The sequence below is a fragment of the Cornus florida genome, unplaced genomic scaffold (genome assembly GCF_030987335.1).
Source record: "Cornus florida cultivar Cherokee Brave unplaced genomic scaffold, ASM3098733v1 CherokeeBrave_3.0.0_Hap2_Chr05, whole genome shotgun sequence".
Classification (NCBI taxonomy): domain Eukaryota; kingdom Viridiplantae; phylum Streptophyta; class Magnoliopsida; order Cornales; family Cornaceae; genus Cornus; species Cornus florida.
In genome coordinates, this window is record NW_026775575.1 from 77478135 (window position 1) to 77550223 (window position 72089).

A 72089-nucleotide genomic window follows, 5' to 3' on the forward strand; every position below is an offset into this window, starting at 1 on the left:
CACTCATAAGCCTCCATGAATGACCTTGGAAAACTAGGCTTGTGGGAGCCTCCATTAGATGAGAACATAAACCCTATTCCTTTTTCCTTCTACTAAAAATCACACTTAAAATATACATAGACCATGTATATTTATAGGTAACATAAAGGTAAAGAAAAGGAAACAACTAATCCTTCTCAATCTCTAATTCACATGTCTCAAATCTAATATGATTCCAATATCAAGTTGGGCTACGAGTGAGAATCCATTGGGCATATTATTTTATTGGCTACAATGAATTAATAATTAGCCCAGTCTATGGACCCAATTCAATTAATTCATAAATTAATTTCTACTCCACTAAAAGAAATTAATTGAACTCCAATTAAATAATAAATAACCTCTAAGTCAATATTGCACTTTGACCTCTCTATGCATAATTAGTTATCGGATAAATAAAGCCATCAATCCGACTACTGATAAGCGCCGAATATTGCATATTCAAGCGCCCTTAATTGCATTATTTAAGTCCATTGTTTGTTTAATTATGTAGATTACCTTCATATGCATGTTTTTGCGTATTTTCAGGTTCATTGGCCAAAAAGAAGCAAGAAGGATGCTTTGTGGAGTTTTGAACATCAAAGGTCACAATGCTGAATTTCTGGCAGCAGTGGAACCTGGACTTTGCTCGCCATTTTGACCTTGTAAACTCAAGAACTGGACTTCCCTCATAACATGACATATTTAGAGCTCTGAATCAGCTTTCCAAATCTTTAAGCAGTTCGTCATTTAGAGTTCGGAGCAGAGAGTTATGATCTTCTTATCATAGGTGCTCAGAACTGCCTGGCAGCAATGAATTTCTGCCTTGCTCTTCAATTTCGACCAACCATCCTTGAGAATTGGATCTCCACCAAAACATGAAGTTTTTAGAGCTCTGAATCAGCTTTCCAAATCTTTAAACGGTTCATCATTTGGAATTCAGAACGCAAATTTATGGCCGTTTTACCAAAATAGGTCCGGGCGGAGCAAACCAAGCATAAGGCATTCTGGCCAATTTTTGAGTGCTCGAGGCCTTATTTCGAGTGCTCGAAATTAGGACAGATTGCTTCACGAGATCAGCAGTGGAGTCAGGACTTTACTCGCCATTTTGACCCAGAAAGCTCGAGAACTGGACTTCCATCATAACATGAAAGATTTAGAGCTCTGAATTAGCTTTCTAAATCTTCAAATGGTTCATCATTCGGAGCTCGGAGCAGAGAGTTATGGCCTTGTTACCAGAGGTGCGCAGAACTGCCTGGCAGCACTGAAGTACTGCCTTTCTCCCCATTTTCGACCAACCAGACTTGAGATTTGGGTCTTCATCAAAGCTCTGAATCAGCTCTCCAAATCTTTAAACGGTTCGTCATTCGGAGTTCGGAGCGCAAAGTTATGGCCATTTCATTAAAGTAGGTCTGGGCGGAGCAAGTGAAGCATGGAGCTTTTTACACTAAATTCGAGTGCTCGAGGCCCTATTTCGAGCACTCGAAATTTGGGCAGTTTGCTCCACGAGACAGCCCACTTGTGCTCTGAAATTTCCAACTTTGGATTTCCCTATTAATGAGGTGGTTGGGGATGTTTTTTGGAGGAGAGAAAGGGTTTTGTTGGAGGACAAAAGGCAACCAAAGGCCACACATTTCATATCCTTGAATTTTTGCAAGATTAGAGGAGGGAGAAGAGAGCAAAGAGGAGGAGTTCTTGAAGCTTCAAGGAGGAAGCTCGAAAATGGAGGGGAAAACCTTGCTTCTTCCTTCATCTAGGGCCACCATGGGTAACTAAACCTCCTCTAGGGAGGTGATGAAGCTCCATTTTGTAAGCTTTGCTTTGTTTTGATTTATATTTGGGGGTTAATATATGTATGTAATCCTTCCATGTACTAGAGCTCTTCATTTGATGTAATGAATTTCAATACCTATACATAATCATCTTGAGTTAAATATCTTGTCTTAGATGGTTTTTCTCCTATGATTATATTGCTACATTTTCATAGTGACAATGGAATGGAGTTTATGAAAGTGTTGTTAATGGCATGATATTTAGGAGATTTGATAATCTATTGCTTAGGATCTTCCTTTGATAGATTATTCTTGGATTCTATGTCATGTGCTTCTGCTATGTGATTAAGAGCTTGATAACTCTATGCTTAGTGAGTATGTCTAAGGTTACAACCTAGTTTAGGTAACCAAAACATGCAATGCTTTGATAGGTTATTCTTACCTATTGATTTCATAAATTTCTTGAAGGGAATGTAATAATTTGTGTTGTTGCATCCCATGGTTATACATATATGTTATTCCCCTAAGTAAATCATATCCTAGCATGCTTATTGATGGTTGTGGAGTCTCTTCCCTAGTCTCTTCTCTATTGTTCTATTTCATCCTAAATTCCTTGCAAATTAGTATTTTATGCACTTTAAATTCCTAATTTAAGTGATAACAAACAAAACCTTTATGAACACCCCCTCATCATTCTAGAAAGATTCTAGACACTAAGGTTGCCGTAAGACTAGCACAGTCCCAGTGGTTCGACTTACCCGACCAATAGCCCTATTTTACAATGATTCGTGCTATTGCGAAGGTTGATGTATGATTGACCAACCGATCAACTACTTAATTAATATATTTATTTTGGTACCTTTGATTATTTCTGGCTCGATCACAATAAAACATTTGTTTGACAAAAATAATAATTTAAATAAATAAATATATAATAAATCATTTTGTCTAAAAATACACGAAGGCCTTCGAATTTATTTTGTAATCAACCATAATCAATACAAAATAAATACAAGTAGTAATGATGCAAATATTGAAAATATAACCCTCTAACTATTAATTACATAACTACCCAAAAGTATCGGTCTAAGGATCCCGAAGAATCCGCCGAACAAATCAAAGTAATTATTAATTAATAAAAGAGTCTATAATGTTCTCATGCTTAAGAGTCAAATGCTATGACGGTGATAGGGAGCAATTGCATACGACGGCTCTCGCAATATATCTCAACCTAACGCGGATCCAGTTCAAGTCTTAATTAATTATGAGTCCATCCATAATTACCGACTATGAACAATTTATAATTACTATTTATATATCATGCATTGATTGCCTTCACATACATATATATAAATATTTCTCGTAATCATAGGGACACTATCAATTTCATAGTGAATCGAAATACAATACATTGAATTCACCAATTGTATAAAACATAAATATTTCATAAACATCAGGAACATATGTCACTTTAATCCAAACAGGAATTTGCTATGCCAGGGCATATAAATCCCAACAGCTCCCACTTGCCCTCATAGCCAATTCAAATTGCACATAACTCTAATGTTATCCAGATGATGATCAAAATTATTGTTCAATAACACATTTGATAATGGATCAACAAAGTTGTGTTCCAATGCAATGTTCTAGCCACAAGTACATTTTCCTCATAGCCAATTCAAATTGCATCTAACTCCAATGTTATCCAGGTGTTGATCAAAACTATTGATCGACGACACCTTTGTTAATGGATCAACAAAGTTGTGTTCCAATGCAATGTTCTAGCCACAAGTACATTTTCCTCATAGCCAATTCAAATTGCATCTAACTCCAATGTTATCCAGGTGTTGATCAAAACTATTGATCGACGACACCTTTGTTAATGGATCAACAAAGTTGTGTTCCAATGCAATGTTTTAGCCACAAGTACATTTTCTTGCCGGACAATATCATGTAGAACATGTACTTCCTATCAGTGTATTTTGTTCATCTATGGAACCTTGGGTCATTGGTTTGGACTACTTCTGCACTATTGTCGCAATATAGCTCGATAGGCAGGCTAGTATGCTCCACAACCTCTAAATCAGTGAGATCAAACCAATAGGCTTCTTTTGCCGCCTTTAAGGCTGCAATATATTCCACCTGCAGGTTTGAGTCAGCAGTTGAAATCTGCTTAACAATCTACCAACTGATTTCCCTTCCATTAAGTGAACATACACTAAGTCATGAACCTCATAGTATCTACTTCTGATTGAAAATCAGAACTAGCATACCTGACTAGGACCATATCATCACATCCATAAATGAGTATGATATCATTGATTCTCCTTAGGTACTTAATGATATTTTTCACAACAGACTAGTTGTCAAGTCCAGTATTGGACTGATCTTTACTGACTATCCCTACTATGTAGCGGATGTCCTGTTTGGTATAGACCATGGCATATATGAGACTCTCATATGCCGAAGCATATTGTTCCAGTCTCATTTGCTCAATCTCCTTTGATAGTCTTGAAAAACTACTTACTAGAGAGAGCAATCTATATCAATAAAGTAAGAACTCATTCTTTGAGTTATGCATACCAAACTTGGTCAAAACTTTATCAATGTAGGATTATTAAGATAAGCCTATTTTCCTTTTAACCTGATCTTGCAAAAACTTGATCCTAGGAATATAGCTTACATCTTGAAAATCCTTCATTTAAAAGTAATTGAACAACTACTTTTTTTTTTATTTTTATTGATGACAAAACTTCCACGTCATTATAAATGAGAAGGATGTCATCAATATATAGAATTAAGAAAAATAATGACATTCCCTTGTACACTCATGATTTATTCACTAAGAAATCTTCTGGTATCTTTTTGTAGATTAACTTGCCTTCCATAGGTATCACCTTACTAGAAAGTTCTACAAGATCCCAGAATTTATTAGAATACATAGATTCCAACTCTGATTTCATAGTAACTCGCCAAAACGATCTGTATCCATATCGGTTCACGCTTCCGTGTAGCTTACTGGGTCCAACTCATGTTTAATAGGGATGTCCATAATGGTCTCACCTAAAAACATGATTCTGTCGGTTGGATGATAATCCTCCCACTACATTAATGTACCGATGAGGAATCTGTGTACTAGATGATGCTGACGCATCAATAGGGAATTCATCTATAATTCTAAATCTCTATACTAAGTGTGTTCATATGTGGTACATCTGGTACTCTTACCATATTCTCTAACACTATGCTACTAGGTATGTGATTCATAATATGATTCTCCTATAGATAAACAGTGATTGTAAACAATCAAATTTTGTCATTGAGATCATAAAATAATCCGTCCTAGTGACATTTTAGAGTAGCTATCAAATCTATCATGCTAATGATTTGTTTCCAACTTACTTGTCCATATCAAACGCACATGTGCAAGACTACCCCATATGTGCATGTGATTCAAACTAAGATTTAGTTAAAAACACAGCTCAACAGTATCCTTGAGACAGACTAAGATGGAATGCAGTTCATAATGCGCATCGATGTCATTAACGCTAAACTCTTAAATGAAAGAGATAATGTGGCATAACTGATCATAGATCTAACCATGTTAAGTGGAATTCTGTTATTCCTATTTGACACCTAAATTAATTTAGCGTCAATTGCGGAAAACTGGTACACAACACCCTCATTGACCATATAGTCTTTGCACTATCCCAAGAAATACTCATATCCTCGATCAGATCGAAGTGTCTTGATAAATTTACCTAATATGTGCTCCACATCAGTCTTAACCTTCTCAGAATATACCAAGAGTTTAAGACTTGTGTTGCATCAGATAAACTTATCCAAAACGTGAGTAATCTTGCTTGGATGTTCATAAGACCACACGTGTCAGTGTGTACCGACTCCAATTGTCCTTTATGTCTATTTCATCTGGCTGATTAAGCCCTTAGAGTTATCTATCATTCAAAATAGGATTCACAAGTTTGGTTTAGGCTCCTCTGCCTCACTAGGTAATAAACCTTCTTTGATCAATCTTTGAATCTCATTTTGATTGATTACAATCCAAAAATTGACACTAAAAATACAGTGAGTCAAGAATAACAATTTTTCTCTTAAAATTCAATCTAGAAGATGCAACATTAGTTTTTACATCCTGCAAATCTTAAGAGTTTGTGATTATAGTATATTAACCATCTTTCAATGCACCAGAAACAATAGCATATCTATTCAATTTTATAAAACCAGTTTTACAAAATAACAACACAGTTTTTATAAACCACAAGTGAAACAAAAATTAGATTGCGTCTAACTTCTGTGCATAAAGATAGTTCTCTAATACTAATATCCTCATACTCTCTAATTTCAGATGTAATACTCCCACTGACCTAACTACAACCTTGGCATCAGGTCAAAAGATAAATATATATCCATATCATTAAGGCTTCTGGATTTCTGAAATCCTTACGATGAATTGCAAACATGTTTAGTGGCTCCAGAATCTATCCATCAGGAATTAATAGATGCAACCACATAACATGGCTCAATGATTAAATATATATTTTCCTATGCCACGTCATTGCTTAGACAGTTCGTCCTATAGTGTTTTAGTTAACGGTAAAATAAACAGTTTCATTCGCCCTCAACATACACTGCCTTATTCCCTTTAACCTTTTAGATACCTATGTTTTGTGCTAGTCTAGTCCTATTATCATCCTTCTTCTTTGCTTTGCCCGTCCACTTGGGCCTAGAAGAAGATGGTATAGACTAGGTTAGATTGATAGGAACGCCCATACTCTTGATTATCCCTTCATCTGTTACCAATTCTATAAGAATATCAGCGAGTGTGAACTCAAACTGATTCCTTATTTAGTTCACTCTAACAGAGTCGAACGAGTTTGGTAACAAGGTAATAATCATGTCAACTTGAAACTTACTACCCAAGTCAGCCCTATTGATCTCCAGCTAATTTTTAAATAATAAACAATCATTTTTCAAAATTCGATTTCATACTGGAGTTCCTTAGGCTATCTTGATGCTATTCAAGTCTGACATAGTACTTTGGCATACTCTCTATCTAATCTCACCAAAACATCTTATTGACATTTAACATGATGCTTGAAGAAAATAAAATAATGTAAATGTTAGCTTTGGAACGTATTCGAGGTAAACTCTACAATATTGCACCAATTCATCTCATTTGTCTTATTTCACTTATTCAAAGCATTAATGTTCTCTTGAGTATCTTAAAGTAAAAGGATTAGGTTTTAGGAGTAGTAAATACATTTGTACCACTTACGTTGTGAATAAAATATCTAAATTCCTTTTCCAGTCATTATAAAAGAGGTCCACATACATTGAATATGTAAGCAAGCAGATAAACTGGATTATACATAATTAATCTGAATATAAATGCATTCATACAATATGCAAGGTGAATTATTAATACTATCATGCATATTTAAAATTAAAATGAGTTTGTTAGCCACATAATATAACAAATCTCAAATAGAATAAGAGATCATTATTATTATTGGTAAACAATCCATTTTAATTAATGTGGGTCCCTCAACTTTGTAGCATAATAAATCATCCAATCAATACGTCAATAACTTATCCTGACGGAGGAGTTCATTATTACTATTGTTGGGATTCATTTGCTATTAGGTGAGCACTTCCATTAAAATAATAATATGTGGGTCCCTTAACCACTGCATGAAAAATCGGATAACCAATATGCCAATAACTTATTCGGTTGGCGAAGTTCATTATTACTATTGGCGGGCAAATCCCATCATCTCCATATCTTTTAAGACAATGCCTTGTCTATCTATATGAAATGATTCCCCAATTATGTTTAGCCTTTCTAAAATTACCTAGTGTAGACCACTCCGTTGGGGAGTTAACACTATTGATTTTAGATTGAGTGTATAACGTTATTAAAACTCTAATGAAAAATAAAAATATTAAATATCTTGTCAATATAATCTAGACTCTTTAAATCATGCGTAGGGCCTTATTTTTAAAGATTTAATTACAATGAACATTTAATATTATTGTTTTCATGAGACCACCATTCTTGTAATATTAAGACTCTTCAAATCATGCGTGGGGCCTTATTTTTGAAGATCTAATTACAATGGTATTAATAACGAAGGCCATGGGGTAATGTATAAAAATCCCCGCTCCTACTCAATTTTTAATCATGCATAATTAGGGTTTTCATTTTATTCAAATACATGATATGATGCATGCAAAACGTCTTGATTTTAATCCAATTAAATTTAGAAAATATTTAGACTTTAAATGATTCACTAATATTTTCATAATTTAATTAATATAAATCAAGTCATTTAATTAAATATCATGGATCCAATGCATGAATAATAATTAATACACAATTATCTATTCCATGCATTACATACATCAATAAATGACAGATAAAGCAAATAAAAATGGCCAATGGAATCAGCTTTTAACATTCTATTGCTCTAAGTATTACGCGAGGGTCTATCAAAAACTTGTAAACACCTGCAGAGGCTTGTACGCGTACGAATTGGTCAAAACAGCACCTGGAATGGCAAAACAGCACTTGGAACACGCCCCGGAGGACCCCGCATGCACTGGAAAGCGCCTGAGGGATGAAGCAGCGCGTGGCACGGGGCCCCACGCGCCCCCACGCGCTCGCACGCACCTGGAAAGGGCGTGCGCGGACGCGCCTGCACGCGCGCGTGGATGTTGCAGCTTGGTCTGGCGCGTGCTAAACACGCGCTAGCAAGCTACTGGATACCGGCGCGTGAGCACGCGCCGGAAGGTTCTTTGGTCTGCGTCCCTTGGCGCGTGATGTTCACACTCCCCTTCATTGGGTGTAGCTTGAACTTGTCGTGTACCTGCGCTACATAGGATCCTTTCTTAGCTTCCATAAATTGATCCAATGGTTCATGATCCAGTTGCAATAAAAGCTAGTGTACCATGCTACACTAGATCAACAGACTTTATTCCGGCGCCATTCTTGCCGTCGGCAACACTCCGGTCGCCGGAAAATCATCGAAAATATCCAGAAAAATTAATAAAAATTTCCAGAAATTAAAGTAGGCCTTAAAAAAATTCCAGAAAAATTCCAAAAAATTTCTAAAAAATCTCAAAAAATTCCTGAAGCCTAATTTAACCCTCTTGGACCTTCTTGAAGCTTCATAGCACATTTTGATGAATATTACATGGCTTTAAATAAATTTACAATTTGAAATACAATGAAAAAAATTAAATTACATCATTGAACTTTCAAACGGCTAAATCAAAGCCTTAATTACATTCATCCAAAGATAAAATTACATTCCAATAACCTATAAGCTTTATCCATGGCCCAAACATTCATCAACATTCATCCAATCACAAATATACATACATCATGATCATATAAAAATATATACATATGCATATATAAATTTGGATCCATGAATGATGATTTTCATAAAATTATGATCTCTAATAATGAATCAAACCATGCTCTGATACCACTGTTGGGAAACGTGCTAGTTTTAAAAACTTTTCGAGGGATTTTAATTCATAGATCTTGATTCATTATACTGAGACAAGTTTTATGCAAAAATAAAATATGATGTATCATTCAATTAAAAGATTGAATACTTACATCAAGGTTTGAGTAAACCTTAAATCTCTCCTCTAAAATGAATGTTCTCAGTTATTGTAAATCCCTTTTGCTAGACACCTTTTCCATGGATCTTCATCTTCTTGGTAATGGTCTTGCATTTAGGAATCACTCATAAGCCTCCATGAATGACCTTGGAAAACTAGACTTGTGGGAGCCTCCATTAGATGAGAACATAAACCCTAATTTTCTAGAGAGAGAAAATATATTCCTTTTTCTTTCTACTAAAAATCACACTTAAAATATACATAGACCATGTATATTTATAGGCAACATAAAGATAAAGAAAAGGAAACAACTAATCCTTCTCAATCTCTAATTCACATGTCTCAAATCTAATATGATTCCAATATCAAGTTGGGCTACGAGTGAGAATCTATTGGGCCTATTATTTTATTGGCTACAATGAATTAATAATTGACCCGGTCTATGGACCCAATTCAATTAATTCATAAATTAATTTCTACTCCACTAAAAGAAATTAATTGAACTCCAATTAAATAATAAATAACCTCTAAGTCAATATTGCACTTTGACCTCTCTATGCATAATTAGTTATCGGATAAATAAAGCCATCAATCCGACTACTTAATTAATATATTTATTTTGGTACCTTTGATTATTTCTGGCTCGATCACAATAAAACATTTGTTTGACAAAAATAATAATTTAAATAAATAAATATATAATAAATCATTTTGTCTAAAAATACACGAAGGCCTTCGAATTTATTTTGTAATCAACCATAATCAATACAAAATAAATACAAGTAGTAATGATGCAAATATTGAAAATATAACCCTCTAACTATTAATTACATAACTACCCAAAAGTATCGGTCTAAGGATCCCGAAGAATCCGCCGAACAAATCAAAGTAATTATTAATTAATAAAAGAGTCTATAATGTTCTCATGCTTAAGAGTCAAATGCTATGACGGTGATAGGGAGCAATTGCATACGACGGCTCTCGCAATATATTTCAACCTAACGCGGATCCAGTTCAAGTCTTAATTAATTATGAGTTCATCCATAATTACCGACTATGAATAATTTATAATTACTATTTATATATCATGCATTGATTGCCATCACATACATATATATAAATATTTCTCGTACTCATAGGGACACTATCAATTTCATAGTGAATCGAAATACAATACATTGAATTCACCAATTGTATAAAACATAAATATTTCATAAACGTCAGGAACATATGTCATATAAATCCCAACAGATTCAAGTATTAGCAAAATACACTCTTAAGCAGCTAGAGATTGATTTCCAACAAGACATTGATTACCTACAAGCTCCTCCCCTCGTTTACAAATTAGGAGTTCAGTGAGGGCCTGTTGCGGCTGTGTTTGAGTGAATTGTTTCAACTTAAAAAAAAAATAAAGTAATAATAATAATAATACAGTAATAAAAATCAGAGTTTGATGACAGGCTTAAAAAAAAAAAAAAAAAAAAAAAAAAACCAAAGGACCAAAGTCCAAACCAATCTTCAATCTTGCAACTGGCAAGGGAATCTTCTTGATGTCATCATTTGTAAAGTTGCTTATAGGGCACTTTCAAGGCTTCAAAAACTCCCAGTAACCCAATCGAGTCCCAGAAAACACCACTCTCCCTCTCTCTCTCTCTCTCTCTCTCTCTCTCTATAAACCACCTTATTGCAAGAAATAATGTTCAAGATTGGATCAAGGTCTCTTTCTTTCTTTTTTTTTATTTTATTTTTTTCATTATTACAAAAGAATTCATTTGATATGGATATCCTATGTTCTTGATAAATGGAGCAAACCCCAAACTACCTGTGCATAAGCCCAATTCCCTCCACCCCTATACGACCGTTTCTGCTTGTGTACGATCATTAGAGAAGCCCCATTTTTCAAGTTATATAGGTGAAATGCCCCAAAACCATGCCTGTATTCTTTCTTTCCATCAGCTATTGTATTTGGTCTATTATAAGGATCTGGGTATAATATGTATATGCATTATATATATATATATATATATATATATATATATATATATATATATATATATTCACACACACACACACACTCTATACAACTGATTTTGTGCTGCTTTTGTTTATCAGCAGAAACATCTCCATTTCAGGAGCTTCACTTGGTCCAAGCTTCAAAAGGCAATTTTCTATCCATATAGGCAGGTAAGATTAATACACCATCCCCTTTCTCTGTGTGTGTGTTTGGGTATGAGATAGATTTTTAGTGGTTGATTAGCTCTTATAAAATTAATTGAGTAATGAAATTCCCTGAAAATTTTGCCCTTTTTGTTTCTTGTTTCACTGGTCCTTTTTGGTGTGAAAAGAATTGTATTTTAGTCATATAATTAAGGGGTTAGTTTGGTTATGTGAATAATGTATGATTTTCTTGTACAAACTATACCAAATAAGATTAGCTTTCTCTTGTGTCTTTTTCCTATCTTCTACCTCACATGTGGACTGACCTGTAACTGTTAGTTATAATAAACAATATATATATATATATATATATATATATATATATATATATATATTATTAGCCATTATGCTCATTATAGTTGTTAAATAATGCATATGATATCATACATTATATATGGTCATGTATAATTATATGGTGGCTTTTAGAGTCAAGCTCAGAACCTTTCTGACTCTAATACAATGTTTAATTTAAGCATTTATAACCACTAATATTCTATATGTATGGTTATGATTAAATAACATTTTATTTCTTTTCCTGTGTAAAATTGACACCATTATAGGTCTCATTAGAAACATTAAGTCTACCAAAAATCACCTACCCAAAAAGAAGAAGGCGAGTTTAAGTTTCAAGTTTCTCATAACAAAGTAGTTGTATGAGTTTATTTTACAGCATAAAAGTAAAAAAAAAAAAAAGATTCAGATGAAATAGGGAAGCCAGTGGAAGTTAACGTGGAAGAATCTAAGGTCAGACAGGCATGTAATTACCAGACAACCTAGTTCTTGCGTGTATTGACATCTTTTCTATTCCCAATTCGAAATTTCCAATTCCTTGCTACAAAGAACGAGAGATCGAAATTCACCGTTGTTAGTTTATATCATCTGATTGTATATCTCCATCGATAACTGATAACTCGTTCGATCGATTGATCGGAAAAGTAATAAGAATAAGAGGTAGAGACAACTGTGAGATCATCATAGTGAAGGAGACAAAATACTCTGATGTTCTTCTAGGAATCAGCCTCCGGCCACCAGGGCCGATATTACGCCAAGGTGTTGCTTTTTGCATAAACCATATATAATTATCAAACATTAGAGGATTTGTAGTACAGGGGTCTTCTCGCACATCAGATCCGGATGGGGAAGAACTCGGGTATATAAGGGTGTGTATGCAACTGTTGTATAACTAATTGCTAAAGCCTTTATGGCTTGGACCGCCAGTGGCCAAACGGGCATGCTGACAGATTTTCTGGGCTGATCACGAAGTGTGCGTTTTTGACCCGACATGAGAGTTTTTTAATTGGAAACGGCCCAACAAACAAGACTCATCACTACGCTGTGACATAACCTATTTTTCGGCGAAATACCATCGTTTAGGGCCTCAAAATGGGATTTTTTTGTCCGAAAGAAGCCTGTTGAATATTTCAAAATTTTTGTTCGTTGTCTAAATGATCCGGATTGCACTCATATTTTATATTTAATAGTTTTATTTTATTAGGTTTCTTTCTCTATTTTTTAAAATTTTTTAGAGAAACTTTATTTTTAGTCTTATTTTCGAATATTAATATCATTTCGGGATTATGTTTCCTTATATTATAAGGATTCGAGTTGCAGTTAGTTTCCTTAAGGATTATGGTTTTCTTTCATTATAAATATGTGTAATGCCGAGATCAGAATCAGTCATTCAATTATCAATACAAATATCAGATTTCTTTGAAATTATCCCTCGTTTTGTGGACTCAAAACACCCTACTTTGTAGATTCAAAGTAAATCGTTCCTTGTGAACAAATTTATTGCTTCCACTTACATCAGCAGCAGTATCTAACAACTTAAACTTTTGGGTCAGAAGGCACTTGCTTGGCCCGGTACAAGTGGTATTAGAGGCAGACCCAATCCTAAATCCGGTGTCGCGCTAAGCGCTCACCTGGGTGGAGCCCAGGTCCGGGTTGAAACTGAGTCCTCCCGTCTTTAAAGGTATGGGTAGGCAGAATGGTCCGATTGCAATGAGGGCGTTGATAGTTCAGGTGAGAGATAATGATAGAGGGGTCTTCTCCCACATTAGATCCGGACGGGGAAGAACTTGGGCATATTAGGGCAGGTATGTAGCATTACCCAACAACTTAATCTTTTGGGTAAGAAGGCACGTGCTTGACCCGGTTTTTGCTCGAAACAATACCTTGACGTAATATGCCTAAGGAAACCTAATAAGCCTGAAAAATAGCCTACATCGCTTGACCTTAGATTCTTCTGTGTTGACTACTGCCGGCTTCCCTATTTCATCTGAATACAGTATTTCTTTACTAGCACTTGTTTGTTTGGCCTGACTCCTTAAAGGACAATGAATGGGACTTGGTCATTGTGTGGATTCTCATAAGCTCTCTCTCTCTCTTTTTTTTTTTTTTTTTTCCCCTAGTTAGTACTCACACATCCCCCCCTCCAAGGAATTGTTTTCACCTAGCAGGAATGTCTCAGATGTTTCAAGAGGCGCCAAGACCGAAGTCTTTTCCAACTAAGCCAACCCCTTAGGGCTTGGATTCTCATAATCTCGATAATTCTAACCTAACAAGGATATTAATGACATTAACAATTAACAGAGTTTCTACTTATCAAAATAATAATAATGATAACAATAACAATAACAACAGAGCTTCTCTCATTTGATTTTTATCACTGTTTAGGATACATTTTATGTTGTTGGATTTATATATATAAGCTTGACATTTATTTGTTTTGATTTTTTCACTGAAATAAGAAAGCTAGTTTCTTGAGAATATCTGTTGATGTGCTTCATTTGTAATTTTTTTTATTCTTTCTTTTCTTTTTTCAACTGTCTCCGGTTTTTAGACTTTGGGTCCACTTTATAGCATACCCATACCCAAGTTAAAAAAAGATTGTCCAACACCCATTCAATTATTCTCTTGTAAAATTATTTTGGTTGACAATACCCTGTCTTGTTACATTTCAGATCATAAATTTTAAAGAACTTGTAGAATTCAAGGACATTATTGTTGAATCATCAGCACTGTCGTACACCCAATTCCATCAAACCCATTAGTTGGCAGCATTGTATGCCTAATTGGGAGCTCCATTGGGCATGGAGTAATAATAGTTTTTTTTTTTTTTTTTTTCACACACCCATGCCTCCACTGAGAGTCGAACCCCTAGCCTCTCTTTAGGAAGTAGGGGCCTAGTACTGCTAGGCCACTGGCCTGTTGGTGAGTAATAGTAGTTATATATGTACTTGCACAACACAATAAACTTTAAGCATTTATAAAAAGCCAAGATTCTTTGGAGAAAACATGTTGATTGTTATGGTGTTGCTTGTTGAGCTTATAGATCAAAGCTTTGACTTGTCGGATCATGAAGTGCTATCGACTGATGTCTTCTTTGAATCAGATGGACATTTTTTATGACAAAGGTTCTAATGTTTTGTAACCTAGCAAACTAGAAGGCAAAGTAGCACTAATCACTGGAGCAGCAAGTGGCATTGGAAAGGAAACTGCAGCCAAATTCATCAACAACGGTGCCAAAGTCGTGATAGCCGATGTCCAACAGCAATTTGGCCAAGACACAGCCACAGAACTCGGACCGAATGCTACCTTCAGGGCCTGTGATGTCACAAAAGAATCGGATGTCTGTAATGCAGTTGATTACACAGTCTCTAAACACGGTCGACTTGACATCATGTACAACAATGCTGGGATTGCATGCTACACTCCTCCCAGCATAGTTGATCTTGATCTGGCAGCATTTGACCGGGTCATGGCGATCAATGTCCGAGGTGTCATGGCAGGTATCAAGCATGCATCGCGCGTGATGATCCCGCGTAGAACTGGCTCCATTCTATGCACTGCAAGTGTCACAGGAATAATGGGAGGGCTAGCACAGCATACATATTCAGTATCCAAGTCTAGTGTGATAGGAATTGTGAAATCTGTATCGGCGGAGTTGTGCAAGCATGGAATTCGGATCAACTGCATATCACCTTTCGCCATTCCAACTCCGTTTGTCATGGGAGAAATTACTCAGTTCTTTCCGGGGGTTAATGCTCAACGGCTCATTGATATGATACACAACGCAGGCGTGTTAGAGGGAGCATATTGTGAACCTAGTGACATAGCAAATGCTGCGCTTTATCTAGCATCTGATGATGCCAAGTATGTTAGTGGGCACAATCTGGTGGTTGACGGTGGTTTCACGTCAATGAAGAGTTTGAAGTTGCCTGAACCAGATCAGATCCATCAACCGAAAATGTGAGATAGAGCTGTTTTAAACATTTAAGGTCAAGAAGATGTTAGGTTGTTAAGACGAAAACATGCAGACTCCGAGGCTAAAATCTGCATTCCTGTTGCAAAGTCCGTGCCTTGAGATCACAATTTCACAATTTGGCAACTACAAGAGGGTATTTATGAATCTTATGTTGCCAAAAGGAGACAATTTAGAAGCTGAAAGTGATCTCCCATTGAATTTAGATAGATACATGACATCATCCCAATCACATTCATTTCTCTCTTCCATTGTATGCTTCTGAATAAAGCTGTTTCAAGCAGAGGATCTTGAGATCACTTCATTAGAAATTGAAAAGTCATTATTAAGAGTTGCTATCAAATGTAAACCTAATCTGAATTTCAACTTGCAAAAGGAGTCAAATTTGTGGTTCAGGAAGTACCATATTCGTTTTCGTTTTTGCATTTTATGGCAGCAATTGTATACCCTTGCACTACATGATCAAGTGCTAAAATCTGGTCATTGAATGGGATGTCATTTTAGAGGGAACAAATTGTGAGCCTGGTGATATCGCGAATGCATCGCGATGACGGTGGTTTTACTTCAATGAAGAGTTTTGGATTCATGCCTCCACAGCAATAACATCTGACAATTGAAACGTCAAAACCGATTCTTTCTGAATTTAGATTAGAATTTCTGTTTACAATCACATTCATTTCTGAAACTTTGCTGAATCTGTTATGACACTGCTGAAAGTTTGCTCCATTAAATAAAATTTCCCACTAAAGTCTGCATGTGCAATAAACAACACTGTCAAGCTCTTGAAGCCACTGCTCACAAATAAATGATTGTCAACGAAACATTTATATATCAATAAAAGAAAAAGAAAATGGTCCTTCATGAGATGATAAACCTGTTTGATGGTCTCAAGAGTTAAAAGGTTGGCAGATTTGATTTTTGACCAATTATTCAGATCTTCTCATTCAACTAATTGAAATTCAGTGGACAACAATCATAGACCTTACATGTTTATTATAAAGCACAAACATCTTACAAAGTACAACATTTTTCAATCACAACAGAGCAGCATTATTGTTTATGGCACCCTTGGGCTTTTTCTGCTACAAACTCAAATATTATTCATGGACAACATAAAGAAGTCTCTCCTTTATTTAATATCCCAGTATGAATATATGATCACACTGTTTACGCAATGGATGATGAGAGGAACGATAGAAGTAACCTTCACATGAAGCAATTATAATGGTGTCGGGTTCAGCATGCTCGGATCAAACCTACTGACACCTTCTTTTGGACAGACGAATAGCTTTTGTGCGATGGTCTGGAATTCCCTGCATACGCAACATTGTCACGCAATTAGCATATCAGAATAAACATGGACTAACAGAAAGAAAATAAAGCTCAGCTATGATGGATTTCGCACTCAACTGCCATGGGTAATCGTCAATCACCATCATGTCGTCAACATCATCTATGTAGGTTACATGCCAGCCACTGCTTTCGTCAATCAACGTTCCTTTAAAGTCGAGCATATAGTCAAGTTCACGAGTGAGTTCATGGTAGCCACCAAAATGTGCAAGGTTAATTGATCTTCCGAAAGCACTTCCAAACTTCAGTACCTGAGGGGGGAAAACAGTTTACTGTAAGCGAAATTGAAGAAGAACAGCTTCCAAGAATATTTTTTTAATTGCCTCCTTCAGAGAACCTGATCAAGTTGCTCCTAGACACATCGTAAAGAAATCCAAAAATAACTACCTTTGTGTAGCTCCAATTCGCTGTGGAAGAACACTTATCACATTGTTTCTCATGAAGGTTCCCAGACATACTCTCAGATGGCTCTGAAACCTGGATGGGATCAGAAATTGTAGTCTGATATAGAACAGAACAAAGACTATGGATCTCACTAGATGATGACGATGATGATGTAACTTGGGGTGAAGGGAGTTCCTGATGGCCAATATATATTTCGGCTCCAAAAAGCTTGCATGTTTTACTTCCATTTGGTTGAGCTGTTGGAGCTTCAATCTCTTCCTTGTCTTTAGGAGACTTCCAGTTCTGAGACATTGAACCAATGAAATTGATGTTTGGAACAGATAAGCTTCGGCTTGCTTCACCATTTTCATGGGTTCCATGGGATACAAACATAGGAGGATTTTTGCCGGGAAATGATACTATCCCACCAGGATACCGATAACTTGGGTCATACACCTGAAAGCGCAGCTGATTCTCCAATCCGATTTGCATGTGGCCTTGATCAGCATTTGGTTGGGGAATTAAATGTGGTAGTGATGGCTGCGTTGATGAAACCAGTTCGTGAGCACCAACGGCCTTGATTTCTTGATCTTGCAAGACAACAAAGTGTTTTTCAGGTGCATAATCCACTGAGCTCTTCAGTAAGCCTTGGGAATAGGGGGATAAAAGGAATTTGATCATTTACAACACATATAGCAGAACATAGTATGAAAAAAGTATCTCCAATCCAATTTGTCAAATAGTGGCAGTACCTTTTTTTTTTTTTTGGTTGCCAAAAAGCACCCTTAAAAAAATAATATGTAGCAAAAACAGATGGTATGGGGTTACTTACCATCCCCAGGCCGAGCAGGAAATTCAGGAGCTGATGAGTCCAAAGGGCGTGACCTCTTTCGATGGGGTAAAGTAGAAATCTGTTTCTTCCTTTTGAGTTCTATTGGTTCGATGCTCCAAGGAGAAACTCTTTCAGGACCAACAGACGTAGTATCCAATCTGTTGTTGTCCCATTTCACCTATAAAAAGAAGAAGAAATAAGCGAAGACATCTAAAATATTCAAAAGCACACATTAGTTTCGGGAAGGTTAGTAGGCGTCTTGAATGACATATGGAGACCTTGTTACCTTGAGACATCTCCATTCTGAACCAGGCCACCTGGTGTCATCAATATTTTCAATAGCAACTACAGTACCTGAAAATCTGGAACAAGAGACGGCCATAATCAGTAATAGCTTTTTGTTAACCTTGACACTAACCGATTATAGAAAGGCAAATACCATATTTTTTTGACTGCTCAGTCACGACTCTTACCCACTGTATGCAACTCTGTGATTAGCTAATGTAAGAATTGAAGAAATTATTATTGTGAGATGCAAATTTTGTGTGCGCACTTACTTTGAGCACCTTTGTTCTTTTTCACCTTCAAACTGCATTCTAAATCTCATTCCAGCTGAGTAGGTTTTCTCAGCACACTTCATAAATTGATCGTAAGGGATTATAAACTGAGGACTTATCCTGCAGAAGATGAGTTTTTGATTTAAAAATTAATGACACCTAGTAAATGTATTCCATTCAACAATTCGTAACCATAACATAGAACTAGCTTACCAGGGATGGTAGTACACAATAAACTTGGTTCCAGTAGTAACGGCATGCAAGGCATTAGCAAGTATGCCGTGCTGCATGCTGTGGCCAGATATGATGGACGCTGATGCATTGTTTTGTGGTTTTGTTACACGACGGATCCCAACATAGAGTTCTCCATTTCCTCCCCTATGAAACAAGAATTATTTTAATTATTGTTGTTAATATATCAATTGAGTAAGCAACCAACTGAAGAAGGGCAAATATCAGTAGGATTGGCTTGTTGAACCAAAATCAGTAAGTGTTTGGAACTAGGATTTAGTGCGTGTGCGTGTGTGTGTGAGAGGGAGAGAGAACCTCATGAAAATACAAACATCCCCAACAACAAGCTTCTTTGCACTAACAAATGTACCCCAACCACTATTAAGCAAATTTCGCTTTGGATGACCTGCATTTTTAGGTAAAAGAAAATAGATAAGTAGCCAAAGAATGTGGCTTTTACAAGTAAAAAGAATATGAGAATAAGAATAAGAACTTGCAAACACCATTAAACTTGATGACCGCTTGCTAATTGAATAGACATTGAACCAGTCCATTTTGTTCAACATGAGATCTGAAATAACTACACTGTTAACGTTTTAACAAGTCCATTTGTTTCTCTAGACAATTAATATTGCAATGATTAAGATGATGCCTCCAGTTACAATGATTATGCCGAGCTCAATGTATGTACTTATTTGTCAACACTCCCTCTGTTTTGCTCATGAGAAGCGATGTAGTTTCAGTTTTTCTATGCATTATGATGACATTTTCAATGTGGTTCCAATACGTTTTTAGTGTTGAAAAGTTTCCGAGTTCAGCTGATGATACCACGATATATATGGCGGAATTTCCATTCACGACCATGCAAGTCCTTTGCTACTATATCTTGCGTAGGTGTCTGTGTCTCCTGGGACTTGTCCTGCAGCACGAAATGAAATTGTAAGCGAGACTAGAGAATGAAGTTCTGAGTATAAAACGCCCATACGGTGCAAATGTATCCTTCTATTCTTATTAGTTTTTGTTGGCGAGTGAAAAAACAAGAATTCATGAAAGTAACCGGATTCAATAAGCAAATGCTGAAAGCAACAAGATAAGTCAAGATCAACTAGGTGCAAAAATCACATTACGAGATCATTAGATGATGATTATTTCGAAAGTAAATCGTAACAAAATACCAACCAAAGGAGGAAAACATTCTTCAGCAAGTTGCTTAGGAACAGAGAATCCACCGTGCGTGCTTATATCCGAAGCAGTGAGCTTCTTGCTAAAGGAGCATGCACTTATTTTTGAAGGCGGCAGAGATACAGAAGTCCCATCTTTTATACTTGGCTCCCTCTCGGCTAAGGATCGAAAGCTCTAACCACATTCAATGATCAATGATCAATATGTATTATATGAGCATTCAGAATTCACACAAAACAAAAATAGACAGAAAAAGAAGATGTAAATGAATCAACTAATTTATAAACAATTTTAATGCACAAGTTTGCAGCATGGACAAAAAGCATAACAGAAGAATTCAAATGTTTGTCTTAATTTGCAGTCATAACAAAAATTTCCAAAAACAATAATTAAAAAAGTAGAATTGACAGCATTTCTTAGAATTCAGAAATGATCTCATTTAGCAAATATCATCAAAGATTTCAAAAGCAAAAATAAATGGTATAATGATTTCAAAATCATTTCTTTATTTTTTAAAGAAAATATTCTCACATTTTTCCAAACTTTGACATGAATAAAAAACAAATTATGAAACCGAGCATGTATGATCCGCTGAACCTAATTTAAATCTCAGTAGCAAATCAGCCCAACCTTAACTTCTGGAAGCAGAGTAATTTGCGCAAACACCTCATCTGTAGAAGCATCGGCCTGCAAATCAACCGTTAACAAGCATGAATACAATTAATGTACACGGATAAACTAATCCTAAATATATTTCGTTACATTCACAAAAACCAAAATATTTATAAATATAATAACTGTCATGTAAAAGAGCTGATATACCTTCAAATGAACATTGACAACCTTGCAGAGAATCTTAGGTGGTAGATTGTAGGTTGGCATCTTCGTTTCACCAAATTGGTTTGTATTTGTATTTGTATATGCTTCAACCTATATCATAATTGGAATAATAATACATGTATTTGTAAAACAAAACGAATCAATATTTTTTCTATCAAAAAATTAATCAGGCAAGGATACGTGATATTTTATAAAGCATGCACACAAAATTGAAGCAAAAATGAAACCATCTGATATTTATTTACTAGTATTACATAGCATTTTACATGATTATATCTCGATTAGATATAAGCTAAAGAGAGCATGGTCCATATCATCCTTAGAATTATTATTTCACTTTTGGAACAATCTCAACTAATCGAAGTAGCTCCGAATTTATCATGCCATGTTTATTTCCGTTGGACATCTAAAGCCAGCGTTAGACTTTTTTGTGGATTTTTGCTGAGGTTCTGTTTGTTTGGATGTAAAATATTTTAAAGAAAATATATATATATTTTTTGGTGTTTGGTTGTCCTAAGTTTAAGTAAAATATTTTATCAAAACCAAACAAAGATAACTTGTGCTTTTCATTTTGGAAAATAAATAATATATATATATATTTCCTGAGAATTTTTTGAAGTGTGTGGCTAACCCCAATAACGAAAGTTTCGTAAGGGGACTGGAGGAGGCTAGCATGAGACAAAAGAACTTTCTAAAGAGATTCAATTCGAAACTATTATCTGTCCAAGGTACAATATTGAAATAATTTAAGAAGGTTTCTTGACTTTGTCTTGTCAATAAACAATTCGAAATACTTAGACTTTTTAAGAACAAGTCCGGGTCAAATAACAAAGATTCGAAACACTTCTTTTTACACTATTTCAGAAAACCCAAGGACGGACCTTTGCAAAACACCGGAAAATAAAATATATATATATTTACAGATAATTTTTTATATAGAAAATATTTGAGGAGGAACATATTTTATGTCAAAACAAACAAATTAAATGAATAAAATTAAATTAATGTATCAGGGAAAATAAGTAGAGGAGGAGGAGAAAACCTGTTGTATGTGACCTTGAGCGAAGTAGAAAACCCTATCCCCGGCGCTAGGAACATTAACCATAGGGCCACCACAAATATGCCATAGTTTAGAATTCAAATCCTCTTTCTCACCTAAAACCCATGACAGAGTGACATTAACAGCAAAACCAGAATGGTGACCATAAATCAATCATGTTTTGGATATGTATTAAACAGAGACAGAAAACAAAAAGGAACCCATTTCAGACATGAGTTCTAGCTAGATTAATATCCAAAATTCAATTGATTTATTGATTAGGTATTAGGATCAATAGGATAAACAGGAAACTTGAACACTATCAAATACACACACAGAAAAGAGGGTTTTATAGCTTTTTGTCAGGATTTTAGCTGAAAATTTAAGCAATAAAAAATGCCACCATGTACCAGAAATTTAACCATGAATGGAGATCTCAACTTGAAGTTCTACACAAATATGCAATCAGAAAAAGAACCCAGATATTAAGAGAAGTGCCAATCTAGATTAATCAGAAAATGGAGCCCAGAAAAAAGAAAAAGAAAAAAAAAAAAAAAAAACTGAAAATTGTGAACAAAATAGTAAAAAAAAAAATGGACTCCTAAAGCCAAATATATATATATATATATATATAAAGAAATTTTTTCCCTCAACATTAATACCAGTAGCAATAATTATAGGTCTTAATTAAGATCAAAGTTCTCCGAAAAATATCCTTTAATACAAATTTAAAAATATAAAATAAAATATTATTGAATTGGTGTGGTTTGGATTTAGAATTGGTCCAATTAGAAGAAATTTAGTTAAAATTTTGAACTAAATTTCCCTCCAATCCTAAATCAAAGGCACCGATTCGATATACCCAAAAATAACATAAGAAAATATAGACTTGGAACAGATTTTTTGTTATTGACTTATGTGACAAACATTGAGATAAACACTTTAAAAGAAAAAAAATTTATTCTCTATTGACAATTGTTTTCGTGTAAAAAAAAAAAAAAAAAAAAAAAAAATTCAATCTTATATTAAAAAATTAAATTATTCACTAGTGTATTAATTAGAGAAGAGAGACCTAAATTATAGTTCCCAAAAAAATTTGATGAGAAGGGTACCCAAGTGGTCATCGTTTATGCATCTGCTTCTCTCTGTCTCCACTTTGAGGCTCATCCCTTCACCTTCAATCTTGGAACCCATCTCTCTCTACCACTGTTATCTCTCTCTAGAGTGGTTTGCAGTCCGGAAGAGGAGAGTGAGAGAACTGACAAGTGAACTCTTATGGAATCATCATCAGAGCTACCCCTTCTCTCTCTAAAACTATCTTGTTTCGCTCTCCTGTGAGTGCAAGTTTTCTACCATCACACGTATCTGAAAGGGGTTGGCTCTTATATACATGTAATGTACTTGTACACCATACAGTGGTTCTGGTCTGGTAGATACGAGTCATCCATGCAAAGGCTATGTCTTTTGGTGTTGGCGATGTTCACTATTTTTTTCACCGATGATTTCTAGGCTCAATGTCCCCCTGTTTTATTTGCGTCTGTTTTTATGCTAAGGTTGTTCCTTTCCATCATTACATATATACATACATACATATATATACACACAAAAACATATATGCATATGTTGTTGTCTATAAATATATTTGGATATATTGGTGGGCGGAAGAGCCAAGGTAACACGTTCAAAGAATTTTTGAACCTTGTCCTCCTCTGCTGGATAGGGACTCGGGTTGAAATTGGGTGCTTTTTCTTCATGTACACACTCACACAGTTACACACACAAATATATATATATATATATATAGTTGATTGATGATGTTACATTGTTAATTAAGGAAGTGTGAACAACGCTGCTGCGGTGATTTTCTTGGTTAAGTGGTGACATTTTTAATTATTTATAAGATGGATTGGGAACTTCTTTGTTGCATTGCTTGGTATTCACTCTGTTTTTTTAAGTACAACCTGTACAAAATTTAGAATTTAGGACTATTTAATTTTATATCTACAAAATTTAGTGTTTTTTTTTGTTTTTATATGAAAATTTTTGAGTTGTTTTCATATATAAACTCAAAAGTCATCATCCGTCTTTATTTTCTTTTTTCTTTTCTTTACTTATTTCTTAAGGCCCGCTTAGTTAAATGGAATTTAAGAATGAAAAGTGAAAATGAAAGAATGAAGTGAATGACTTAATTTTTTATATTTGAAATTGCTACTTAATATTGAGTAAAACTTAAAGGATGAAATTTAGGGAAAAGGAAAAGTAACGGACAATATTTTTGAAATCATAAAATTTTGTTAAAAAATCAAAATTTTGTTTTTTGTTTTTTGTTTTTTATTTTTTATTTTATAGAATTCTTTTTTGCCCATATAAAATTATATATTATGCAAATTGATAGGAATTTGGAAAATCTTAATTTAACTAGTGACAAACAAATCAAACTAATTCCAGATTTGAAAAACGGTTTGAAGTTGAACAAATCATTATGCAACCAGAGCCCACTTTTATTTAATTTCATAGTAGGCCCACCAAGTGCTTCGTGCACCAGACAGGCCTGAAGGCGCTATAACTAAACTGGAGGCCCAACCACAAAATTGGTTACCATCAGTTTCTTCATTCTTTTTGGTAGTTTTCTTCCAAATCCAGTCCATCATTTTCTTCATTAATTTTTTTGTAGTTTTTTTCTAAAGGCCCAGCCCATCAGTTTCCTCATTCTTTTTGGTAATTATCTTCTCAGCCCAGCCTAGCCCATCACTTTCTTCATTCTTTTTTTTGTAGGTGTCTTCTAAAAGCCCAGCCCACCAGTTTCTTCACCCTTTTTGGTTGTTTTATTGCATTCAGGATATAAAGATGGTTTGGATAGTAAAAGTCGCATTAATTATAAAAATTGATGTTATTGCTATGAATGCAGAACAAAACTTTAAGAATATCAATTATATATGAGACCATAACTCACAGGGTGTTACCTATTTTTAAAGATTAAGAGTAATGTTAAATTGAGACTTTTCTCATAATACCAAGGGTCTTGGGGCCAATGATATCTTCTACCTTCTAAAATGGATGACGAGAGCTCAAGTGCGAGTTTCAAAAAAAAAAAAAAAAAAAAAATAAATAAATACTTTCCTCGAGTCATGAATTCTTTATAAAAAGTCAAATGAGTAATTTAATAAACTTTTCAATTCAAATGAGCCCCTGACAGACATGGTTGTGAAAAGATTTTCCCTGTCATTAATCAATGCTATGAGAGGTGAATGGGTAGATGACTTCAAACTCCAATTCACCTTTTCCTTGAATTGTGTTTTTACCATTGAATTAATTATGCCATTTTAATTTCTTTTAAGGTAAGATATATTTTATGGTATTTTGTTACCTTAAGCCACATTTTTGCCGATCTTTTGAATGGGGAAGCGAAAACAATTGCATTAAATGAATGTGACTCAGCCATTCTCAAGTATTACTTGTGTTGATATAAGGTTCTATAATACGAGGAATCACTTCAATAGCAACGAGGATACCAAGAAATAGAGGCCTAAGTGGAGCACTGAACTGTCGCAAGGGGTCCTCACGTGGAGGAATGAGAAAGAGGTGGTGGGGTTCGGCTCTTGATGACCTCTCTAAACTGTTTTAGCTCTTTTATTTTTTCCAACTACTATTCCTCAAATCATTCCTTTTATATTGCTCTCTAGTAAAGGAATGTCAATATTAGATACGACACGCTAACATAATACGAACACAAAATAAAATAATTTAAATTTGAACTAAACGTATTCGTGTCAACACAAATTGACCCGCTAATTAAAGGCGTCGTGTTCGCGACGCATTTGATGCTGTAAATATGATTAACCGCGTGTTCGCGACGCATTTGATGCTGTAAATATGATTAACCGGACTAATTATACGTCTCAGATGTGTTCGTGTAAAAAATGAACCATTTAGCTAAACATGTAAAATAAATAAGTTGTATTCATGTAAAAAATAACTTAAAACGTATCTTTTCGTATCGACACGAATACGACATGCCAAATCTTAATCCAACCATTTATTAAACAGATTACATGTGCAGACATGAATTGCCATTCAACTCACCCCTTGTCCTTGTGATTACCCAACCGTTAAATAGTCTAGTTGACCATATGCTGTCATGCTCTAATTGGTTGGTCTGATAAAGTAAATTTGGGCACCTGGTGCCAGCTCATTCGCAACACCTAATTTGCACGCATCTGACTCTCGAGCATATGCACAAACCACTTGATTGCATTACTATAATCAGAAGACCAAGAAAGCAAAATTTAGACGTCAAATTTTCAAACTCCTTTAGACACTTGTACCTTTTGCGATTAAGGACAATATTAATTTTGTTGTATTAATTTGATTCTTTGCTTGTTACAATCTAGCTATCTAACCCAGCTTAGAGTAGTTTTGGTTTGTTAACTTTGTCTAGTCACCGTATGACTGACTTATACTGAAGATGTATCTTTAGCCCTTCCGTTAATTTTGCATGCGCAACACATGTTTTTTCGATTCCAGACAGGATCAGGACAGTGCATTTTGGGCAAGCAAAGAAATTAAGGTAAGGAGGTACTAACATTTAATTAACAGAACATATGTCGAACATAATGATATATATTGAACATAATGATATATATTAACGTCTCCCTCATGAAATGCCATTATCCTAGGAAACATTTAATTAACAAAACATACTTCAACATAATGATATATATTGACGTCTCCCTCCTCAAGGCATAGAATGCCATTATCCTAGGAAAAATTTATTAGCCGACTGCGTTAGTGCATGAGTTGGTAATTTTCTCTATGTTTTGCTCTTTTAAGTACTTGATTATGAAATATCGGACATGTTTTAAAGTTTCCATCAAACTTGATTATGCAATCAAAGTTTGATAAACATGTGTAATATTTCAAGAGCAAAATTCTTCCAACCGCCAACTAGTACACCGCCGCAGTCTCTGAAATAAATCTGACTTGCAATGTATTCTCCTTGACATGTAGAGGTTAGAGATGCCTGTGAGCCCATACAACAGGGAGTGTCTGCAGAGCCATCACAAATAGAGAGTTAAGAAGAAACTTCAACATCATCCAGCTAATTGATGTAGTTGTTGAACTATTTTGCAAACATAAACAAATTCTTCTTGTCAAGATGTTTTCTCATGGTTAAAAACTCGAAATGCAAAAAAATAAATTATCATCCATCCCATATGGGAGTATCCCCCAAAAATTATTTTTTATTATAATCAATTTTAGCCCAGCCAAAAAATAAAAAATAAAAAATTTATTATTAATATTAACCCACCCAAAAGAATATTAACACACTCTATTGATAATTCCTGAATGGGCGTATAGGCGTAGCCTTCGTTTTCAACATCATCATGTGAAATATCAAGGTAACTTCAACAAAACAGTTCATTATGTTATTCACTCTCTGACACTGCCTCGTGAAGTTTGTCCAACAAGTTTATAGAGAATTATTATTATTATTTTTTTTGAATTATTACATATAAATGGTGCTAATGACCCATATTTACTATTTAATGGAGTAAAAATCTAATAATTTTAAAAAAAATGAAGTTGACTAAAATGTGTGAACCTGAAAAAACACTGTTTACCCTTATTGAGATACCATTTTTAAGCACATAAGCATGCACGGAGGTACCATTTTTGTTTTGGGCAGACATAAACCACTTTTATCCACATATGTATCACTTTTTGTGGATCGGGTACCACTTTTTTGTGCAAAATAAAAAGTAGTACCTAATGGCAAAAAGTGATACCTGCATACACAAAAAGTAGTATTTCAGTGAGGATAAACAACATTTTTTATGTCTTCATTTTTTTAAAATTATGAGACTTTAACTTCATTAAATGATAAATATGAATTATTAGCATCATTTATATGTAATAATTCTTTTTTTTTTTTTTTTTTTTTTTTGGTGGTAAATAAATTTTATTAGAACAAAACAAAGACACAAACAACATGCCAAAGCCCATCCAAACGGACAAAATCTATGATTGATTAGTTGAAGACACAAACAACAGGCCAAAGCCCATAGAAAGTCCAAACGGACAAAATCTATGATTGATTAGTTGAAAGTACTTGAAGAATGATAGATTCATCCTGATACATGTTAAACAAATTTTCTTATAATTAAAAAATATATATTTATGATTTTTTTTTCAAAGCTACTTCCCTCTTAGGAGAGAGAATTGGCGAAGTATAGTTTGCTTAAATCTCATATTGTTTTTCATCTATTCAATTAATGGGAGTACATTCTACATAGTGTTACCCAAACAAGAAAAAAGGCGATACTAAGTTTCGAAATTGGTCATATTTTCTATTAGAAAATGAAGAAAAAAACAATTAGCAAAAAGGAACATCGACTGAATAAGTTGAGTACGTATATATATATGTCCAAGAAATATACTAACCTGGCTTTTCCGACTCTACTCATGCCAAAAGCTTTCTTCTTCCCGAATACGCCTATAATTATATAATTAAAGTTAGAAAAACTCAAAAGATACATTAAGTTTGAACACTTGAAATCATTAACAAATAATTAGGAGATCGAATACCATTTGACCAAATGACAGAGCAATCCGTCTGTGAAAAAAATGACAGAGGCATTGCTATCCGGGAGGAGAAGAACTCGGGAGAGGCAGAGAATAGCGCGGGAGTCTCCACACAGAACTTTATCTGTATATATTACTACTATATAGAGAGAATATCAATCAAGCTCTCACAGTCGCCGACAGAGAGAGGACCGTTTTCAGGAGCGAAAACGCTTCTGTTTAGCTTTGTCCGTCGGAGTCAATTTATGGTGTATCTCGATACATATAAAGAAGAAAACAAGTGGATCTAACACGTGTTTCCTTGTAAGTACGCATGTCGGACACGTACAATTATGGTGTATCTCGATACATATAAAGAAGAAAACAAGTGGATCTAACACGTGTTTCCTTGTAAGTACGCATGTCGGACACGTACAATTTATTTTAACGTATATAGGGCGCAAGAGGGCATGTTCAACATGTAGAAAGGTTCTTTTCGGAAAGGAAAAAAAGAATTTCACAATGCATAGTAAAAATAATTATTATATAAAAGAATACTTGGAAAAGTAGAAATATGAGAGGAAGAGCTAAGATGGAGTGTGGAAGAGATATATTATTATTATTTTTAAATTTTAAAAATAATAAATAAATTGAAACTTCATGCATTTTTATTAATAAAAAATATGGATTTACGTTATGTTTGTATATATAGGTGAGATTTGAATTTTGTTGGCTAATTACTAATTAGCATCTAGTGTTTAGTTTGAGGGATGCTGAAAAGAAAAGAAAAGGAAGAAAAAAAAAAAACGAAAAAGAAAAAGAAAGAATACTTGCTTTCATTAATAATAGTAAAAATGTACTTTAATTTTAGTTGGTCAGCCTTAAAGCTGCTCGATTTCCAAACTTGTTGCGATTTGGGGAAATTTTTTTTTGAAACCCAATCAACTCATTTGAATTTGGTCTTTGGTTATCTTTATTTAAATCTACTCAAGCCTCTCTAAATTTTGAGAGCTGATATTGGCGTTCTGTAAAGATCATTCCAACTCATTATTTTTTTAAATAAAAAGATCAAAATGTCATTTCCTCTGCTATTTAGCCAAAGACAAACTGCTGCTTATCTATTTTACTTTCCTCTTCGTAAACATACTGATTAAGACCCACACACAAAAAAAAAAAAAAAGAAAAAAAGAAAAAGAAAAAGAAAAAGGGCACACCATTCATCAATGAGTCTTAGTCATCAAGAAGACAGACTCAGAATACCAGGAGGGATTGAATTAAACATTAGTTTTTAATAGATGAAAACATGTTTCAATAATCCAAAACTAGAGGAATTTAGGATATGGTATGAGATGAGAGGGTATTTTGGTCTTTTTCTTTATGAAAATAATGGACCAAAACTGGATTTTTATGGAACGCCAGCTCCCTAAATTTTTAATGTCAGGTGGACTATCTTATCTCATAGTTTAGTTACCTTATCTATATCAAGGTTGCTTGTCAAATTATTGGGAAATGTCAAACATTGATTTTCTTCTTTTTGTTGAGTCAAATTGTTTTTAGTCTGAGCTAAGCATGTAATATTATTTTCATTTGTAAAAAAGTTCTATCAAGCTTGGAGTAAGCATCCCAACCTTTTCACAGCTTGACCTTTTAAAAAGGGAAGTAAAGTTTGTTCAGCGCCATTCAACTCATCTTTTAATAACAAAAATATATTTTACGAGTTTCACTCATCGGCCACTTCTATTTTCCCCAATAAATTAAAATTAGGAATAATATGTATAGAGATCCAACTCCAAATTAGGAATAAAATGGTCTCAGACAAACTACAGCTTAGATGAACCTGATTGTACTATATAACATTCAGATATAAGAAGGTTTGGGTAGTAAAAATGAAAGTTGATAAGTGTCAATTAGTATATACTATCAAACATTGAGAGCATCTCTCTTCTATACTAATAGGGTGTTATACTAATAGGGTGTTATTTTAAAAGATTTAAGAGTAATATTATATGAGAGTTGCTCTTCATATTTAACTACTTAATTGAAACAAAATTTTGAAATATGAAAATTTAAATAAGTTATTAAATAAATCTTTGAATTCAAAACTGGAATACATATTCGGTGTGCACGGTGCACAACACAATTGGCTAATTATAAGTTTCCCCTAAGATACTTTGATGGCATACCATCCCTTGAGGAGGGAGAGCTCAATATCATTGGCGAAATTATGTGTTTTGGTAGAGAATGCAACCGTCATTTGCAGTGTCTTCTCTTTTTACTCTCAGTTATTGCTCTTCTATTGAATACAAGTTGCAGGGAAAGGGCTAAAGGTTTGCGGATGGATCTTTGTTTTGCATCTGAATCATTAACAAATCAAACAAAACAAATTAATATTTTTTTTTATTTTAAAAAAGAAGTAAACTCAATAAACATCACCACACAGAATTCACAAATTTTTGGCATTTAAAAAATGCACCCCACCATAAAATAGAAAAAGAAAAAAAGAAAAAAAAAAGAAGACTTGTCTATTTATGTAAATGGAATATGCATATAATAATTTTAAGTGATAAATTAGATTTCAAGAAAAGGAAGAAGCATGGTAACAAATAAGCTTCTTGGCATTATAGTACGGTTTGCTAAAGTAAAGGATAATTTGGAAATCAAATTTTGAAGAGACTCACCAGAATTAACTTTTTCTCCCTCTGCACAAAATTATCCATCCTACGTTTTCTTTGATATATTGCATACAACATCACCATCATCATGATGTGAAGAATCAAGTGCAACTTCAACAGAAATGTCCTTAATGCTTTTCCTTGTCTGGCATTGCTCGCGAAATTCCTTGTGTCCACAATTTTTGAGAACATATGAAGCTTTCTTCTCACACAAGCATCGTTGGTCAAACATTAAAACATCAACATGTGATCCCCCAATCTTCTACAAATTTTTCCCAACCATTTTTAAAGAGCAATTTATCCCCATCTAATGTCAATCCTCCATTCCAAGTTGCACCACTTGAACCTTTAAGATCTATGGTTTCCGGCAGTTTAAGTGCCCCATTTTTTTTTGGGGATAACCTGCAATTCCATACACAATTATGCAACCTAAAAAGACTTAGTATAAGTGTTGTAGTAAACATGAATTGACCAAAATAAGGAGTAAACATGAATTGACCAAAATGAATGAACCATCACAATGCAGAGCAGAACTCATGTAGAAAATCAAACAATTAACTAAAGCATAGAAGAGCATACCACCAGGACCCAAAAAAATAAGAAGGAAAAAAGAAAAAAAAAAGAAGTAATCCTTTGACATTGTAGAGGCCTAAAATTTGTGATGGTCTAATCACCGTCGGTCAAGAAGTCAAATATTTCTTGATTAATTAAATTTCACAAATATGGGTTCCATTAATGGATATGTGTCAAAATCCTAAAGGTCCAGGCATTTAAAGAAAATGGCAGTTTAATTCAAATTCGAATTTGAATTAATTTCTATATAAAAGGAAACAAATCCCTTATTTCTGGAAAAATCAATATTGGGGAGTTTCCAAATTTAAAAATCCATAAAACCCATAAATACAAAAAAAAAAAAAAAGAAAAAAAAAGAAAATCTCACTGATCCAACGCGGGGAAGACTCTCCTTTCTGAATAGAGCAATATTAAGTCAAAAAAAAAAAAAAAAAAAAAAAGAAGAAGGAAAAAAACTGCTAGAAAATGCATGTGTATAATCTGGCAGAATAATTCAAAAGTGTGGTAGCAGAAAATTCTGGTGTTTTATCTTTATAGCTGCTGGTATGGTTCTATTGAATCCTCTTGTGTTGGTCTTGCAAATGACAAAATTTTCATTCTAGTATGCTGTAATAAAGAAATCGAGAACATCGGAGCACACATGCTAACATTAGTGATAGATGCAAGCTTTTTACAGGAAGTGCGATGATCTCTTTTTTTAAGAATCATTAGTCATCTACACCTAGTGTGGATATCGCTAGTGCATATTGGAGAAGTTTGTTTGAACGCCAGGAAGATGTCATTTACTCTTTGGGTGATGACTTGTAGGGTTGCAAAGGTTGTACACCGATGCATTTAGAAGATCAGAATGATTTTAATATGATACATATAAAATTTTTTTTTTGGAAGTTCAAATATATATACACACACACACACACACACGCACACAGAGACTCCTCTTTGCTGATACTACATGCAAGATGCATACATGGGAATAGATATTATAGATGCCCATATGGATGGATGGTACTTGTAAGGTGCCCACGCGTGTCAGGATCTGCTTCTCCAAACAAGATTGAACCTCTGAACAGTGAACAAAGCATATGTTTGATAAAAATGATATATATATATATATATATATATATATATATGAAAAGAAGCAGAAACCCCAGAAGGTTTTAGAAAAAAAAAAAAAAAAAAAAAGGTCTTAAGTTTTTTTATCTGAAGAGAACCAAACAATGGGGATTTAGGAACAAGAACAAGTTTTTGATCATTGTCACGATATGGAAGAAGATGGATCTAACACTGAGGATTGTGATATTCGCAAGAAGACCCCACCTTCTGTTGGGTTTGTGGCTCAAAATTTGTGTGCAGAAAATTAGTTTCTTTTTTTTTTTTTTGTTTTGGAAGCCGCGAGAAACAGTTTCCTGATTAGTTTTGGAATCCATAAGACTTGGGGAAAAAAGCTGAAGATTTGGGAAATAAGTTATACCTACTATTTTAGAGTTGAAGATGGATATGGTAACTCCTTGTAGGTAAATTGATTCTTGTCCAACAAGGAATTGGATTTGAGGAATACTTGTCCAACAAGGAATTGAGTTTTGAAAACTCTATAAATAGAGATGAGTATGAGGGGTTTAGAGAGAGAGAGAGAGAAGAGAGAAAAGATGTAAGGGGTTTAAGGGTGAGTGTTGTGAAGAAAAGAGTGAGTATATGTAATTCCCGAGTGTATACATGTAGCCTCATAAGAGACGATGAGTGAGTGAGTGGGGTTTTGATATGTGGTTGTATATTCTCTTCCTTGATTCATAATAGTGAAATCTCTCTTTCCCATGGACGTAACCTTAAAGTTGGGTGAACCATGTAAAATATTGTGTTGTGTGTGGATGTGTGTGATTGTTATCTCCATATATGTTTGTGTTGATGTGATGTGATGATGCTTCCGTTGTGTGTGATGAAGGAGGGATTTATCTCTCAATAACAACCGACCGTTGAGTGGGTTGGAGGGAGTTCATTATCCCTAAAAATTGGTATCAGAGCCGATGGTTGGTCAGAGCCTGTGATTGATCTTGAAAATCAGTAGAAGAAGATTGGTGTGAAGTTTGTCAGAGCAGAAGATGATTGTGAGGTACTATGGAGATTTAATCAGAGTTGATGATGACACAAAGGTATGCAGAAGGTGATGGTGTGAAGCCCATGAGGAACAAGTCTTGGAACAAGCTAGAAGATGCTCGTTTTCAAAATGGGGCAAATGTGATAAAGGTGAAGCCCATGAGGAACAAGTTTTGGGGACAAGCCAAGAGTAGTGCTAGTTCACAAGATAGGGCAAGGGGTGTGAAGAATGAAGGGGTTTGCTCTAAGTTCAATAAAGAGTAAAGGGGAATATGAAGAAAAGAGGTTTGTTGTTTTAAGCCAGAAAAACAATTGATGAAGATGAGTTGAAGATTGGTGGGTTGCCATGCGTGAGTAATTGAACACTAATGAGGTGGATAGATAAGATAGAAAAAAATGAAGAATGGTGAATTTGAGAAAAGGTGGAGATTTTTTGTTTCTCAAGTTCATCATAGTGCTTTATTTGAGGTAGAGAAATCTTCAGTTGAGGTGGAGCTATGAAGAGATCCTTGTTCGAGGTGGAGCTATGAAGAAGCACACGAAAATTGAATTTTGAGCCAAGGTGGAGATTGTTGGGTTTGTGGCTCAAAATTTGTGTGTAGAAAATTAGTTTCCCTTTTCGTTTTGGAAGTTGTGAGAAACAGTTTCCTGATTGGTTTTGGAATCCACAATGTTGCCCAAGAATGGACTCTAGAGGGGGGGTGAATAGAGTCCTTGTCCAACTATGACAAAATCAAAATTTTCTAAAAATTTCAATAAATAACTTAAGCAGATAAACAATTTTATAATGACAGACTTATGCTAAGTGGATCAGTAAATAAACATAAGCATAAACTGAAATGTAAAGAGGAGAGTCAAAGAAATTGCAAACATAGACACAACGATTTTAGCGAGGTTCGGAAACTCCTACTCCTCGGCTTAAGACCCCTCTTGAGACTTCCCAATCCAATATGGCTCCTCCTTACGGGTGGAGAGCAAACCTTGAATAGAAGTGATTCCTTTCTCCTTCTAGCTAAGAGACAGTCTCTCTTAGTCTTTACTTAGGGCTAAACCAGCCCTTCACAATAACCTTACCAAGAGAATTCCTTCTTTTAGTTTTACAATGAAGTATAGAAGTGTTTTACAAATATCTCTCTCTCAACTTGTAATTACAGTGAACACTCTCTAGAGAATCAAATGATACAATTGAAGCCCACTCTCTTTAAATGATGTAAGTGTGTGAGAGAAGAAATATCAGAAGTTTAGCTTAGAAAATGAATGAAACACGGCCAAACTTTTTACTCTGCAAGATGGTATGAATAGCTCGTTGTAAACTCAGGCTCACGCACTTGCATTGCAGCTAATTTATCATAGCATATATAGAATTCTTCCATAGTCAATAGCTGTTGTAAACCTTTCTCTTGATTAAGACATGACATAGCAACATTTGGCAGAAAAGCTTCTTATGACAGAGATACCTTGTCTGACAGAGGTGTTCAGTGCATAGGGCAGATATTAGATTTGGAATCATATGAATGGCTTTTTTATAGATAATATAGTTGTTGACCTTAAGATAAGAACATTAGCTCAGCTAGATGACAGTCAACATGTCAGTATACATATGTGAAATGATCTGCAAAAGCATAAAAAGAAGCACGGGTTGAAATATGGAGGATTTCTATACCAGATCTATTTGACTATCAAATAAGTCGACTTAATTGAGAACTGAGTCAGCTCAGTTCAAGAACAAGTCGGCTAGGTTCATAATTGAGTCGGCTGAGTTGTATATATTCAAGGTTCTAAAAGTGATAGGCTTTGGTTTGATTGAGTCAGCTGGGTTGAGAAGGGAGTCGGCTCAATTGTGAACTGAGTCGGCTAGATTATTAATTGAGCCGGCTTAGTTGTCTTTTGATCTTAATGAGCCTCAACCTAATTAAATCGGCTGAATTGTGATTGAGTCGGCGCAGTTGTGAACTGAGTCGGTTGGATTGCTAACTGAGTCAGCTTAATTGACCCTTAGCCTGTTTTCTTGCTGTTCTGTGATGCCTCAGTAATTGGATGCTCAGTGTGAATGATTGGCAACTTTAATTTGCATGAATGTAATGATTTGAAGTATGTGAGTGATGCATGATTTTAAAATGAGCTTCAAATGATCTCATAGATTCTTTACATTTTGTTCCTAAGTCACTCCCAGTCTGTTTACCCCATAGGTAAGCATTGCTGTTCTTTGAAGTTGCATGGACTTCCTTGTGCCAGTTGAATTTTGCTTTGGTGATATTTTCCAGTGATTTCAGCTCCAATGACTTGGGAGTAATCTTGTGTTTGAAATATTCTTCCTTGCTCACAATGTTCCTTTTGATCTAGATTTAAACTCAATGTAAACATTAGTACATTGAACATCATTAATAGTTTGTTATCATCAAAAGTACCAGATTGCCCTTAAGAGAAATCCGTAGAGTCAACAATATACCAGGTTTCAGGATCAAGCGCTTTACCACTGCGCCAAAAGGTATAGTTATTACCTAAGGTGTAACTTTATTTCCTTATACTAGCAGCGCAGAGCCCCACACTAAGTGGCAGGTGGACATGAGGGGCTGCGCCATTACTGCGCCAACGGGTCGGGCTGTCAAGCCCTTTTTCGAGTCAAAGGTAGATTACTTGCTCCCATAATCCAACAATCTCCCCCCCAGCAACTACCCTGGGACTCGAACCCATGACCTCGCTTTGATACTAGGTTTCAGGATCAAGCGCTTTACCACTGCGCCAAAAGCTATAACTGTTAGCCAAGGTGCAACTTTATTTCCTTATACTAGCAGCGCAGAGCCCCACACTAAGTGGCAGGTGGACATGAGGGGTTGTGCCAATGAGTTGGGCTGTCAAGCCCCTTTTCGAGTCAAAGGTAGATTGCTGGCTCCCATAAACCAACACACAAGACTTAAGGAAAAAGCCTGAAGATTTGGGAAAGAAATTATACCTGCTATTTTAGAGTTGAAGATGGATATGGTAACTCCTTGTAGGTAAGTTGATCCTTGTCCAACAAGGAATTGGATTTGAGGAATACTTGTCCAACAAGGAATTGAGTTTTGAAGACTCTATAAATAGAGATGGGTATCAGGGGTTTAGAGAGAGAGAGAAGAGATAAAAGATGTAAGGGGTTTAAGGGTGAGTGTTGTAAGGAGAGGAGTGAGTATATACAATTCCCGAGTGTATATATGTAGCCTCATAAGAGATGATCAGTGAGTGAGTGGGGTTTTGATATGTGGTTGTGTATTCTCTTCCTTGATTCATAATAGTGAAATCTCTTTTTCCCATGGACGTAACCCTAAAGTTGGGTGAACCATGTTAAATATTGTGTTATGCGTGGAAGTGTGTGATTGTTATCTCCATATATGCTTGTGTTGATGTAATGTGATGATGCTTCCGTTGTGTGTGATGAAGGAATGATTTAACTCTTAACAACAGTCGATGTGTTACTCCTCGATTCTAGAGCCACGAGTGATCAAGTCCGAGCACAGATCCGAGAGACACAAAACAATTAAGTATATAAACAAGCATTTGATTACAAAAGAAATAGCTAAGAGTAAATAAGATAACAGAAAAGAAAACTAAATAATAAATCCTCCAAATAAAATATCCAAAACCTCTAATATCATTACAATTCGAGAATCCATCTAGTAGACCCCTAATGATAACCCAACTGAAAGAACCGAAAGGAAATATAATCCCAAAACTAAAACATAAAGATAATCTTACGTAAAATCGGAAGAGTGATGTGAACTGTTTCTGCTCAGCACGAACAAACTCTATGTCTGAAACTGACGAACACCTGAAAAATAAAAATAGTAGGTCAGGCCCATGAACAAGTTCTTTCTACGACAACTCAAACAGAGACCGGAAAAACTATATATCTATACCTAACCCATGCAATAACTATATAGTCTTTAATACATATACACACTGAAGGAACCTCACAAGACTATAGGGTTGCCTCAACCTGAATAGTAGGCAACATGCAAAACGCACATATAGTGGGCATGAGTATCTAGACCTACTAGGGCACACAACCACACTATATTTAGCTACACATCCCTGACAATATACGCACCCTATCCACTGATTCTGAGGCTTAAGCTCATATCATGGCATATGTGTGATACCCCTCGGATTCGAGACACGAGTTGATCAGGCCCAAGCCCGAACCCCATCAAACAATTAATATTTAAAACGAACACGGAATACAAAATGAAATAAGAAAGAAATAAAAGCTGAATGAATACTAAAAATAAAATCCTTTAAAATTAAAACTTAAAATCCAAAACCACTAATATTTAAACAACTTGGGAATCCATCCATTGGACCCCTAATACGAAAATCCAAACTGAAGTATAAATAAAAAGAACATTTGAAATGAAAACATGGAGAAAAGTCCTACGTCGTCGTACGAGTGAGTGATAGTTTCTGCTTTGCACAATCAGGTCTAAGTCTGGAACTGGCGAATACCTAAAAAATAGAAGTGGGTCAGGCCCACGAACAAGTTCTATCCTACTACAATCCAAGCAGAGACTTGATACGCATATACATCCTAAGTAATTCAACAATAACTAATAGTCCGTTTATAAGTATATCCATACTATAGGACTCTTACTGGACTATGGAGAGGGTCTTAACCTGAATAGAAGACAACATGTGAAAACGTACCCAAAGGTGGGCATATGTACCTAGACCTAACAGGGTATACCTCAACCAACATAGCCAGCTACGCATCCTACTACATATACGCTCCCTAACCGATGACTCTGAGACTCAATCTCATATCACGGTACCATAAAAATATATTTAAAGTCCTATCCTATCCATTTAAAAGAAATCCAGTTAGTCGTTCAGCTTGCGCAGCTTCTTTGACTTCACATAGATACCAAGTAGTCTAGTTAGTCATTCAGCTCGTGCAACTTCTTTGACTAAAATATAAGTAGGATTTATTTAATAATCCATTCCCTTATTCCGTATAGGTAGGATTTAGTATTTTGAAACTAATCCGTTCCTAGTATGCCACCGTCCCATACCGGTGCATACAATCCATCCATCCAGTAGTTGATAATACAGATAATACATGTAAATATCAACTAATCCATAAATCCAACAATTGAGAATAAAAATATTAAATTTAAACATCAATTGTTCCATAATGAGCATACCAAAGTTATGTATTTTAATACGCTGATTGTACACTACACAACAAAAAAAATCCAGCAATTGACAATACAACAGTATATATAAATATCAATTTATCCTCAGAATCCAGCAGATCAATCTTAGAGAAATAGGTAACTCCTTTCAACTGATCAAAAAGATCATCAATCCTAGGTAAAGGGTACTTGTTACGAATAGTAACCTTGTTCAACTCCCTGTAATCTATACACAGCCGAAGTGAACCGTGCTTTTTCTTCATAAACATAACTGGTGCTCCCCAGGGTGACATGCTCCTATGAATAAAATCCTGGCTGAGTAATTGCTGAATCTATTCCCTCAGCTCTCGTATCTCCACTGGTGCTATCCTATACGGTGCCCTAACAATAGACGTAGTGCCTGGAGCTAAGTCAATTACAAAATTGATCTCTCGACTAGGTGGCAATCCTGGAATCTCCTGAAATACACCCGGAAAGTCCTGTACAATTGGTATGCTATCCAATGATACAGTAGTCCCATCCTCCATGTGAAGCAAATATGTACTAGTGACCCCGTTAGAACGTGGCATAGCAACGACGTACCCATTCTGACCAGGTATGGTAAAAACCACAGACTTATCTTAACAATTAACTTGGGCATGGTAGTAAAATAACCAATCTATCCCAAGTAACATAGTATAAATGTGCATGTCCAGGACCACTAGATTGGCTAGAAATATGAGCCTCCATATTACTAGTGTCACCATCTACACTATCCAAACCAGATTTTAGATTATTGTGCTATCCTGGGAATTCCTCCTCCGAAAACAAACATACCATATTGATTTACACAAGTTCTTTTATAAGCTTCTTAGTAATCATCCCGTCTCAACACAATGTCCATACAAGCAAATATTTGTTTGCCTGTTCAAAAACCCCAATCACTCTACTGTGATAATCATCTATTATTACATCATACACATCCCAATATAGTCTAATAAAACCATATGTGTATGTATCACAAAAATGCTGTCACAAAATGCAATAAAGATAGTCAAAACCGCTAGATCACTTTATTGAGAATTTCTTTAAATCACAAACTTCCAAAAGAAAAATTGTCAAATATCCTTTAAAATACTAATGTGTGCAGTTTAAATAGTACTATTCTTTAAATAATACTTCCACTCCTACTTGTACTCACTACCACTCTAAAAAGAGCAATTCATTCTTGTGATTTGGTACCTTCCTGCTGGGACGACCCGATATCTCCTCGTCTACTACACTGCCTCCATGTGTGTCCAAACTCGCCACAAGTATAGCAAGTACCCATAAAAATACCAGTCGGCCTCCTCTATTGGTTAGCCTGTGACTGACCCCGTCCTGCCTGTGGTTCTCCATTCTGCTGTCTCTGAGCTAATCCAGGACATTGTCTGGCTATCTGGCCATAATCACCGCAAGCAAAACAATGTCCTTTAAACACATTCTGTACTACTGGTACTGCTTCTAATGTCTGTTGAACGTGTAGCTGATTCTGAAATGCAGTTGTTATGCCCGTTGCTATAGCTTGAACTATGGTGTCAACTAACTAAGAAGAATACCCGGGTTTCCTGCCTTGATTGTAGCCCCGGTCCTGAGACCCCCGAGTTAGCTGTTCGTTAGCCTTCTCGATATGCAACTGACCATCTTCCTCCTGTTCCTCCTCCTGAAACCTAGGCAGTTGCTACTCTTCCTCCATTAGCTGACGCCGCAGGCATTCCTGTTGCCTACATGCCACTCTCCTCTATCGACTGCTCATCTGTCCTCTTCTAGCATTAACCATTCTGTTAACATAGAATGACAGATATCAGTGCGAGTTTAAATGACCCGTAAAGGAACACAATGAATCCTAAACTTAAGCTCTAATTAAGAGAAAACGCTACGCGGAAGTTTTAATACGAAACATCCTAGAGACACTTGAACCCGGAGTGCTCTAATACCAACTGTGATATCCCTCGGATCCGAGACACGGGTTGATCAGGCCCAAGCCCGAACCCGAGGGAATATCAAACAATTAATATTTAAAACGAACACGGAATACAAAATGAAATAGGAAAGAAATAAAAGCTGAATGAATACTAAAAATAAAATCCTTTAAAATTAAAACTTAAAATCCAAAACCTCTAATATTTAAACAACTCGGGAATCCAACCATTGGACCCTTAATATGAAAATCCAAACTGAAGTATATATAAAAAGAACATTTGAAATGAAAACATGGAGAGAAGTCTACATCGTCGTAAGAGTGAGTAATATAGTCTCTGCTCAGCACGTGTAATACCCCTAGTTTTAAAAGGGGTATAATTGGAATTTTACTATTTATTTTATTGTTTTCATTATTTATTTTAGTATTGTTAGGTGTTTTTGTGACTAGGTGTTTTGGTGGTTTCCTCTGTGTTTTGGTGGTTTCCTCTTTTATGTGAAATTAAATTACGTATTGTGTGAATTGGAATGTTTATTAATTAAATTTATTTGTTAATTGATTTTGAGTGATTTATGTGTTTAATTGTGTTTTTATTTTTATTTTCTGTAATTGGATTAAATTCGTTTTAATAAGGTAATTAGGTTTAAATTATTAGTGTATAAAATTGTAAGGTTATTAGGATTCTAGGCAGTTTTATCTCACGCTGACTAAGACTAAGACTCATTTAGGTTTCCATGATGGATTAGGATTGGGCTTAGGGTTTTAGTGGGTGCCTATATATATACTGTTATATGTCTTCGCAAGGGGTGAGAATCCTATACACGTATAGTTGATAGAGAGAAAACAGAGAGAGACAAAGAAGAGTGGTGAGGGAAACAGAGGAGTTTTTATTAAGGTTTTGGCCAACGGAGTGAACTGGACCAAGGAGGACGGTTGAGAGTTATTCTTAGATCAGAACCAGAGCAAAGGAGTCCTAGACGACAATCATGATCACCGGAAAAAGCTTAGGAAGACAACGACAGGGTTTTTATTCAAAAACTATAGAGGCAAGTTCTATTCTGTCTCTCTCCCTTTGGCTTGTGTTCTGTGCATTCTTAAATGTTCTCTAGGATCTTAAACGGATATTAAATGGATCATGCATGCTTAGTATAGGTTAAATTAATTATCTGTATGGGTTGAAATTAAACTAAAAATCATTTTATTTGCAAGTTTGGTTTCACTGTTAAATCCTTACGCATGCTAAATCGGTAGCACCTTTAATCTCTGTATTTGATTCCAACTGTCATAATCAAACCTCTGGGGTGCTACTGGATATTGCTAGGACTCTTAGGACCAGGTTTATAAAAGAACAGGAGGGTAGGAAAGAGTCAGAGATGAAGCAGATAACCAGAAACGGCAAAGGAAGCAAAAAGGGCTCTCAAAGGAGGAGAGAGCCGGCTCCAGGAAGTTGGAGCCGGCTCCCCCCCTTCATTGAGCCTGCTCCAAGGGAAAGGGAGCCAGCTTTAAGGTGTTTTAGAGCCTGCTCAATTTTTTTAGAGCAGGCTCAATTGGTTAGTCTTCGTTTGGTTGCAATCCGGAACAGTTTTGGGCACTGTTTGGGTCCAAATTTGGTTTTCTAAACTGTGTTAGAGTGGGAAGAGGATTTTAAATATTAATTCATGAGGTTCTAAAGCCCTAGGATGCAACAAAGTATTTATGCTAATATTTTCTTAAAATGGTATGTAAATTTAGAACAAGTCGCATGCTGTTCACGGATGTAACGGATAGAGAGGATTTAAATTGTTTCAACTGTGTCTAGGAATTCAATGGATTGCAACTTGGATCCCAAACATTATATTATGCTATAATTGAATCCACAATGCATTTTTTTTCTCTATATACTAACGGTATTCACCGTATGGAAGTTTTAAGCAAATGTCGCACACGGTTGACAGTTGTAAAGTATTTAGTTGCTTACATTTGTTTTGCAGTCTAAATAACTGGAGTAGGATTTTAAAGATTGTTTTGGATGCATAGTAGGACCTTTTACATATTAGATTTTAATATGTTTTTACCTGGATTTAATTAAAGAATTAATTATATAATTTCTGTCAATTTACATGGATATTGGTCTAGTTTTAATTGCAGAATTGGTAAATTACATTCTGTTAGTTACGTGGATGTATACTAGAATTTTAATTGATGATTTTATTATATCTTGTCTCATCAATTACACGGATGGGTTCTGAATTTTAAATTGATAAACAATTAAACATTGTCTGGTCAATTAAATGGATGTTATTTTGAAGTTAGTTGATGAATTGTTTAAAATCTGTTTTATCAACTTGTGGATTATGTGAATGTAATTTGATGTACTGTTTGAAATGATGCATCATTTACGGATCATATGCATGGTATGTACCGGTATGGGACGGTGACATACGGAGGGACGGATTAGATCAAAACACTAATTCCAACCCATTCATACATATGGAATGGATTAACTAAAATAGTTAAATCCTACATGGTTTCATGTCCTGTCAACTAAAACAGTTGAACGACATACTGGATGGTTGTTTATATTTCTGCGTTAGGATGGATAGGGTTTTAACTAAAACGTTTAAATCTTGATCATATGTTGTGACTTGACCAATGAACTATTGACCGGCACAACATTGTATTTGGAAGGAACTTATATATATAATTGGAGTATGGATTTAATTAAAACATTTAAATCCTAATTTTATGTCGTGTCATGGCAACGAATCAGTTGAGCGGCACTACATTAGTTTGGATGGGAATTTATATATATAAATTATGGTATCGCGATTTGAGCTTGAGTCTCATAGTCGACGGTTAGGGTGCGTATATGCAGTAGGATGCGTAGCTAGCTATGTTGGTTGAGGTATACCCTGTTAGGCTTAGGTAGTCATGCCCACTCAGGTGCGTATTGCATGTTACCTTCTATTCAGGTTGAGACCCTCAACATAGTTAGTGAGAGTCCTGTAGTGTGGATATATATATATATCTATTTACGGACTACATAGATATGTTTGAGGCATCTAGGATGTATCTGCGTATCGGGTCTCTGTTTGGATTGTAGTTAGGATAGAACTTGTTCGTGGGCCTGACCCACTATTATTTTTCAGGTAACGGACGGTTTCAGGTCTTAGATCTTGTTCGTGCTGAGCAGAGACGACTTCTCATTCTTCCGACGACGTAGGCGGTTCCTGTATGGTTTAGTATTGGATTCTTTTTCGGTGGTTCATTTCTCAGTGATGATTTTATTAGGGGTCCACCAGATGGATTCCCAAGTTGTATTAGAAATGGAGAATTTGGATGTATCAGAATAATTCTTTATTAACTTAATTATATTCTGAGGTTTTAGTTTTTGGTTTATCAGTCTAGTTTCTTTTCAGCAAATTTTTATTTATTCCTGTTTCCTTAATTGTATTCTGTGTTCGATTATTGCTGATTGATTTGATATCCTCGGGTTATCGGGCGTGGGCCTGGCCAACCCGCATCCGAAAATCCGGGGGTATCACAGTTGGTATCAGAGCACTCCAGGTTCTAGTGTCCTTAGGAGTGTTTCCATTATAAGACTTTCGCGTTGCGTGTCTTAATACTTAGAGCCATATTAGGATTCATTGTACTCTTTTTGCGGTTCGTTAAGAGGAGTTGATGTCAATTATATTCCATAGTTATGGAATGGTTGACACTAGGAGAAGGATGGGATTCAAGGGGAAAGCGATACGGACCCCATGGAGTAAAGGAGGATGTTGTCAAGTTCTTTGTCAGGAGCAAAACTTGGGGATCGAAGATTTAGTCCTAAGGTTGGCATTACTTAGAAAGTATACGCCAAGAATAGATTAAAATGTGGGTGTTAGGTCACCCCATGCCAGGGCCAACACAACTTCGAGTGATCTCTAAAAGGAGGCAAGCGAAGGGTAGGATTCTGAAGAGGATCCTAAGGGAGAAGATATCAGCGTCTCCAAGAAAGGGGATAGTGAAGCTTGAAGATAAAGGATCGCACGAGGGTGCTTTCATTAACCAGTAGTATAGTGAATGGTACTAGTAGAGTTGGTGTGAACCAATCTATATATGGATGAATTTTCATGTCGTCTCTCAGAGAGTCAATTGAAAAGTACCCTTTAGGAGTTTGGGAATCGGATGGAGTTCTTACCAGAACAAAGACGTGATTTTATATCACATTCCGGAGAGTATGGGGATTAGGTTGTGACAATCTAAGTTGGTTTGTAAAGCCACGATAGACGGTTTACATTCTGCATATTAGGAGGATGAGGGTTAAGCTTTTGGATATTTGTTTAAGCAAACGATTGTGCAGTTAAACTACGGTTAATGGAGAAGTTTCGAGGTTGGATAATTACCAACGAAACTATGGTATGAACTTTTGCGAACTTGAGTTCAAATGAGGTTTTCTTCTCTGAAATGGAGGACGTTTTAATTGGGAATTATATTTTGGTTGTTTTGTTGCATTGTGTGTATCTATGTGTTTGATTTTGTTATTCTGTGTTGCATTTTGTTATTATGTGTTTCGTTTTATTGTTACGTGTTTCATTTTTGTTAATTTGTCCGGATTGGGAGTATGGAGTGGTTGGGGACACAAGTACGTGATCAACCAACTATTATGTTGATGACATGGATAATAGTGCTATGTACGCTAGGATTTGTGACAGGATGGTCATAGGATTGGGTAGAAATACAAACTTCTAGCCAATCTAATGGATCTGGATATGCATCAATATGGTATGTTAGTTGGGATGGGATAGTTAAACTATCAAAATGAGTCAAATAATCAAAAAGGATTAGTTTGATATGCTTAATGCTAGGTGGGGATTCGTTTTTACAGCGCTATAATAATGGTGGTTGTTAGTGTCTTGGGGGATTCGTGAGGTTGTGGTAGGTAAAGATCACTGTAATGCCACTATGGTTCGGACGGAGGATTTTGTGTTGGTAAGTATTTCTTAGAATGATGCCAAGAGAGAACAGTGGGTTGACTAAATCTTCATCAGTTTATTCGTAATCACTACATGATTTTTCGAGGGTGTCATTTGAAGGGGTTGCTGGTGTTACACTTGGAGGAGGAACCAAAGTTTCTACACTGTATAAAAAAGTGAATTTTTTTTTTTAGGGTTATCTTTTGCAACAATTAGCTGTTGCTCCGATACTGATGACTATACGGAGGATGGCAAAGGTTTCATATTTAATTGAAATGCGACAAGGAGTTAACCTACGCTGACTGGAAGTACCGTTTCATTTTATTATCGGTAAGTTTATCACTAACTGGTGATGCATAGATACAGTTTCTGGGTTAACTTTTAACAATGCTTCGATGTAAGCAATGGGTGCATACGGAAGCTGGTGGTACCAGACCAGTTGGTACTTTCTATAGACAAACGGGAAGGAAGGATGTAAGGACTGAGGTTCACACCTCTTAGTTCTTTATTTATCCTGGTGAAAACAAAACGTTTCATGGTGTGAAGCCAAGGTTTGGGGAATTGGCAAGCAGAGGGATGTAGTGATTTTGACATCATTTCTAATATGATCGAGATGGACCATTCGAGATTCCTAGACCCTTGTAGACATTTTCTATGTTCAACTGATAGACCCTTTTCACGGATTTGGATTCGGGTTTGGTTAGGATGTTGGTTCGTTTCTTTATTAAGTCAGCTAAATTCTGGTTTATGCGAACTGGTGGGTCATCAGTTCATCTGAATAGAGGGGAATACAAGACGACTTAGATGCATCAAGTTGGTGATTCACACTTTGTATTAAGTTCTGTTCAGGGGAAAGGAATAGGGAGGTGGACGCTCTCAACAACCGATCTTATATTCATATCTTGGGACTCATTGTTGAGTTCGTAGTTGTAGTTTCGCCTGTCTAATAATGACACAGGCTATTATCACGGAAATTAAGGAAGACAACTGCATATATTAAGGTTGATCTTTGTGGAGGTGTTACTTTACTTAACTAGAGCTTAAGGTACTGACGGAGATTTAGTGGTTTCTATTAGGGTTGTCGGAATGAATTGCGATTTAAAATTGGCACTTCTTCTTAATGTACTCGGATAATTATACGGTACAACAGGACTTCGACTATCGGCTCACGTGAACCGGATGATGTAAGACATGTTCATTTGTCTATCTGGATTGGTTGTTTTAAATTAATACGTTTGATATGCATGCTCGGATTAGGTGAGATTTAGTTCTTTGTTAAGTTTAAAATCGGTATATGGTTCCAAAGGCATGGTTGAATGGTCGGTATGGTTGATTTGTCAAGTATAACTAAATATACTTAAGGCGGCATGGGTGATTTGCCACAGACATGGTTGAATTGTCGGCATGGTTGATTTGCAAAGGTTTAACGCAATATACGAAAAAGGGGGCATGGTTTATTTGTCAAAGTATAAATAATTATACTCAAGGAGGCATGGGTTAGTTGCCAAGGTATGACTCAATCTATTCGTACTGATAGAGCGGAGTCCACACGAGAACGGAAATGAATTTTAAAAGGAATAATTCAGGGTTTCGTGAATTCCGAGGACGAAATTCCTTTTGTTAGGGGGGAAGAATGTAATACCCCTAGTTTTAAAAGGGGTATAATTGGAATTTTACTATTTATTTTATTGTTTTCATTATTTATTTTAGTATTGTTAGGTGTTTTTGTGACTAGGTGTTTTGGTGGTTTCCTCTGTGTTTTGGTGGTTTCCTCTTTTCTGTGAAATTAAATTACGTATTGTGTGAATTGGAATGTTTATTAATTAAATTTATTTGTTAATTGATTTTGAGTGATTTATGTGTTTAATTGTGTTTTTATTTTTATTTTCTGTAATTGGATTAAATTCGTTTTAATAAGGTAATTAGGTTTAAATTATTAGTGTATAAAATTGTAAGGTTATTAGGATTCTAGGCAGTTTTATCTCACGCTGACTAAGACTAAGACTCATTTAGGTTTCCATGATGGATTAGGATTGGGCTTAGGGTTTTAGTGGGTACCTATATATATACTGTTATATGTCTTCGCAAGGGGTGAGAATCCTATACACGTATAGTTGATAGAGAGAAAACAGAGAGAGACAGAGAAGAGTGGTGAGGGAAACAGAGGGGTTTTTATTAAGGTTTTGGCCAACGGAGTGAACTGGACCAAGGAGGACGGTTGAGATTTATTCTTAGATCAAAGCCAGAGCAAAGGAGTCCTAGACGACAATCATGATCACCGGAAAAAGCTTAGGAAGACAACGACAGGGTTTTTATTCAAAAACCATAGAGGCAAGTTCTATTCTGTCTCTCTCCCTTTGGCTTGTGTTCTGTGCATTCTTAAATGTTCTCTAGGATCTTAAACGGATATTAAATGGATCATGCATGCTTAGTATAGGTTAAATTAATTATCTGTATGGGTTGAAATTAAACTAAAAATCATTTTATTTGCAAGTTTGGTTTCACTGTTAAATCCTTACGCATGCTAAATCGGTAGCACCTTTAATCTCTGTATTTGATTCCAACTGGCATAATCAAACCTCTGGGGTGCTACTGGATATTGCTAGGACTCTTAGGACCAGGTTTATGAAAGAACAGGAGGGTAGGAAAGAGTCAGAGATGAAGCAGATAACCAGAAACGGCAAAGGAAGCAAAAAGGGCTCTCAAAGGAGGAGAGAGCCGGCTCCAGGAAGTTGGAGCCGGCTCCCCCCCTTCATTGAGCCAGCTCCAAGGGAAAGGGAGCCGGCTCTAAGGTGTTTTAGAGCCTGCTCAATTTTTTTAGAGCAGGCTCAATTGGTTAGTCTTCGTTTGGTTGCAATCCGGAACAGTTTTGGGCACTTTCGGGCACTGTTTGGGTCCAAATTTGGTTTTCTAAACTGTGTTAGAGTGGGAAGAGGATTTTAAATATTAATTCATGAGGTTCTAAAGCCCTAGGATGCAACAAAGTATTTATGCTAATATTTTCTTAAAATGGTATGTAAATTTAGAACAAGTCGCATGCTATTCACGGATGTAACGGATAGAGAGGATTTAAAATGTTTCAACTGTGTCTAGGAATTCAATGGATTGCAACTTGGATCCCAAACATTATATTATGCTATAATTGAATCCACAATGCATTTTTTTTCTCTATATACTAACGGTATTCACCGTATGGAAGTTTTAAGCAAATGTCGCACACGGTTGACAGTTATAAAGTATTTAGTTGCTTACATTTGTTTTGCAGTCTAAATAACTGGAGTAGGATTTTAAAGATTGTTTTGGATGCATAGTAGGACCTTTTACATATTAGATTTTAATATGTTTTTACCTGGATTTAATTAAAGAATTAATTATATAATTTCTGTCAATTTACATGGATATTGGTCTAGTTTTAATTACAGAATTGGTAAATTACATTCTGTTAGTTACGTGGATGTATACTAGAATTTTAATTGACGATTTTATTATATCTTGTCTCATCAATTACACGGATGGGTTCTGAATTTTAAATTGATAAACAATTAAACATTGTCTGGTCAATTAAATGGATGTTATTTTGAAGTTAGTTGATGAATTGTTTAAAATCTGTTTTATCAACTTGTGGATTATGTGAATGTAATTTGATGTACTGTTTGAAATGATGCATCATTTACGGATCATATGCATGGTATGTACCGGTATGGGACGGTGACATACGGAGGGACGGATTAGATCAAAACACTAATTCCAACCCATTCATACATATGGAATGGATTAACTAAAATAGTTAAATCCTACATGGTTTCATGTCCTGTCAACTAAAACAGTTGAACGACATACTGGATGGTTGTTTATATTTCTGCATTAGGATGGATAGGGTTTTAACTAAAACGTTTAAATCCTGATCATATGTCGTGACTTGACCAATGAACTATTGACCGGCACAACATTGTATTTGGAAGGAACTTATATATATAATTGGAGTAGGGATTTAATTAAAACATTTAAATCCTAATTTTATGTCGTGTCATGGCAACGAATCAGTTAAGCGGCACTACATTAGTTTGGATGGGAATTTATATATATAAATTATGGTACCGCGATTTGAGCTTGAGTCTCATAGTTGACGGTTAGGGTGCGTTTATGCAGTAGGATGCGTAGCTAGCTATGTTGGTTGAGGTATACCCTGTTAGGCTTAGGTAGTCATACCCACTCAGGTGCGTATTGCATGTTACCTTCTATTCAGGTTGAGACCCTCAGCATAGTTAGTGAGAGTCCTGTAGTGTGGATATATATATATATATCTATTTACGGACTACATAGATATGTTTGAGGCATCTAGGATGTATCTGCGTATCGGGTCTCTATTTGGATTGTAGTTAGGATAGAACTTGTTCGTGGGCCTGACCCATTATTATTTTTCAGGTAACGGACGGTTTCAGGTCTTAGATCTTGTTCGTGCTGAACAGAGACGACTTCTCATTCTTCCGACGACGTAGGCGGTTCCTGTATGGTTTAGTATTGGATTCTTTTTCGGTGGTTCATTTCTCAGTGATGATTTTATTAGGGGTCCACCAGATGGATTCCCAAGTTGTATTAGAAATGGAGAATTTGGATGTATCAGAATAATTCTTTATTAACTTAATTTTATTCTGAGGTTTCAGTTTTTGGTTTATCAGTCTAGTTTCTTTTCAGCAAATTTTTATTTATTCCTGTTTCCTTAATTGTATTCTGTGTTCGATTATTGCTGATTGATTTGATATCCTCGGGTTATCGGGCGTGGGCCTGGCCAACCCGCATCCGGAAATCCGGGGGTATCACAGTTGGTATCAGAGCACTCCAGGTTCTAGTGTCCTTAGGAGTGTTTCCATTATAAGACTTCCGCGTTGCGTCTCTTAATACTTAGAGCCATATTAGGATTCATTGTACTCTTTTTGCGGTTCGTTAAGAGGAGTTGATGTCAATTATATTCCATAGTTATGGAATGGTTGACACTAGGAGAAGGATGGGATTCAAGGGGAAAGCGATACGGACCCCATGGAGTAAAGGAGGATGTTGTCAAGTTCTTTGTCAGGAGCAAAACTTGGGGATCGATGATTTAGTCCTAAGGTTGGCATTACTTGGAAAATATACGCCAAGAATGGATTAAAATGTGGGTGTTAGGTCACCCCATGCCAGGGCCAACACAACTTCGAGTGATCTCTAAAAGGAGGCAAGCGAAGAGTAGGATTCTGAAGAGGATCCTAAGGGAGGAGATATCAGCGTCTCAAAGAAAGGGGATAGTGAAGCTTGAAGATAAAGGATCGCACGAGGGTGCTTTCATTAACCAGTAGTATAGTGAATGGTACTAGTAGAGTTGGTGTGAACCAATCTATATATGGATGAATTTTCATGTCGTTTCTCAGAGAGTCAATTGAAAAGTACCCTTTAGGAGTTTGGGAATCGGATGGAGTTCTTACCAGAACAAAGACGTGATTTTATATCACATTCCGGAGAGTATGGGGATTAGGTTGTGACAATCTAAGTTGGTTTGTAAAGCCACGATAGACTGTTTACATTCCGCATATTAGGAGGATGAAGGTTAAGCTTTTGGATATTTGTTTAAGCAAACGATTGTGCAGTTAAACTACGGTTAATGGAGAAGTTTCGAGGTTGGATAATTACCAACGAAACTATGGTATGAACTTTTGCGAACTTGAGTTCAAATGAGGTTTTCTTCTCTGAAATGGAGGACGTTTTAATTGGGAATTATATTTTGGTTATTTTGTTGCATTGTGTGTATCTATGTGTTTGATTTTGTTATTCTGTGTTGCATTTTGTTATTATGTTTTTCGTTTTATTGTTACGTGTTTCGTTTTTGTTAATTTGTCCGGATTGGGAGTATGGAGTGGTTGGGGACACAAGTACGTGATCGACCAACTATTATGTTGATGACATGGATAATAGTGCTATGTACGCTAGGATTTGTGACAGGATGGTCATAGGATTGGGTAGAAATACAAACTTCTAGCCAATCTAATGGATCTGGATATGCATCAATATGGTATGCTAGTTAGGATGGGATAGTTAAACTATCAAAATGAGTCAAATAATAAAAAAGGATTAGTTTGATATGCTCAATGCTAGGTGGGGATTCGTTTTTACACCGCTATAATAATGGTGGTTGTTAGTGTCTTGGGGGATTCGTGAGGTTGTTGTAGGTAAAGATCACTATAATGCCACTATGGTTCGGACGGAGGATTTTGTGTTGGTAAGTATTTGTTAGAATGATGCCAAGAGAGAACAGTGGGCTGACTAAATCTTCATCAGTTTATTTGTAATCACTACATGATTTTTTGAGGGTGTCATTTGAAGGGGTTGCTGGTGTTACACTTGGAGGAGGAACCAAAGTTTCTACACTATATAAAAAAGTGGAATTTTTTTTTTAAAGGGTTAGCTTTTGCAACAATTAGTTGTTGCTCCGATACTGATGTAATACCCTTAGTTTCCAAAAGGATAGAATGGAAATTTAATTTTGATAATTTTGAGTTTTATTGCATTTTTAATAAGTGAGCTATGTGTTTTGGTTTGTTTAATTGATTAAGTGTGTATTTATTTTTAAATAAATGATTTACTTAAATTTGTTTTAATTAATTACTTGAATAATTTGATTGAGTTAATTATTTCGTTTGAATTAATTGGCTTCTTTTTGGTTTAGTTGCATCTTTGTTTTATTTGACTTAGGTTATTTAATTATGGAAATTAAGTGAATAAATTGTTTTAAAATAATACGTTAGTTAAACAGTAGGGTTAAGAAGGTTGTATAGTAAGCCGTCGTATTTTACAACTTAGAGGGTTTCATGGGCCGACTAGGATTGGAGTTAGGGCTTAGTCTCTGAATACACGTGAATTAAGGTTATTGCTTTCACCTATAAGTATAAGCAATACGGTGGTTTAGGGTTTAGGAAAAATAAACGTACGTTCTGTAAACCACAAACATAGCTCTAATCTTGTAGTAAAAACCAGAGAGATACAGAGAGAACCGGAGTGGGAATTCGGGTGGTTCACAAAGCTGAGTCAAGGAAGGAAGGTTGGTGTGTGTTATTGGACTGCAATAGGAGTAGTAAGGGTGGTTTAACACAACCCACGTTGCCGGAGAAGATAGAGACAACAGGTGGAGTTTTTATTCAAGTTTCAAAGGCAAGTTCTGTTCTTCTCTTTCCCAAGAATTTGTGTTCTGTGCATGCTTAGTTGGACTCCTGGAATTAAACTAAGTGTTAATCACATTGTTTAAACATGTTAAATCAGTTTCTAACATCACTGGATTATAATCAGTTTCTCAGTTTTTTTCAAGTTTCAGTTTTTATATGTTTATCGTTGCTTAAAACATTGATCTATAATTAAATTCATTGATGTATAACTTTGCTTTGTGATCAATCTGGGAGGAGGATAGGTACTTAAAACATGTAATAGAACAGAATTGAAAGACTGAAAACCACAGGAGTCGGAGAGGAAAAAAAACAGGCACGGTTCTTAGAAGTGAGAGCAGGCTCCAAAAATGGAGGGAGCCTGCTCCTAAAACACAAGAGCTGGCTCTCTAAGGTTGAGATCCGGCTCTCAACCATCTAGAGCCGGCTCCCAAGGAAGGGGAACCGGCTCTCCCTTTTTGGAGAAGGCTCTTTGAAACGCAGAGCCTTCTCTTTCTATTGGAATTGTATAAAACTGAGTTTCTAGGTTCTGTTTGGCTGGCACTGTGGTTCTTAAAATTGTTTAAAAGCTTTTGGGTGACTTAATATATGGTGTAAGACTTATAAAATGGTTGAGAAGCAAGTTTATAGTCAAAATTTAGGACAGAGTTAACATAGGTTTAACCGAAGGTCGGTATGTGGTTAGGTGAACAATTGACTTATGTTGCAGACTGATTTGCAATTTGATTTCTTTGCATGATCTTAAGTTTTAATCATGTTCTGTAGTTGAGTTATGAGCATTATGTTATTTAAATACATGTATGCTTTGTTGGGATTGATTGAAAATTTTAATCTGTTATATATCTCATTTGTTACAACACTGTTTGGAGGAGATTTGATGCCTTTGCATGTTCTTAGGTTTGGAATCATGTTTTGCAGCTCTGTTATAAGCATGTTGCTATTTAATAATGTGTATGCTTAGTTGGAGTAGACTGATGTTTAAGTCTGCACATAAATGTATCAATTATAGTACTATTTGGAGAAGTAAGTTTCATAAACATGTTTTATTAAACTTAATGGACTGAAACTTGGGTTCTAAATCTTTCAGTGGAGGCATGACTTTGTTACACCCATGTTTAACTATACTTATGTTGGACCAAATTTATATACACCTTGCTATGGAACTGCATCGATTTATGGACAAGTTGAAGAATGTAAATGCTTAGATTATTTTAGCAGTTTACATTATTGGAATGTTATTGTTAGGCCTTATAATGAATGCCTAATAGTGATATATATGTATTAGATTATAATGATGCATATTTTGGAGAATGGTTGTTGTATACGTAGTGTTATTTGTAAACTATGCTATTTGGAGGATTGTATGTACCGGTATGGGATGGTGACATACTAGGTATGGATTAGTTCAAGCACTAAATCCTACCTAATTTGGAATAAGTTGGATTAACCATAAAAAGGTTAAGTCCTACTTATATGGATGTATATATATGAATCGGTATGGGACGGTGTCATATTGGGAATGGATTAGTTCAAAACACTAAATCCTACCTAATTTGGATTAAGGTATGGATTAACCATAAAGGTTAAGTCCATCACCTACTTGTATCATGTCAATCAAGTAAATTGAATGACCTATTATGGTTTCAGAATGGTTTTGTTATACATATATCAGACCACTATACAGATGGATGATATTTTGTATTGGGAGTACGGACTTTATATATTTATGTTATGGTGCCATGGTATGAGCTTGAGTCTCAGGACCATGGTTAGGGTGCGTATATTGCCTAGGATGGATAACTGGACAGTGGTTTTGTTCCCTGGTAGGTCTAGATACACATGACCACATTACGTGCGATTTGCATGGTATCTCTACTCAGGCTGAGACATACCTATTGGACTAGTGAGCGTCCTATAGTGTGTAATCTATACATATATGGACTACTCTAGATATTGTTGAGTCTATCTAAGATGTATCTGCGTATCGGATTCCTGTTTGGATCGTAGTAGATCAGGACTTGCATGTGGGCCTGACCCACTCTTTTATTTTTCAGGTGTTCAACAGTACCTGGCTTAGAGCTTGATCGTGTTGATGTAGATACAGACACTCACTCTTCTGGTTACATAGGATTTTCTTTCTATTTTAATTTTGGATTTTAATTCTGTAAATTTATTCAAGGATTTGGGATTAGGGATCCACTAGGTGGATTCCCGAGTTGTACGGTTTTAAATCATATTAATTAATTTATTTCAAGTTTGGGGATTCTTATGTTAGATTTCTTTCAGCGTATTATTAATTTGTTCTTAATTCAATTTTATTTTTGCTTGTTTACATATTAATTGTTTGGTATCCCTCGAATCTGTGCTCGGACTTGATCACCCGTGGCTCTAGAATCGAGGGGTATCACAACTGATGACTATATGGAGGATGGCAAAGGTTTCATATTTAATTGAAATGCGACAAGGAGTTAACCTACGCTGACTGGAAGTACCGGTTCATTTTATTATCAGTAAGTTTATCACTAATTGGTGATGCATAGATACAGTTTCTGGGTTAACTTTTGACAATGCTTCGATGTAAGCAATGGGTGCATACGGAAGCTGGTGGTACCAGACCAGTTGGTACTTTCTATAGACAAACGAGAAGGAAGGATGTAAGGACTGAGGTTCACACCTCTTAGTTCTTTATTTATCCTGGTGAAAACAAAACGTTTCACGGTGTGAAGCCAAGGTTTGGGGAATTGGCAAGCAGAGGGATATAGTGATTTTGACATCATTTCTAATATGATCGAGATGGACCATTCGAGATTCCTAGACCCTTGTAGACATTTTCTATGTTCAACTGATAGACCCTTTTCACGGATTTGGATTCGGGTTTGGTTAGGATGTTGGTTCGTTTCTTTATTAAGTCAGCTAAATTCTGGTTTATGCGAACTGGTGGGTCATCAGTTCATCTGAATAGAGGGGAATACAAGACGACTTAGATGCATCAAGTTGGTGATTCACACTTTGCATTAAGTTCTGTTCGGGGGAAAGGAATAGGGAGGTGGACGCTCTCAACAAGCTCATAGCGCGGTACCATAAAAATATATTTAAAGTCATATCCTATCCATCCATAATAAATCTAGTTAGTCGTTCAGCTTGTGCAGCTTCGTTGACTTCACATAGATAACAAGTAGTCTAATTAGTCATTCAGCTTGTGCAGCTTCTTTGACTAAAATATAAGTAGGATTTATTTTATAATCCATTCCCTTATTCCGTATAGGTACGATTTAGTATTTTGAAACTAATCCATCCCTAGTATACCACCGTCTCATACCGGTGCATACAATCCATCCATCCAGTAGTTGATAATACAAATAATGCATGTAAATATCAACTAATCCATAAATCCAACAATTGAGAATAAAAATATTAAATTTAAACATCAATTGTTCCATAATGAGCATACCAAAGTTATGTATTTTAATATGCTGATTGTACACTACACAACCAAAAAAATCCAGCAATCGACAATACAACACTATATTTAAATATCAATTTATCCTCAGAATCCGTATAATCGAGAAAACAAGAATAAATGTCTACATCAATTAATTCCATAGCAAGCATAATAAACATTGTCCAATTATCATGCTCATATTACCAGTCCAACCATTGGTGCGATAAATGCTGAAATTTAAACATCAATTATTCCTTCACAAGCATCGTAAAAATATAGAGATTTTAACAATGCTTATTTTATGCCACTAATACATGATTAGAATTTGATAATCATTCACAGAGAATGGCTAAACCAAGGTTCAGTAATATAAAATCCTCCGCACCCAAACAGTAAACCACTTTATTTAAAATTTGTCTACCATTCAAGCTATAAACATCTATTGATTTACTATGTATTAACCTGCCATTAGATGTTTTAATATTGCTTTAGACATTACTGGACACCCCTAAAATACCTTGTACCTGCATCCAGAAACTCAAAAATCTAATCCCCGTAACCAAACATCTCACTGGAAAACAAAAAAAATAAAAATAAACGGAAGGAAAATGATGGAGCCGGCTAAAAAAAAATATGGAGCCGCCTCCATCCATATGGAGCCACCTCCAATAAAATTTGGAGCCCCCTTTAACTCCCATGAAGCCTCCTCCAATAAAATTTGAAGCCCCTTCTAACTCCCTTGGAGCCTTCTCTAATAAAATTTGGAGCCCCCTCTAACTCCCTTGACGCCCAATTCACTCGTTTTCCTTCACCGGTTTCGTCACCGGCGATTCCCATCACTTCCGTCCTCTATAGTCAAGGTTCCTACCAATTTAAAATTATGTTCCAGTGTTCCAAAGAATTTAAAAATCATTCACCAATTATCAACTTCAATTAACACAAGAAAAACGCAAGGAAGAACTAAAACAAGCAATTTACAGTTCATAAAAACATACTGCTTAGAACACTTCAAACATGTGAACCAGTTTAATTTTAACGTACCTCTACCCCTGGAATTGAGTTAGGCATGTAAAGAACATGAGTCAAAGAGAGAGTTAGGAATAGAACTTGCTTGTAAAACTTTGGTTCAAAATCTTAACGCCGTCTTCCTAAGGTTTTCCGACGATTCCTACTATAATCCTCCTCTGTTCTCTCTCTGCCTCCACAGTCGTGAATAGGGTTCTAAAACCCTAGGTAGAACCTTAATATATATATTTATAGGTTTAAGAAAACACTAAACCTAATTCTAATATAAGATAAAAATGGCCAATTAAACCTATGTCTAAGGCGGCTAAAAATGTGACTACAAATCACAAACCCTAAATTAAAAATAAACAAAACTAATTCCAGTTAAAGAAAAATAGAAACCTACGTAATTATTCAAATAAAAAATAATTCACTTTAATAAAACACTTAATTAATTAACTCCAATTTAATAAAACAATTAATCAAGTAACTCAATTTAATAAAACAATTAATCAATTAAATCAAATAATTAAATAAAACAAAATACTGCAATTAATCAATTAACTAACAAACAAACAAAACAACCAAATAACCACATAAGAATGCAAAATTACAATAAAGCCTCAAAATAAACTACCGAGATTATCCTTTAAAATTAGGGGTATTACATTCTTCCCCTCTAACAAAAGGAATTCCGTCCTCAGAATTCGCTCTTACCTTCGTCCAATATTTCAGGAAACTGCGAGCGAATGACATCCTCCCGTTCCCAAGTAGACTCAGCCTCATTGCGATGACTCCACTGAACACGAACTAAAGGGATAACCTTGTTACGAAGGATTTGAGCCTGACGGTCTACAATACAACACGGTGACTCCATTTAAGTGGCATTCGACTACAACTCAATCTCCCTAATATCGATATGCTGATACCGATCCTCATCTCGCAGAAATTTCCGCAACATGGAAACATGGAACACGTTGTTGACGCGATCCAAATTATCCGGAAGTGCCAACTGATAAGCGATAGCTCCAACTTGATCCGTAATCATGAATGGACTGACAAATCACGGAGACAACTTTCCTTTCTTCCCAAATCGCATAACACCCTTCATAGGAGACACTTTGAGGAGCACCTGATCCCCAACCTGAAACTCCAAAGCACGTGTGCGACGATCAGCATAACTCTTCTGCCTACTTTGGGCAGTGCGCATGCGATCCTTAATAAGAGCAATCTTTTCAGAAGTATCCTTAATGAACTCAGGACCTAAGAATCCGCTCTCGCAAACCTCCATCTAACAAACAGGCGATCGACACGGTCGGCCGTATAACGCCTCAAATGGTGCCATCCCAATAGTTTTCTGAAAACTATTGCTATATGCAAACTCCACAAGTGGCAAATAATCCTCCCAGTGGCCTTTGAAATCAAGAACATATGACTGAAGCATATCCTCCATGATCTGATTCACCCTCTCAGTCTGTCTATCAATCCGAGGATGATAAGCAGTGCTAAGATGCAATTCTGTACCCAAAGCCTGCTGAAAACTCTTCCAAAATCCCGACACAAAGCTAGAATCCCTGTCTGATATAATTGACAACTGAATGCCATGCACCTTTACAATCTCTGTAATGTAAAGATTTGCCAACTGCTCCGAAGTGAAGTTAGTGCGAATAGGCAAGAAATGAGCTGATTTCGTTAATCTGTCCACGATGACACAAATGGAATTGTGATTTTTGAAGGAATTAGGCAATCCCTCCATAAAATCCATAAAAATATTCTCCCATTTCCACTTCGGTATCAGTAGTGGCTGTAGAGCTCCTGACTACCTCTGATGATCAATCTTGACCATCTGACAAGTACTACATCGAGAGACAAAAATAGAAATGTCCTTTTTCATACCTGCCCACCAAAACAGCTGCTTCATATCCTGATACATCTTGTCTCCTATTGGATGAACAGAACACTCAGAATGATGAGTTTTAGTCATCTCATCCTTCCTTAAATTGTCAGCATAAGGTACCACTAACCGTCCCTTGTACCTCAAACCTTCATCAGTCCCAACATAATAAAATAGAACCTCCCCGGAAGCTATCTCTGTAACTCTGTCAATGCACTGCTGATCCGTGAGTTGTGCTTTTAAAACCTTGTGAATAATAGAAGGTGTAACTACCATACAAGCTATGAAAGCATCCGACAACTCATCCACCGTCTTCAAATTATTCCACTCAGTAGTGAATAAAGCAGAAAGACCACCAACAGGTCGGCGACTGAGTGCATCCGCCACCACATTCGCTTTCCCTAGATGGTACTGTATAGAAAAGTGATAGTCTTTCACAAACTCCAACCATCTGCGGTTTCATATTCAGCTCTCACTGAGTGAACAAATACTGTAGACTCTTGTAATCGCTATATAATCTGAAGGGCTCACCCAACAGATAATGCCTCCAAATACGAAAGGCAAAGACCACAACTGCCAACTCTAAATCATGTGTTAGATAATTAAGCTCGTGAGGCTTAAGCTTCCGAGATCCATACGAAATCGGTTGTTCCTCTTGCATTAAAACTAATCCAAGACCCTGCAAAGAAGCATCTGTGTAGACAAAATTCTCTATCCCGCTCTGTGGGCGTTGTTATATTTAAGTTTGTTTAGAATTTATTTAAACTCATATCTAGTCCTTATTTGATGTTTAGGACCCCTCAAATTCAATTTAAAATTAATTCAACGCTGTTTACGAAACTTCCCCATGTAAGGCTCGAGCTTTTGTCTTAATTGCTCGAGCTTCCTATTTCAAGCTCGAGCTTCCTACTTCAGGCTTGAGCTTTTCACCTATGGCTTAAGCTTTTCTTTTCAGGCTTGAGCTTTGCATCTATGGCTGGAGCTTTGCCCCCAAGGCTCGAACACTGTATCAACGAATCAAACACTGTTTACGCGATTCAACTCAGAATTCTACTGTGAACCCAATCTTTATTGTTTAAGGATTCTAAGGCATGTTTTTAGGTTCCGTCAATACACAGATATGAAAGTACATCATTTAAAACATGTAAAAACTCATAAAGAAATCAAATCAAATCCATGAATTTATCAATTCATACAACAAGAACAACCATGAAATGTAATTTATAAAACCTATGTTTTAGATCAATTAAATTATAAATTTTATTTTTAATTGTTTTTTAAATAACCCTAAGATTATACTAGAGATATATATTTCACATATCGAAGAAGAAGTGTAAAACAAGAACTTGCCTTTAGGGATTTGATAAAAAAACTTTAGCCTCCTTCTTTCTCTTGCTCTTCCTTCCTCTTCTTTCTTTCTCTCTCTAAAATATATTACGTGATATATTTCTAATCCTCTTTTCAACCCTATAGTTATATATTTATAGGCTAAATAATAACCCTACTCTTTTTTCCAACCCACATCAAATTAATAAAAAAATAATAAAAATAAAATACTAAAAAGGTAACTAAAATATATGTTGCGTATAATCTATGTATATTCTTTTTATGTAAATAAAATAAATACATCAGATTATCATTAAAGGACTTTCTATATATATATATATAAGTATATTTATTTATATACTATCCATGGGTAATTATCTGTACCCATTAAACCCATTATCCAAGTAATCCATGGAACCCAATCGGTTGACCAATGACTACTATCCATAACCATTAGAATAAAATAAAATAAAATAAAATAAAATAACCATTATAAACATTTTAATTCATAATTATTAATTACAAGAAAACACCTAACATTTAAGTAAACAAATACACATCATCTAACACATAATTCAACCGAACAAGTATATCAAATAAACACATAATCAATTAATCATGTAAACAATTAAACAAATAGCAAGAAATCAAATAAAAATTAAAAACGCAATTAAAAATAATTAATAAAATACCGAGGCTATCCTTTTAAAATTAGGGGTATTACAGCTGACCGCTAAGAGGGTTGGAGGGAGTTAATTATTCCCAACACCTTCGACATTCTTGAGGAGACTCGATCTAGTTTTTCAACGCTCTCAATTAAGAAGAAATCCAAATCTCGTATTGTCAAGGAAATGGATGATGATACTGAGAGAGACCTATATGTTGTAAAAATGGTTGTGCCAGAGCTTGATGAAGTAGGCCAGAAAAGTTTTGAGGTTATTCACAAAATCATACAAGTTGGGCAAGTAGATAAACTAAAAGTGGATCAGTGTAAGATTTATTTGAGGAAATATGGGTTGAGGTTGATTGGGAATAAAGATACACTCATTGGGCACATTAAGGAGCATTTAGATATCCTAAATGGCGGGGGAGAGAAGAAGAAGTACCCAGTATCTGGCTTTGTATTCAACTGTAAGGGTGATTCATGCATGCGAGATGATATTATGTTTGAGCAAAATGTTTATGAAATGTTTAACATTATTTCAAGGAGTGCTGGTGGTCCTCCATGTGGAATGAGGATTATTGCAGCCTGGCGACCCGATGCTCACTATATACACAGTCACAGTGAGAGATAGAAAAAAAGAAAAAAAGTGAGGTACTCACTGTTGCGATGCAAAAAATTACCTTATATTTTGCCTTGTATGATTCTTGGGATCTACAGTGAAGCATGCATATATATAAACATAATGTCAGATTACTCAGAAAAAAAAAATAATAATAATAATAAAAATAAAACCTGTGTCTACACGGAAAGAAGAACCGAAATTAATATTGTTATGTTTTTTTACCTCTGCAAGTAGCGACTCTTTGAAGCACAAAATTTCTTCCAGAAAATATGGAGCAATTAGGGACACGGTATTGTGTTTTATAAACGAGCAAACCCTAAATGTGTGGCTTCCTAAAGAAGCCAGAAGAATTTGTTGCAACTTTGGAAAGGTGATGATTGTATTCACTAAGTGATTTTTTTTTTTTAGTTAAAAGGTAAGCTTATATATATAGAAGGAAGATGTAGAATGTACATGAAAGGCAAAGTGAACCCCAGAGGAAAACTACAACAAGCCAAAGCCCACAAAACAATTAAAACAACTGGATAGAGACAACACAACCTAGGCTTATAAGGGCCCTAAGCTTACAAAGGTGAAAACAGCTGATGGAGAATACTGCAGCGGCATCAAAAGATTCTGCAATAGCATTAAACACAGCATCTACCACTAGGGAATCAGCCATGAGTGACCTCCAGAGATGGAACAACCTTTGAAGTAAAGATTTTGCAGATCATTATAAGACATAACTTGACTGAGGTCTGAACTGCATCTAAGAGTGACAGAAGCCAACCTTGCACATATACTTGATTTAATATGAGAGATTACATGTTGTAGAGAACTAGATTTGTTCTTGAAGGCTCTGGAATTTCTTTCCAACCATAGGAAGTAAACTGCAGCAGAAAGCAACAGCTTATGAACAAGAAATTTTTTTGGAATCCAATGAGTGGAGCACCAAGCAATCAAGTCGGCCCATGAATTAGACTGATATGTGAATCCTGTAACCTCTTGAATAAAACCTCCAAATGTGAGAGCTGTAATTGCAGCTAAAGAAAAAATGATCTAAAGACTCATAGCGTGAATTACATAAATGTTATACCCCTAATTTTAAAAGGATAGTTTTAGAATTTATTTAATTGTTTTAATTGCATTTTTAGTTGATTATTTGATTATTTGTCTAATTGTTTATTTCTTTAATTGAATTAATTGTTTAGTTTAAATTGTGGGCTTAAATGGTGTATTTCAATGAATTGTTGTATGAATATTGTTTGTCTAAATGCTTTGTGATAATGTGTAATTGTTTGTTAGATTAAATGATTTAAATTTTTTATTTTGTTTTTATTTTTATGGATTTGGATGGTAGTAATTAATGACCAACCATTTGGGTCGCATGGACTACTTGGATAGTAGCCTTAATGGGTACGGATATTTACCCATGGATAGTTGTTCATATATATATTAGGGGTGTTCAAAAAATCCAGTAAACCGAAAAATAGGACCGGACCGAATTGAACTGGACGGTTTGGACTAGTTGTATAGCGGTTTGGTTCGGTCTTGGGCCCAACATTATGAAACCGTAATTTTATGGTCTGATCCTGGTTTAGGGTCCTGCTGGACCGGCCCGGCCTGGACTGAACCGTTACATAACTTATATTATATATATATATATATATATATAAATGATATAACTTATAGTTTTAGCTGGACACAAGCAACTCCCACTTCCCACCTTTCTCAATAAAGCTATTCCCAATTTACCCAATTCCCATATTCTTTGAACTTTTCTCAGCCATGATGAAAGCTAGCAATGAGAGAGATAAAGAAAACGAAATGATGGGCCATAATAAGAAAAACATCTAATGAAAATTACCAAACAATAAAAAACTATGCAATCAGAGACCAAATGGTACAAAAATAAAGCATAACCATTAGGGATCAGAGGAGATTATTGGTTCTTTAAACACTAAAGTGGAAGAGAAGTGTTTGTCAAATTGTATTAGAAAAAATATATATAATAAATATATATACTGAATCTGTTTGTTGTTTCACAAGTTAAGTCCATATTATTGGTTTTCTATTGTTGTATTATATACAGGGAAAAATAAGAAATTTTGTTTTTAAAAAATAAAATAAAAAGGAAATCAACTGAAACCGATAAACCGAACCGGTTTTTTGTGGTTTGGTTTGGTTCCATGGGCATTATGATTTGGTCTAGTTTCAAAAATAGTGGAACCGTTATAAATGGTTTGGTCTCAAAAAACTCCCAATCCGGTCCAAACCGGACCTTGTGCACCCCTAATATATATGAGTATATATGTATATAGGATATTATTATTATTATTATTAATATTAATAATTAGTATTAATATTTAGTATAGTCAGTATTTATACAATTAAAAGATATATTATATACAGATATATATATATACATATATATATACATCACGTATTTGACTATGGACTTATATATGTTTATTACTTTTATCTTCCTTTTTATTTTAATTTGTATTAAGGAAGGAATTGGAGAAGGATTAGGAGTAGCTTAAATTATAGTTACATATATATATAAGTTTATGTCTGGGAAAGGGGTTGAAAACCTTACTCACGCAGACTAAAAGAGAGAGACAAAAAATAGAAGGAAAACGTAAGAGAGAAAGAGGAGAGGTTGGCTAAAGAAGTAAGAGCCGATCAAAGGAAAGAAGGAAGAGGGACTGTTCATGGTTAGGACCGAGTAGCAAAGAGGGCTCGACGGCAACCAAGGTCACCGAAAAATCAGAGGAAGAAGGAGGCTTAAGGTTTCAATATAAAATCTTAAGGCAAGTTCTTTTTCTATCTTTTTCCCTTAGATTTCATATTCTATACATGCCTAGGAAATTTCAGTATGCTTAAACATTAAAATTGAATAATTACGCATGTTTAAAATCAGTTTAGAATAGAGAATTTTGTGTATTTAAATACATGTTCTTGATTTGTATGTTCTTGGATTTTTTATGCATGATTTGGTGTTTAAGATTGATCTTTACATGTTAAATCATCTAAATTAAATTATCATGGGCGTATGGGACTTAGATTGATGCTTACAGAGGGTGGACAGACGAAGAAGATGAAGCAAATCGAACAGGAACGAGCCGATTTGGTTGGAACCGAGTCGACTAGGTTGAGGTTCCGTGATGAACTGAGCCGACTCGGTTGAGGACGAGTCGACCCAGTTGGCAATCGAGCCGACTAGGTTGCAACCGAGCCGACTTGGTTGGGCTGTTACTTGGGTTTTTGATTTTTAATTGCCCAGATTTGTTTAAATCTATTTTTAATCAATTTTAAATGATTAAATAGACTTGGGGAAGTCCCAGAATGCATAATAAACTTAAATATGCAAAGGATATGGATAATTTGGATGTTTAAATAGCTTCTATGTTGTTTATGAAGGATTTGATTAATTTAGTTGTTTTAACAATTGAAATTAATGTTTAAATAATTTTGACCATACTTATGAGTCTTTATATAATTTAATTGAGGTGTAGGTTAATTACTTTGGATGTAAGTTAAATATATGCTATTTAAATTATTATTATTGTTTAAATTTATGCAAGAGTTGTTTATGAATTAGTTTATGTATATTTATATTTATTTCGTCAATTATTGGATTGTGGATGTAATGCACCATTTGTCAGGATATGAAGGCATATTAGGGACGGATTAACGAAACAGTTAAGTCTTACCTATTTATATTTATAAGGAAATGGATTAATCATAGAGTTAAGTCTTACTTATTTGTGTTAAGTCAACAGAGTTAGTTGGATGACATGCCATTAAAAGAATATGGCTGGATATTTTACTTTATGTTTTGGATAGGTTGGATTTTATATATGTATAGATATATGCCATGATATGAGCTTGAGTCTTAGGATCAGTGGTTAGGGTGCGTATATTGCCAGGGATGTGTAGCTGGATATAGTGGATAGTGTTGATGTTCTCTTGCAATAGCACGATATCGTATAGGATAACTCTATGTAAAGAGGATGTCGAACCCACAGGGAGATGGAATTTGTATTAATCTTTAAATTAATTTCATGGTTTACAGATAACTTGGTTGGAAAGTTTGTTGGTTGTCACGGTTTAACAAACTAGAATTAAAACAAAATATTAAATAAAAGCAAAGTAAATAAATTGAGTGATCAGAGAGAAAGGAATCTTAGGGCTTTGACTTCACTACAACCATCATACTACAGGTAATTATACTAACTCTGGGAATTTAACAATGATATTTTCTAAATGAATTGAACTTAATAACATTCGTTCAATTCGGGTTTTAAAGAAAAATGTTTTACAAATTTAGCTAACTATACCTATCTGCGGTTAGCGTGGAATGTCCGCCTACCTACTTTAACTACGTTGCAAACAATCCACCTTTCCTAAGCATAGGCTATGAAAACGTTCTTTTGCAAAATACATTGGAACACCATTATATGACCTCTATTTTTATGGCCGACAGAGCTCTGCCAGATACCATCCAATAAGGTAGGTTGAGAATAGCAAATAGACTATTACATCTAAGACAAGGTAGTAACAGTTTATAAGCTATTAAAGCATGAAAACCACTTGAGTTGTCTCAAGTGGTCGTAGTCATATAATTAAGAAAAAACATATATTAAAAATAATCCCAGAGTTAAAACAATCAAACCATAGTATTAAGTTGGGTTACATCAGTGCCTTAAGAGGGGAATTAGCTACTCATGACAAGGTTGGATATCATCTGTGTTGAGTTCATCTCCTTCATCACGGACGGTATTTCTCTTCTCAGGATCTTCACTTCTAGGGTTGTAGGAACCCTAAAAGCCACCACACCTTCAGCCTTCTGAATAGCACCATAAAAGAGATTGGAATTTCGGACCCCTTCTATCAAGGCTTACGCCTTCTTTTATAAAATAAAAATAAGTATTTGGTGGGCTTTTAGGTCTTCTGGCCCAACTAGTATGAGATATAGCTGGTAAAGAGAGCAATCCTGCAATATTAATCTGACATGTTATGGAAGGCTCGAGCTTTAGGAACAGATGCTCGAGCTTTAGGGTTCATGCTCAAGCATAAGGAACAATGCTCGAGCTTCAAGAATTGGTGCTCAATCCTTTTTCTGACACTTAGCTAATTTTCTTCAACTATTTTCCGAAGCATCTTTTTCTTCAACACTTAGAATATTTTTGGGGGTTGAACTCTTTTAACATTACTCGATCCAAGCTTCATGGGCTCGAGCACTAGGTACCATGCTTTAGTATTTGGGGCTTAAGGCTTGAGCATCAGTGGATGGTGCTCGATCTTTAGTGAATGGTGCTCGATCATGGAGGTGAGGCACGAGACCTAGGAGCATAACCTTTCAATTAAATCAAGTATTTTATTTCCGACGCCTCATGCTCGAGCTTGAGGGGCAATGCTTGAGCACCCTTGATTAAGGCTCGAGCACCCTATGGTAAGGCTCGAGCATCAAGGGATAAGGCTCGAGCATCTGGGCCTTGTTGACTTTTCTTCTCTTCTTTGTTGTGATGCTCGAGCCTCAACACTTGGGCTCGAGTTCTAAGACTTGAATTTCTTCAAAATTCACCATTTAAGCTCTCTGCTTGCTCTGAATGACCGACAACGAATCTGTAAGCTTCGATATCATCATAAAGTCCCGGTTTTAACTATTTTTCAGGAAAAGTACCTATAAACACACATTAAACATAAATTAGTCTAATTACGGATAAAAGTATCACTTTAAGCCTTAACATATATGTATTTAGGGGCTCGAATATGCATATATTCAACACTCATCAGATAGTTGTGTGCTATGGTAGGTCTGGGTACTCATGCCCACAACCAACTATATGTGCGTTTTGCATGTTGCCTTCTATTCAGGTTGAGACAACTATAATCCAGTGAGGTTCCTTTAGTGTGTATCTATATTTATATACGGAATACTTAGTTATTATTGAGTTGACTAGGATGTATATATGTATCGAGTCTCTATTTGGAATATAGTAGAGTAGAATTTGTTTGTAGGCCTGATCCATTATTATTTTTCAAGTATTCGTTAGGTGTAGAGATGGTTCGTGCTGAGCAGAGACCAGTCTACTTTACTCTTCCGATTTTACATAGGAATTTCAGTTATATTTTAGTTTTCTGATGTAGACAGTTATTACTGTTACTTTTCAGTTTTGGTTTTCTAGGGGTTCACACAATATGGATTCCCGAGTTGTATTACTGGAGGATTAATTGTATGAAAATAATTAATTAATGGAAATTTATTATGAGGATTTAAATATTGGATTATCATTTTAGTTTTCATTTCAACATTTTTATCTATTCTTATTTATCCTTTTGTATTATGTGTTCGTTTATTAATTGCCAGTTTATTTTTGATATCCTCGTGCTTTTGGGTGTGGGCCTGGCCAACCTACACGTGGAATAATGGGGGTATCACAATAGATAACAAGCATTTGTATAATCCTTACTCAGCATAGGTTTTGAGTCGAGAGTGTTACATCTGTTCCTAACTGTTAACCAAGTAATGGAACTATGTTTTGGAATATGGTGTTTGAACTAGAGAAGATGGTGCCATGGGAAGATAATTAAAGAGGGGGGGGGGGGGGGTGAAGTAATTCATAGTATGTGCCAGTGAGAAATTCAGTGTAGGACTTGGCAACTATTCAAACGTGTCATGCATATTTGAGGGTAGGGTAATGCTGTGGAGTTGGGATAAAAAGTTTTGTGATTGGAAGAATAAAGGGAATTGAATTGTCTGTGGAATAACCCACTGAAGGTTGGAAATTAGACTATCAACTGAGGAATAAATGTCCAGTTGAAGAATTTCCACTTCAGAGAGTTCCAATTGAGTGACAATTGGACCATTTAGAAGCTAAAAGTCTAACCACATCATTGTATCTATTCCAGCCCTTACCCTATGCTTGATGAAACCCCTAGCCAATCCTCTTAACTTCAACAAGCTCCTCCAAAAACCAGAACTCAGTGATGTTGGTTTGATGGTCCAAATACTTCTTGCTTTGATAAGGTAGCTATAAGAACCTATAGACTGTCCTTCTTGATACAAAGCTTCCATATGTGCTTGAGGTTTGCAAGGATGTTGGAGAGTTTTAAGTCTAGAAACCTCAATCCACCATGAATCTTTGGCCTACCGATGGCTGACCAAGCAACCTCAGCTCCCCTCTTCTTTATTTTAACACCAGACCTGTAGAAACATCTTAAAATCTGATTAATCTGCTCAAAAACTCTTCTTGGCAACACAAAAGATTGAGACGATGGAGTAAAGAATGGATTTAATCAACACTAGCCTTCCTGCATATGAGAGAAATCTAGAAGTCCAACTCCTAATTCTTAAAGTGATCCTTTCAACTAAGGTTTAACAATTTCCAGTCTTAATGGCAGATGATGAAAGTGGCACTCCAAGGTAAAGTATAGGCAATGTACCAGCTTCAAACTGTATGAATTGAAAAATAGCACCCTTAGTATTACTGTCCACACCAGCAAAGAAGGCTAAGCACTTTGAATTGTTAATAGACAAGCCATAGCAAAGTATAAATTGATTAAGGGCATTCAGAAGGGTTTGAACTGAGGCTAAGTTAGCATGTGAGAACATCATAATGTCATCTGCGAAAGTGAGATGAGTGATGGCCATTTTGCTACACCTCTAATGAAATTTAAATCCAGGATTAGGGTTAATTAATATGGGATGAAATAGACAGTAAGAGCACTTCCATTGCCGAAACAAAGAGTTAATGTGAAATTGGATCTCCCTACTTAACCCCTTTTTTCCCTTTGAAAAATCCAACCAGATCACCATTGAGAGAGATGGAATAAGAGGCAGTAGTGATACATTATGAGATGTATTCACTAAGTTTCCATGCCAAGATGAACTTAAGAAAAGAAGAAGGTGAAGACGCACAGAAGGAAGGAATGCAGGATCCAACTTTCCTTACTCCTTCCAGCCATCTTAATCCATTATGGGTATTGGACTGCACAAGCAAGACGAGGTGGGTTTCCTTTTGATTCATAATGTATGTATATATATATATATGATGATGATGATGATGATAAAAAATAAATAAATTAAAGGGTTATTCTTTCCATGCAAACAGCTTTCCTTTATATTCCAAACTTTAAATCCATTCCCGGATGCACTAAGAAAAAACAAAGAGAATGGCATGAGAAGATTTCCTTGCATGGAAAGAAAATCTCTGACAAGTGTATGGAAAGTGACTATTGGAATTCAAAGTAGAAATCAAAGGATCCATGGAAGAAATCCCCAGTACATAAGTATATTCATCCTCACCAAACAGAAATGAATTGAACTGAGAGGTGGGTTCGTCCACTAAAGGCTTTAACTGCCCCAATTCGGCCAATTAAATTCAAATTAGTACATGTGAACTTAAGCGCTCAAATTTATCAAAAGAAGAAGAAGAAGAATGAAGGGTACCCAAGACACTTCAAAGTTTGTGACCCATGCATGGTAAGCAAGCATACATGTCACCAAGCTATGAAGTAGGGGCAATTTATAGACGCCTAAAATTTGTGATGATCTAATCACCGTCGGATCGGTCAAGAAGTTAAATATTTATTGATTAATTAAATTCCACAAATACATATTCCATTATTGGACACGTGTCAAAATCCTAAAGGTCCAGGCCTTTAAAGAAAATGGCAGTTTAATTCAAATTTGAATTTGAATTAATTTTCATATAAAAGGAAACAAATCCCTTATTTATAAAAAAATCGCACAATATTGCGAAGTTTCCAAAGTAAACGACCCAGGCCTTCAAATACAGGGCCACCTTACACGTTTTAGGGACACACAAAGAGACGAATAGAACATCAAAGCTCTGCTGAATCTCTGACTCAACAAAAACTCCGAAGTTTATGAAGAAGAAGAACAACAAGCATGCCACACCTACGCTGTTCTTCATCAAAGACCTTAATTCATCGTTCGAGATTAAGCCCCGCCGGCCCTCGTTCGAAGATCCATTTGAGCCTTCTTCAAACTTTGAAGAACTCAAATAAAGTCCAACCACCGGTTCAAGATCAGGCTTCCGATGCCTTTGTACCGATTTCCTAAAGAGATTCAATCAGAGGGAGATTCTAGATTATAATAGAATCGCCAACAGATAACTGTACTCATTTATTTTATGATATTATTTAATAAAATTATTGTTTGTTGCATTTATTTTTGCTCCTGAATTTCTGGAATCAAAATTTGTGTGTATAAACATATTTTGCCTAAAGTGACTACACTCAGACTTAAACTTGCATCGTTGTACTTGTCAATTCAAACTTACACAAAAATTATTCCCTAGAATAGAGCAGTAACATTAATTCTAATTCGTAAGTGTTGACCTTGGAGGCTTGGAGAACTGATCAAGCGTGAATCTTTTGTTCAACTATATAGTACTTCAAATAAATGCAAAATACAAATGGACTTTTGATATATATATATATATAAGATACAACAAAATCCATGGACTCTAACTAGCTTAATTAGTGGAATTTACTATTGGATAGCTCCTCTGTATAGCAGTGATGAGTATGATAACGGTTTGGGCATTTCTTTTTGTACAAATCAAAGATGATGTTTCTTCCATAATTTGTCAATTTGTCCCAAAGAAGCTTAGTCACATAACATAATTTGCAGAAGCAGCAAAATGAAAGAGTATTAAA

The 72089-nt window shown here is 35.5% G+C and overlaps 2 protein-coding genes across 3 annotated transcripts; one reads left to right on the forward strand and one right to left on the reverse strand.

Annotated features, from left to right (window-relative positions):
- The first annotated feature begins 11006 nt into the window (after positions 1 to 11006).
- LOC132306966 (secoisolariciresinol dehydrogenase-like) lies at positions 11007 to 16326 on the forward strand. Of its 2 annotated transcripts, none has more exons than XM_059804586.1 (3): positions 11007 to 11159; positions 11556 to 11627; positions 15099 to 16326. In XM_059804586.1, exons 1-3 carry the CDS (start codon positions 11140 to 11142, stop codon positions 15913 to 15915), a joined length of 909 nt encoding a protein of 302 aa, XP_059660569.1. In that variant the 5' UTR covers positions 11007 to 11139; the 3' UTR covers positions 15916 to 16326. The 2 variants fall into 2 exon arrangements, with proteins under 2 accessions (XP_059660569.1, XP_059660570.1); XM_059804587.1 differs by having other exon boundaries at positions 11559 to 11627.
- Positions 16327 to 17180: 854 nt separating this feature from the next.
- On the reverse strand, positions 17181 to 31804 carry LOC132309514 (auxin response factor 2B-like). Its single transcript, XM_059807816.1, has 17 exons — positions 31646 to 31804; positions 28925 to 29045; positions 28781 to 28832; positions 28106 to 28125; positions 22343 to 22455; positions 21283 to 21390; positions 21091 to 21147; positions 20458 to 20634; positions 20107 to 20191; positions 19594 to 19684; positions 19261 to 19425; positions 19057 to 19167; positions 18777 to 18852; positions 18491 to 18668; positions 17662 to 18305; positions 17292 to 17525; positions 17181 to 17237 (listed from the first exon to the last, which is right to left on the reverse strand). Exons 1-17 carry the CDS (start codon positions 31802 to 31804, stop codon positions 17181 to 17183), a joined length of 2448 nt encoding a protein of 815 aa, XP_059663799.1.
- Between the last annotated feature and the right edge of the window lie 40285 nt (positions 31805 to 72089).

Bases quoted from the DNA above. Each gene is read 5' to 3' on its own strand.
- LOC132306966 (XM_059804586.1), top strand. From the start codon at position 11,140: ATGTTCAAGATTGGATCAAG. The intron at 11,160-11,555 runs GTCTCTTTCTTT...TTTGTTTATCAG, and splicing joins ATGTTCAAGATTGGATCAAG to CAGAAACATCTCCATTTCAG. The intron at 11,628-15,098 runs GTAAGATTAATA...TTTGTAACCTAG, and splicing joins TTTTCTATCCATATAGGCAG to CAAACTAGAAGGCAAAGTAG.
- LOC132309514 (XM_059807816.1), bottom strand. From the start codon at position 31,804: ATGTTTGACCAACGATGCTTGTGTGAGAAGAAAGCTTCATATGTTCTC. The intron at 20,635-21,090 runs GTTGGGCTGATT...GAATGTGGTTAG, and splicing joins CTCTGCTTCCAGAAGTTAAG to AGCTTTCGATCCTTAGCCGA. The intron at 17,526-17,661 runs GTAGTTATTTTT...TTCCCCCCTCAG, and splicing joins CGAATTGGAGCTACACAAAG to GTACTGAAGTTTGGAAGTGC.